This window comes from Cheilinus undulatus, linkage group 21 (assembly GCF_018320785.1).
Source record: "Cheilinus undulatus linkage group 21, ASM1832078v1, whole genome shotgun sequence".
NCBI lineage: Eukaryota > Metazoa > Chordata > Actinopteri > Labriformes > Labridae > Cheilinus > Cheilinus undulatus.
In genome coordinates this window covers 24,402,161-24,469,404 of record NC_054885.1, presented here as the reverse complement: position 1 = coordinate 24,469,404, position 67,244 = coordinate 24,402,161, and the positions used below count along the sequence as shown (strand labels likewise).

General features: G+C 38.5%; 1 protein-coding gene across 2 annotated transcripts; it reads right to left on the bottom strand.

Moving 5' to 3' along the window:
- Positions 1-11,483: 11,483 nt before the first annotated feature.
- On the bottom strand, positions 11,484-38,291 carry tlcd4b (TLC domain containing 4b). 2 transcript variants are annotated; one of them, XR_005991370.1, is made up of 8 exons: positions 37,982-38,291; positions 35,371-35,523; positions 32,020-32,109; positions 19,138-19,196; positions 18,290-18,384; positions 17,684-17,757; positions 15,014-16,454; positions 11,484-14,899 (listed from the first exon to the last, which is right to left on the bottom strand). XR_005991370.1 is itself a non-coding variant. In XM_041777809.1 (7 exons), the coding sequence occupies exons 2-7, from the start codon at positions 35,514-35,516 to the stop codon at positions 16,106-16,108; spliced, it is 813 nt and encodes a 270-aa protein (XP_041633743.1). In that variant the 5' UTR covers positions 35,517-35,523; positions 37,982-38,291; the 3' UTR covers positions 11,484-16,105. The 2 variants fall into 2 exon arrangements, 1 of the variants encoding a protein (XP_041633743.1); XM_041777809.1 differs by having other exon boundaries at positions 11,484-16,454.
- Positions 38,292-67,244: the final 28,953 nt, after the last annotated feature.

Here is a 67,244-nt window from a genome sequence, read left to right as displayed (position 1 = left end):
CCTGATGGGCTACCCCTCCTGCTTTTGACTGCAATAATCTTTTAAATTTGTTGCATTAGACCAGATTTTTCTGTACTAAAAATATGTTTAACTGTCGTATGATAGAGAAGATGCAGAATATGTTGAGTTTGAATGTTGACTGTTAAAAACAAATATTTTTATTGATAGCTGGCAGAGCTATATACTGGTTGCAGGAAGTATGATTTAGCATTTTCAGTGTTGGAAAAATAGGGTATTTCATGCAGGGTTATTATCTAGATGCTGTTTTCTATTTTCTAGCATCTCTTTTCATCTACTTTCTTTTATAACATTTTTTTCCCTTTTCTTCTTTGCCCTTGTTCCTTTGTCCTGTTACATGATACACTGTTACATTTTCCAGGGGTTTAAAACCAGAGAAAGTGTCATAAACAATAAAGGGAAAGGTGAATGTGCTTTTTATGTGCAATATTGTACTTTGAATAGCTGCTGGTGTGTTATGAGAATATGTTTTAGTAGAGCTTGGTTCAGATGGCATGATCGTTACAAACCTATTAATCCAAACAAAGAAGCAGTTTAACTGTTTGATGAGACTGAATCATCCTGTTCCTGCATGACACTTTAGAGATGTTTCACAGTGAAAGGATTCTTCATTTAGAGACAAATCTATGATGGCAGGAGAGCTGAGGTTAAGGAAAAGCCCTGAGTAATGACCTTGACAGTGTACAGACATTGTGTTTGAAGACTGAAACTGCTTAAAAAGATGCAGAAATACAGAGAGCAAAAAAGAAGGGAGATGGAAAGAGAGTTCAGTGAAGTTTTACAAACTCAGAAGGACATTTCTACATTAAGCCTCTCTCTCCCTTTACACAAATACTCCTTCCCCTCTCTCCACTCTGCCTGGCTATTTATGGTAGAAGTCCTCAAGATCCTACGCAACCCAGAGAGGAGTTCTGAAGGCTGAGTTCATGGCATTATAATTCCAACCTGTAGCTACAGTAGGACAGGAAGCTTTAAACAAATCTGGATTTATTAGAAAAAAAAGAAAAACACACTAGCAAGGACTAAGACCCGTTCAATTAAAATTGCTTGCCTTCAATGATCCAAGCTAATATTTCTCACCCTTTGTCTTTTTAATGATTTGTTTATGTTTTTAGTAAAAAGTCTTTTCCAAATTTAGAAACTCAGTAAAAAATTCAAGTGTTGTCATCAGGTACATTTGCAATGAAATTAAACCTCATATATATATATATGCTGCATTTCAGTGTTGAAACCTGATCTAAATTTAAATCATTAAAATACCTAGAAAAGCACTCGGAGAGTGCAGACCTCCACCATTAGCCCTATCTCCCAATAGTGAAGGATCCTTTCAAAAATTCCTGGAACTGTCTCTATGTGCCCCTACCACGGCATTTGCCAACTACTCCCTCCCCAGTGGGGTGGACACGTGCTGAGGAAAAGCATAGGCTTCGCTATGGGTGGACTGTCAGGGTGGAAGCATTGCCTGCTGATGCCAACAGATGCACTGACAGTCTCACCCATGGTCTCTCTTGACTACTGGAAGTCATGGCAGAGGGTGAATATTCCTCTATTCCTCCCCGCATTGTGAGTATTCTCGCTACAATTCGCTGTCTTCTTCTGTGTTACGCTCCGACTCATCTCCTCGACCACACATGACTCTATAAACTCCAACACATTGAATAGAAACATCCAAAAACTGCTGCTGGGATTGAAGTTACTCATGTCCACCATCTCCTGGTGTAAAGTGGTAACAGGGCAGACCTCTGCCATTATCCCTATCTCCCAATAGTACAGAATCCTTAAGAATTCCTGGATCCAGACGGTGATCTGGATCACTCCCAAAATCTAATCAGTTCTTCCTTGTGTCATTTCTGACATTTCCTGAAAATTTCATCAAAATCCATCCCCAACTTTCTGAGTTATGTTGCTAACAAACAAACAAACGAAAAACAAACGAACAAATGAACGAACAAACGAACAAACCCACATGATCACATAACCTCCTTGGCGGAGGTAATAAACTAACAGTTCAGTCCCTTAGTACTGTTTCAACAGAAACCTGAACTGTTGCCTTATATTTCTCTCAGAGATCATTAACAACACTCTAAAACATGAAAGTTTTCACATTTTGCCTGCAAGTTCCATTCTGTTTTTGTCATTAAGCTCTTCAACCATTACTGGTCGTTTGCAGTGATTATTTTCACAAAAGAGCAAACCATATCCTTAGCCTTTATGCACATTACAGGTAAGGCCAAATTACTTTAATTATGTTGAGGAAACTAACACATTTAAATTTACCCCAAAGGCAAAATTTTACCATAGACACTTAAAAGACAGTAAATTGGCAGCAAGTAAATCAGAGACAAAGACAGGATTGGCGCTCAAGCAATGTAGTTTATTTAGTTTGATTTTAAAATGAGCAACAAGTCAATATTACTTTCAGAAAAATTTAAGATTTATTGTTAGCTCTCTTTAAAAAATGAAAAAGTTAAAAGGACACCACTAAGTTGCTTTGATTAAAGAAAGATTAAACAAAACAATTAATTAAGTTGAATATTGCAGACTAAGAGCTTTAAATGCTCACTAGTGACTGGGATGGGGGTGCAGACTACTTACCATACAGACTGGTGCCCAAACCCTGCACTCTCTCACATTTACCCTCTGGAAAAGTGATAAGTCTCACCTATTTTCCTCCTTATGTACCGCCTGTGGAGTGTTGCGCAAGTAAATTGGAACTGTGTATGTTTGCTACACGAATTAGGACAGATTTTGGTCTGACTGAAGTGTCACAGCCCATTGTTGAACATCAGACCCAAATATGCATGCAGAGAACAACAAACACTCTTGTAGTGTAACATAATCAACAATGAGTCCGAGACACCCCACGGCCATTATTCAGCAAGACTAGCATGTCAGAATTTTCCTTCCATCTTCCATGTAGTTTCACATGGCAACAATGACGTGTATCCTGACATCTACCCATAGGATAACGTTTGCTCCCTATCTTAGTATCATCATTTACCAGAGTGGTATTACATTGTTCTAGTAGGAAGGTTTAGTGACTTTTGACTTCAAGTCATGATGTAAAGGTCCCCTTTGGCATGGAAGTACCTTAGGGCCATACAAATAAATTTTTCCTAAGACACAGATGAGATCACACTTTGTATCTAAAATACACACATTTTTAAAAAATGGCCACCGACCATACTTGAGAGGCCCATATCTTTGCCTCTGTTATAGCTATAATGACACATTTGGTGTCAAAGTGTACATTTGTAGGGTCAAGGAATCCAATAAAATATGTTTCAAGTTTAAAAAAACAACAGTATTCCCCTTACCATGAGAATTGGGGGTTAAATATGCACATTTCACATAAAAAATTGTGTCATCAGTGTGACTTTACTTATCTTTTCCTTCAAAAACTTTAACATTTTTTATTTAAGCAATGCAGCTACTTCTGTACATTACATTTGTCCAAAGTAGCATGAAATTTCGACCAGTCAGAAGTAGCCTATGCAAATCAGCTCCCAGGACAACACATCCCATCTGCACCAGGGGCTGTGACAGCTGTTGTTGTCAGAGGTGACAGGTTAAGACTTGGTGTAACTAGTTAGCTTCATAAATATTGAAGCAAGTACATAGCCAACATGTTGCTAGCTAGTTAGTTGGCTTTCATTATTTGACAGATTTACGGCTCATCTTATCTATCTCATGATATTAAGCATTTCTTATTTCAGATTAGCTTTAATGGAATTATGCTTCCTATGTCAGTCCGCCCTACAGATTGAAAAAAAACATTAGATCCTTCTTCATCATTCAAACTAAGAAACACTCCTGAAAAACTGCAGTCATATCACAAAGAAGCTGTAGATCACATCCAGGAGCTGAAGGCATTAGGGGATCTACCTGAGTGGACATTAGTGGACATAAGTGGTGCTAGTCAGGATGTAGTTCATCTGATGACTCAAAATCCTGTGGTGTGGCCCAAAAGCTGCAGAAATGCTACTGATAAACAACAAGTTGAGGGAGCAAGAAAAAGAAAAAAAGGATGAAGAGTCTGTGAGCCCAGTAAAAACATGGCGCATGAGTGACAAGTCCACTACCTTGGCTTTAGCCACACCCTCAACATCATCTTGTGAACCATTCAATAGACCCTGTTAGGGATGCACAATATTAACGGCCAGATATCAGTATCGGCAGATATTAGCAAAAAAAAAAAAAAAAAAAAAAAAAAAAGCCAAATATCAGTATCGGCAGAAATTAAATTTTTTTTACGATATTTACAACCGATATTTTGGACATGCATATCAGCTAGGGGTGTGACAAGATCATAATGTCATGAGATTTCTTGTTGAGGAAAAATCCGTCTCCCGAGATCAATATTGCAGAGACACTACGAGCAGCAGCTCTCCTTACAGAAAACAATACCAAACTGGAAATTATAAAAGATCACAAAGATGCCCTGTACACTTTTAAATCATTAGTTTGACAGCTAATGAAGAAATGGAGCTGATCTGTGACCCATTCAGTCACCACTCCAATCCCCACCCCCTCCTCCGCATGCACTACTTGGGGCCGCACACGATGTGCCTATGCATAAGAAGTTCATCATAACAGTCAGAAATGATGAAATGTTGCTGCTGTGCAGTCTCCGCAAGGAGAATATAGTGTTAAATTAGTTTATGTATGCACGCATACTTGATCATAGTGTGTGGGTGTCTGTGACTTTGTAACTTTGTTTCCGCTCTGCTTCGTCTTGTCTCCTTCTTGTCTCACCGTCTGTCAGTCACACATCCATCAGCTGTTGGCTGTGCTATCATCAATCAGAGGCTTAACATGAGTAGAGCGATGTACCGTTGTATAGGCTACTGCAGCAGTAAACTTAGCTAAACAAACTCTCTTTTAGCGCCATACAGTCCATTGTTAGTTAAAAAAAATGCAGTTATAGCCCCATTTAAATGCGCCCTGCTTCTGTCTGACAGCAGACAGAGCAGAGACACACACTCGATCACCAACACACATGCATTTACGTAAATGCTCATCTGTGCATCATGTCCAACACTGTCAAAGCTCATATGAACAAAAAGCGCACAAAAACGATCAAATAAACTATTTCTCTAAATTACAGCAAACGTGTTACTGACAGAAATATTTCTTTTGAATGTTTTAAATATGGATGTCCTAAAAGAGGACGAGAAATAGTTTGATTTTACTGATGCAGCTCTTTATATCTCAGTCTGTTGTAAACAGTGTTTAAAGTACTTTCAAAATAATCTAAATGCTTTAATTATTCTAGTTGTAATTGTAGCAATGAGTGTATTGTGTAGTAACATAAAGATGTGGTAGACTATTAAAATGAAATGTTTGATGTGAAGAGCATTAAAATGTACAGTCTGTCTCAGAGTTAGACAAGACAAATTGTGTGTAAGCATTGATGGATTATTCAGTACAAGAGGAGTTAGTTTAAACACTTCTGAATAGACCTGAATTCTTTACAATTATGACTTATAGCTGCATAAAGGACATATTATCCACCAATCTATTTTTTTCCAAAATTAAAAAAAGTGTAAAATCTCATCTTGTCTTGTGTCTCATGGGCCAAATCTTGTCTTGTCTCGTCTCGTTAGATAAGAGTCTCGTCACACCCTTAATATCAGCATATATAAACTGTCAAATTTGGCCATATACACTAATAAATTAGTGGCGTTTTAGGCTGAACCAATAGACCTATGTAAGTCGAGATCTTTTCTTTATTTATTTTCATTCTTTAAACTTTAAAATGTGTTTTAAGAAAAAAGTTTGTTTCTTTTTTTATCATCAAACCTAAAATTGCGTTCAAAGGGCTGAATTTTTATTTACGTAAAACATATTCAAATATCGGTATCGATATCGGCTAAAATGAATCGATAAATATCGGTATCAGCAAAAATCCAATATCGTGCATCCCTAAACCCTGTCTCTTCTGTGGTGTAGTGGGCAACAAAAAGGACCTGAGAAGGGCTGCCACCCTTGGCTTGGATAGAAAAGTGAAAGAATGTGCTCAGGTGGTGGGTGAGAGGCATCTATTGGCTGAACTAGCTGCTGGTGACATGTTAGCTAACATATTATATTAACTAACATAACTACTATTAACCTGAGCAACGATAGTTCTTGGACATGTGCTCTGATGACTTGAGTTGCATTACTTTCAGTACAGTCACATCCAACAGTTTCTGCTTTTCTATAGAGCCTAGTCAGGCATTCATGGTAATAAACAGCGTTAATAGCAACTATGACACCAGCAGCTAGTTCAGCCAATAGATGCCTCTCACCCACCACCTGAGCACATTGTTTTACCTTTCTATCCAAGCCGAGGGTGGTAGCCCTCCTCAGTTCCTTTCTGTTGCCCACTACACCACAGAAGAGACAGGGTCTACTGAATGGTTCACATAATGATGTTGAGGGTTTGGGTAAAGCCAAGGTAGTGGACTTGTCACTCATGTGCCATGTTTTTACTGGGCTCACAGACTCTTCATCCTTTTTTCTTTTTCTTGCTCCCTCAACTTTTTGTTTATAAGTAGCATTTCTGCAGCTTTTGGGCCACACCACAGGATTTTGAGTCATCAGATGAACTACATCCTGACTAACACCACTAATGTCCACTCAGGTAGATCCCCTAATGCCTTCAGCTCCTGGATGTGATCTACAGCTTCTTTGATACATACATATTTGCAGTTTTTCAGGAGTGTTTCTCAGTTTGAATGATGAAGAAGGATCTAATGTTTTTTTCAATCTGTAAGGCAGACTGACATAGGAAGCATAAACTCCAGTCATAGCATTCCATTATAGCTAATCTGAAATAAGAACTAAAGCTGCTTTAACATCATGAGATAGATAAGATGAGCCTTAACAAGCATTCACAAAAGTAAAAATCTGTCAAATAATGAAGCCAACTAACTAGCATGTAAGCTATGTGCTTGCTCCAATAATTATGAAGCTAACTAGTTTCTCCAAGTGTTAACCTGTCACAGCCCCTGGTGCAGATGGGATGTGTTGTCGTGGAAGTTGATTTGCATAGGCTACTTCTGACTGGTCGAAATTTCATGCTACTTTGGACAAATGTAATGTACAGAAGTAGTTGCACTGCTTAAATAAAAAAAAAGTTTTTGAATGAAAAGACAAATTTTTTTAATGTGAAATGTGCATATTTACCCCCCAATTCTCATGGTAAGGGGAATACTGTTGTGTCTTAAACTTGAAACCTATTTTACTGGATTCCTTGACCCCAAAAATGTACACTTTGACACCACATTTGTTATTATAGCTGTAACAGAGGCAAAGATATGGGCTCTAGAGTATTTTCGGCGAATTATTTTTGAAAAAACATGCCTATTTCTGATACAAAGTTTGATCTCACTCATGTCTTAGGATAAATTTATTTGTATGACCCTAAGGTACTTCCATGCCAAAGGGGACCTTTGCATCATGATTTGAAGTCAAAGGCCTATTTTTTTTGGGCTTAACTTCCCTACTTTTCCCCACACTAAATCTTTTTCCCCTCTGGGATTTTTTGTTTACATACAAGGGCTAGCATAACTAGGCTAGGCTTTTTTTCTTTACTTGGTGCCACATTCACAACTCAAGTTCTACTGGAAGGAAAGCCTTTATACATATTGTCTTCTGGATACAAAGGAACAGGTCCACAATCATTTCTTTGTAGTGCTGCCAGTCTTTGAGCCAAGATAGGAGAAGATTTTTGTTGTATTGTCTGTTATGGTTCCATTAAAAAGACAGAAAAAAATACTGTAATCTGATCCAGACTTGCAGGCAGAGGACAGGTTCATGACATCTTTGCATGAGGTAGATGTTGAAAGTGAGCCAGCTCTTGTTAATAATCTGGTTAGAAAGTCTTTTTAAATTCTGGACAGTGTAAGTAGTCTACATTGTAAAATTTTGTTCTGTTTATAGCCTCATCAAAGTCTGGAATTATTATTTTTTAATGTGTTTTGGTTTCCTCAAGGCTGGGAAAGGTCTTTAGAATAAATTCCTCCAGAAATATGTCAATCTCTTTAATTATTAATTTCAATAGAGGGACATGCATGTGCTTAAAAGGAATAAACTCACAACAAAGACACTGGATGTCATAAATGAGTAGGAGGAGCAGACATATACAGACATAAATTCATTAAGAAAAAATTTCTTCCACACATATCTGACTGCAGGTAAACATTCAGGAGCAGTGCTGCCACGCTTACAGGTTTACAGGGAAACAACACAAACACTGAAGCATATTTAGTACATTTCTTTTAAAGTCATCACTTTGAATCAAGTGACAAAAAGTGCCATGTTTTTGTGACAGGCAGGTGTGTTTCTGTGTGTGTGCAAGATATGCAGGTGATGATGTTCATCGTGTGCATGAGTGAAGTCAGAACACTGAGTCCACACTATGAATGTGTGCTGCAGTAGCAGGGGGAAATTTTCATTGAGCCTCTGCTATGTGACCATGTTTGGTAAAGCTCTTCAGGCACAGTCTCTGACCAAGCCCCTTGACCGATTGGTGAACACACACTCACACAGAATATTTTAAACAAATCTACTGTTGCTCAGACCCCCCCTTTCAGTCTTTCAACTTTTCCTTGTCATTTTAATTTCAGTTCGTCATTTTAGTTTGGCCCTAATTTCTAATGTCAATTAGCAAACATTTTTCTCCTGACAGAAATCTCCATCATATATTATTAAAACACAAACAAACAGTAGCCGTGTAAGCCTACCTAAAAAGAAAAAAAAAAAAGGCTGACGAATGACTTGATGAGTTCAGTATGCTTCTGTTTAGTGTATGACACACAGGATCATAATGTTGCAAGGCATTCCCATGCTGATATGTAGGACTCTACATAGCTTGGAACTCTGAAGTTGTTAGTATTACTGAGAATTGTAATTAGATTTGGCTTTTAAATACAAAACTTTGAATATCTGTACCTTTTTTAAGTGCAAGTTGTAATAATTGTGGACTAAGTTTTTTTAGTCCACAATTATTCTAGCCCCTATTCCTCATACGGATTGTTTCTCATAGTTTGGTCAGAAACATGCATACCATTAGCCTACTGGAGGCTCTGGAAGTGCTCCTCCTGTTCCTCTTCAAAGGAGCAGATGCTAGTCCTGCCACTGGGTTGATGCCTTTTGTTGGCCTGCCTGGCTCTCCTTGTGTTAACTGCTGATTTCCTGGTTTCTCCTCCTTACTCTCTCCTTCATCAGTATTGACCAATCAAATTTGTGCTATCGATGTGAATTTATTGCCCAGAGACAATTTGGCAGGAGCTGGGGATCAAACCCCTGGACCTTTCATTTGAGATAACTAAATTCAACACTAAGCCTCAGCCACCCTTTTGCAACCTGACTTGACTGAAGGCACTGCCTTGTTAGTGCCAAGGACATGAGAAGAACCCAAAACTAAAGGATCATTCAGTGAGTATAAGGGAGGGAAATGTCAGTTACCACCACATGCATAACCATTTTCCTTTTGGGGATTGCTTTGGTTTTACCTCTTCATTACCCCTTTCCACTGTTGTCACATTCATTTGCATCATAGCAGATGAAACACTTGTGCTTGCTTAAAGGACAGACTTGACATCCCTGAAGTTTGACTGATTGGTGTTAAAATATGACATCTAAGTATTAATTTATTTTTTCCATTTACTAGTGCATCTCAAAAAATTAGAATATCATGAAAAAGTTAAATATTTTTTCACTTTTTACTAAAAGTTAAACCCATATATTATGTAGACTTGTTACACATTTAGTGAAATATTTCAAGCCTTTATTTCTTGAAATTTTGATCATGATGGCTTACAGATAACAAAAACCCAACATTCAGTGTCTCAGAAATTTAGAATATTGTGAAAAAGTTCAATATTGGAAAGTCATGGTGTCACACCCTAATCAGCTAATGAACTCCAAACACCTGCAAAGGTTTCCTGAGCCTTTAAATGGTCTCTCAGTCTGGGTCAGTAGGCTACACAATCATGGGGAAGACTGCAGACTTGACAGATGTCTAGAAGACAGTCATTGACACCCTCCACAAGGAGGGTAAGCCACAAAAGGTCATTGCTAAAGAAGCTGGTTGTTCACAGAGTGCTGTATCCAAGCATATTCATGCAAAGTTGAATGGAAGGAAAAAGTGTGGTGTCAAGCCATGTCAAGCCACTCCTGAACCAGAGACAATGTCAGAAGCGTCTTACCTGGGCTGTGAAGAAAAAGAACTGGACTGTTGCTCAGCGGTCCAAAGTTCTCTCTTCAGATGAAAGAAAATTTTGCATGTCATTTGGAAATCAAGGTCCCAGGGTCTGTAGGAGGAGTGGAGAGGCACAGAATCCACGTTGCTTGAAGTCCAGTGTAAAGTTTCCAGAGTCAGTGATGATTTGGGCTGCCATGGCATCTGCTGGTGTTGGTCAACTGTGTTTTCTGAAGTCCACAGTCAACGCAGCCATCTACCAAGACATTTTAGAGCACCTCATGCTTCCTTCTGCTGACAAGCTTAATGGAGATGTTGATTTCATTTTCCAACAGGACTTGGCACCTGCCCACATTGCCAAAGGTACCAAAAGCTGGTTAATTGACCGTGGTGTTACTGTGCTTGATTGGCCAGCAAACTGGCCTGACCTGAACCCCAAAGAGAATCTATGGAGTATCGTCAAGAGAAAGATGAGAGACACCAGACCCAACAATGCAGGTGACCTGAAGGCCGCTATCAAAGCAACCTGGGCTTCCATTACACCTGAGCAGTGCCACAGGCTGATTGCCTCCATGCCACATCGCATTGATGCAATAATTCATGCAAAAGGAGGCCCAATCGAGTATTGAAGGCATAGAAATTAACATACTTTTCAGAAGCCTGACATTTCTCTCCAAAATATCCTTTTTTTATTGATCTTAAGTAATATTCTAATTTTCGGAGATACAGAATTTTGGGTTTTCTTATCTGTAAGCCATAATCATCAACATTTCAAGAAATAAAGGCTTTAAATATTTCACTCTGTGTAACAAGTCTACATAATATATGGGTTTCACTTTCAGAAAAGAGAGACAAAAAATATTGAACTTTTTCATGATATTCTAATTTTTTGAGATGCACTAGTAAAGCCTTTGAACCCCATCAAGGAGCATCAGAGGTTTTTTTTTTTTCATATGAAACCGCTTCATCAGTTGATTTACCAGTTTTAATATGCTGGCAGACCCTCTCAGTTTCCTGTATTAACAAACATAAAACTGAAACACCTTTTATTTAGTTATTTCCCCAAATCTCAAGGTAACACAACAAGTCCATTTGTTTCTGAGATGGAGGACTATGGGGTTTCTCTGAACAAGTGGATCGTTCAAATCTTCTAATAACAAAAATAAAAAAAGCATTGAATGTTTTGTCAAAATAACTGGGCCAAGCAATCACTTTTTCTTGTCTTCAATTTTTTATTGAAGAGTAACACTTTCAAGTAAGTCTCAGCATTCTGTACTACAGTTACATAATCATTAGAAGTGGTCATTGTTGATGACAACAATCCAAGTCACATTGTAATGCTCAGACAAGGACCCTAAAGTCTGTGTGTAGTGTAGATTGTTTCACATTAAAATCTCCAGGAAACAAAGATAGATCAAGACAATAAATTGCATTGCATTAAAAGACAAATAAAAGAAGACAAAAGGAGAGATCAACATAAGTCAAACTGGCAAAAAAAAGAAAAAAAAAATCAAAGAAGAGACAAAAACTGGCAAGGTAATTGATCATTAGCTTGTCTGTAAATATTCCAGTCATTCTCAAACATTATATATTAATGTTCAGTTTATCGTTTTTCATTGTGCAATTAGGATTACACTTCAAATCAAGTAATTCAGAAGAATGAAATTGGGGTAGAAATCAGAGTTGGCTAAGAACCCCAGGTAACCTTGAAAAATCAGGCAGAATATACAGTCGGAGTACCAGACTGCTGTGCAGCTTTGCTTTAATGTACCTTAAAAGAAGACATCCTGCAATCCAAATCAAACATCCCCTAAACAGAGGTTTAATGGTCCATCTGGCCGCCACACTTGATCACAGATATATACTCACCTGTAAATACCTTTGTGATACTTATATTAAAATATATTCCTTATAATTTACGATGAACATTGGCATCCCCAAAGACAAAGGCAATGTGGTTGCTCTTGCCTGACAATACAGGTCACGGCCTTACAAAAGCAGCCTTATCGAGTTCCCTAAGTTTAAATTCAGTTTGTTAATTTTCAGCTGCAGTGTGGGAGATACTGCATAAATACCAGGCGGTGGAATAAATTCGTTAGAAATCCCTGATAAATACAAAATCTCTCAGTACTTCCAGACCATAAACAACCAGACAACATACCATCACTCTTAGAATTTCTACTGTGCACAGGAGACCTGCATCAGAGAGAAGTGTCACTAAAAGCAAAGAATTTGCTACTGCAAGGGTACCAGCATCAATATTCAGCCACTATCAAAAAATCTTCCACCGTCCATTCTAGTTCTCATCTTCTCAGACTTAGACTTGTGGTGTGACAGTTTTTCCGACAGCTATTCACAGCTTTGTGTTTGGGAAGGCAGAGAAATGAGATGTTCGTTTCCTTTTTACTAACAGTGTCTTTAAAGAGCTTGTGCCAAAAGTACAGTTTGATTTCTATTCTGATTATCTTTGACACTAACAGCTCCTCTTAATGCCACTAAATATCCCATCACAACACTCATGAGAACATGCCCCTGTATTCATTCAGAAGAGCACAAAATTCAACACAAAATAGGCTCCCCAAGAGGGATCAGCTTTGGATAATAATACTTGGCTGGAATAATCATTGTGCAAGCAAATTACAAAAATATATACAGACAGTACGCATGTGGAATACAGAGGAGATAACTGCTGGATATTACATCATAAAGTTCATGCTAATCCAAAATCTGGCTGCATCGCATCCACTAAAGGCACAAGATATGTAGCCCCTCCTCTGTGGTGACAGACAGAAATACAGGAGATCGCTGAGTTATTGCTCCACAGGGAGTGTGCTTTAGAGTTCCACAGTGAAAACACCACCAGACATTCTCAGACTATTATAACAAGCTATAAACTAAAGATAACAAGACTTATAAGAGACCACCGATATTTACATGTCCCAATAAATGTCTTGGAGAGTGCTAACTACTAGTTTAAAAAAGTAATAGACCTTTCTCCTGCTCCAGAGACAGTTGTGCAAATTGTGACAAGTCTCTGACACTGCTGTTGAGTGTCAAAACTTTTCAGAGAAAACATTTTGAGGTGAAGAAGTGGAAAGACAAGCTAGATTAGCTGCTACTCTATCCACTGACACACTCCAACCTAAATTGAATTGTAAGAAGTTGAGATAGGTAATCTAGGCATTTAATATATGGAAAAAGAATGTATGGTATGAAAAGGCAATCCATACAAGTGTAGTATGCTATGTAGGCAATTTATTTCTGAAACACATAATCTTTTTGGTAAATTTGTTGTTGTTTTAACATTTTGCTAAATTACCTACTTGCCTATTTGAGCACACTTTGTCCATGCTCTGTAGTACAGGATTTTACTGTTCAGCAGGCTTAAACTAGTAAGCTAGTGCACCAATGCAAACCAGTGGCAGAAAAAGGTAGTTTGATATAGTTTGAGAATTGTGTTTTGCTTCACTTCAAAACATTCTTGCTGAGTAGAACTCCAGCAAACTTTAGGCAGTGCAAAATTGCATGAGCTTCGAGTGGAAGAAACAAGTTTTTAAGAAGAAAGATACAGAAAATAAAGAATTAGCCACTGCAGGTGTATATGCTGGTTCTTACTCTTCACATTTGCATTACATTTGTGGACTACATGGATGGATCCCTGGCCTAAAAATGTCTGGCTCAGCTATACTGATCTAAACCCTCAAAAAACATCATATTCCAAGTCTAACAATGTTTGATAATTTTAATGCTATATTGATGGAGTACTCCTGAAAGTAAAAAAAAAAACAACAAAAAACAAAAAAAACAAAAAAAAAAAAAAGATGTAAACATCACAGCTTGTTCATCACAAATGTTTTCTTTGGCAAGAGCCAAATTTAAAACATCCTCTTGTATCTCTGTCTGTCAAGACATCAGCTATGTAGTCATTGGTGTCTGGTGACAGCTGACTGAATAACAAGAAGAATTCATGAATTTGTGACACCAGGTTATGCCAGCTGGCACACAAACAATGTGGTTATGTTCAGTGGGTTGTCCATACAGTATGCAGCGGGTATCTGCTTAGCTCCTGTATGTGTTTATGCAGTATAGACATGCAGGAAAAGGGAAAAGGAATCAAAAATACATGCACTAAGTATGCTCTGAGTGAAAAAACAGTAACTGCTTTGGAAGGCAAATCCCTGTTTTGCATTGGATTAAATGCAGTAGATATTAAGATGTAATTCATCTTCCTTGACTATTCACAGAAGTATGTCGATCTTACCATGCTCTATGTAATAATATAGTTTATACAGGAAACTAATAACATGCAGACTGCCCCATTGCTTTTGACAGTGACCACCAATTTCTGACATAGGTACATTCAAATTATATTTTCATAAAAAATACTGTATTGCTAGCTGTCCTGTTGCTATCATTCTGCAAAAGGAAGAGCACCATGTGGGTGTTTAAAAGGGCACCAAATACAGTGTTTGGTTTTTCACATTTCTGCAACTGAAAACTATAGGAGAGGGAGCAGAAAACTTTGTTGCATGTGTGAAGATTATCATGCCCCTTTCCTTAAATAGTTTGTCAGTCAATGAGGAAAGAGGAGCTAAAAGGGTTATAAAGGCCTACGGGGTTGTTGTACACTGGACACATTTAATTGTGAAAAAAGGATGCTGTTCAATTGTTCTGCATTTGCTGGGACAATCTCTGGGGATGATAGAAGGGAAAAGGAGAAATAAAATTCCTCTGAATAAGAAGGAATAACAAAAGATAACATTTTAAAGTTTAAAATAAATCTAAACAGAAAAAAGGATGACTTACGAGGGCTCATGAAGTCTTTCTGAGATGGAAAGAGAGGTAGAACAAAAGCAAAGGTTCAGGATGGATGGTCAAGCCCTACTAAGGTGAGGCAGACGGTACCAATGGATGTAAAGTGAATTAAAGATGTTTCTGTAGATGCACAGAACTTTGAGCAGTGTAAAAAATGGATAACAAGCACAAAGTGCAGCGCAGTAATCCAAACACAATGAATACTGAAAAGGCAAAATTGTCTTTAGAGAAGCTAAGGTTGTTGGAGAGTATCTCTCTTCCTCCTGCATGCATACTCTGTTTTGATATATAATCCAGATAATAAGAAGGTTGGAGGGGCATGGCTGGTGATCTAGGCAGATGCCACTTGTCACAAGGAGGCCACAGCAGGTGAAACTGTAAAAGAGGCATTAAGGTGTTTTTTCTGTCTCTTTTAGTGAGGTCTGATGAGTTTTAGTCAAGAGCCCTATAGATTCTCAAACACTGTCTGGGTCTGTTGTAAGAGTTCTTCACTTAGTAGGCCACATCTCCTCAAGTGTGAACTGAGCATAAACAAGAGAAGAAGAAGCCTCTGGCCAATCAAAAAATATCAGTGAGAAGGAAATGGTTGTGTTCTGTAGGGGGTGAGCTCTGATGGACTTTGTGGTCCTGTTCCTCCATAATTATTGCCTCCATGTCTCTCACAGGCACTTCACAGGGTTGGGCTTTGGCTGAAGTTGAGCATGAGAGGGAATGAGTGGGGAATGGTGGTAGGGAGGAGAGGCAGGTGACAGACAGGGTTGAAGTGTGCTTGTGAGCTTTACCTAGTTGTCTGCAGCCGAAAGCCATCACCCATCAGAATGCTTTAATTTGTCAGTGAAAACACTGAGGCTGCAAAGGCTGGTGCTGAAGTGAGCCAAGAGCAGTGTCCTTATCCCGTTTCAGGCACAGAGGCCATTGGCTCTTTGCCTGATGCACTAGTTGACACAAGGATCACGGAGGATTGGATTGGGGACTTGTGGGTGGAGGTGTGAGGGATTCTGGGGCTACAGCAAAAGAAAGAGGGCTGTTGGTTCCTGGATGTCCAGCCTCCCTCCCTGTCTATGTCCTCTGCCCTGCATCTCTTTAGTCTGTGTGGTTGTTGACATGCTTCTTATCAGAGAGAGATGCTGCTGCCGCTTCCTCTTTGCTCTTTCTTCCTTTTCCTCCTGTCAGAACCTTGTAACACCCACGGGTGATCTTATACATCCAGACAGTGTTCAAGATATCCAGGGCTATGCAGGAGGTGATCCATGCCACCTGGGCACCCAAGCCTAGCCGCTCAAAGTCTGGGGTGCCAAAGGTGGCAAATACACTGGCCCAGTAAGATGGCATGACAGCAATGCGAACCAGGAAGAACACCACTGCCATGGCAACGCCGTTTATCACCACAAGCCGGTGTGAGCGGGGATACTTTAACGCCTCAAAGAACCACCTGGACAAAGAGGGAGATAAAGACAAGTAAGGTGGGATAGTGTGAAAGATGTGTTCATTACAAAAGACCATGATGCTCCAACATATACATCTTTGTAAAACATATGTAAACTTAAAACAAAAAGTAAGGAAATTTGTGTTTGGTACATTATTTCTTTGTTGTAACAATGCTTCTTGGCAATAAACCTTATACCGTTGGAAAGCCTGTTTATTACCGTTTTAAATGATGCCACATTTGTAAGGAACATGCATTTGTGGGATGAGCAGCAGATTTGAGTATGTGGGTTGCGCCCATGAAAAATGTACCAAATCTTCTCTGCCAATGCCAACAGCACGCCCAAGCTGATCCCACAAGTGTTCAATGGAGTTGAGGTCAGGACTGCTGGCAGGCAATTTCATCCTCTCCACTCCCAAATTCTATGGGCAGTCTCTGATAAACCTGGCTCTGTGGGGGCGAGTGTTGTCATCTTGGAGGATAGAGTTCTTGCTGACAGGGTGAGAAAACAGTATTCTTGGGGTGCTGTCTTCTTGGGACGCCCAATTCGCGGCCTGTCTCTGACATTCCCTGTTATATGGAACTTGGCCTTCAGTTTGGAGATTGTACTAGGGTTCACTCCAAACAATGCCACAACTTGCTTTTGCGGAACACCAGCTTTAAGTTGCCTTATCACACGGGCCCTGTCCAGATCAGTCAAACGTGGCATGCCGATTCTTGAAGCAGACATCTACTGACCACTGTAGTAGGGCCTATGCTCACAGGTGCTGCCAATCAGGCACCTAATTGGCAGCACCTGGGGGTACCAGAAGCTCAAAACAAGAGTCAATAGCATCAGCAAAATAGGCTGTTGGCATTGGCAGAGAAGATTTGGCACATTTTTCATGGGCGCAACCCACATACTCAAATCTGCTGCTCATCCCACAAATGCATGTTCCTTACAAATGTGGCATCATTTAAAACGGTAATAAACAGGCTTTCCAACGGTATAAGATTTACTGCCAAGAAGCATTGTTACAACAAAGAAATAATGTACCAAACACAAATTTCCTTACTTTTTGTTTTAAGTTTTAGAAGTCACTGAAATTTTTGGGATCTAAAAACATATGCTTTGCATGTAAACAATGTACGTTTCCCCAATATAAATGTTACTTTTTTCTGTACAACAACAGAATATGACTATATGATAGGTAGACAGTGGGGTAAGATGGACTTTTAAACATTTCCTGACTCACCTTTGATTTACAAATGGCGTGGACAGCTCTGAAATTAGACGAAAATTGGCAAAGTAAGGAAGCACACCACGTGTCTGCAAAGACATATTGAAAAATCACAGTGAAATGAGTGACTCATGATAAATGATAAATAAATAGCTATCATTGTCCAGTTCAAGCATGTACAAAGAGACAGTTCATACTTGTCATAACTTAGATCAAGGACCGCTTGATTATGGGAAAAACCATCATCATGGATTATTTTGGTTGCTATTGCATGCATTAATGGTATTTACTGAACTCAAACACTCACCACTTATACCTTCTAAATACTTAAATATGTTTAAAATGATAAGATATAATAAAAATAACACCATACAAAATAAGTTATAAATGAGCACAATACGGCATGCAGCACAGCAACCATTTCAATCTCAATTATCTTGTTTTCATGATCTTGGATAGCAAACATTGTCAGACAAATTGAAATTTGATTAATCAATGAGCCCTCTACCTGTAAAACATGTACCAGAATAAGACCTAAATTGCATCTATCCACAGATAAGGTATTAAAATTGTGATGTAAAATTATTTACAGCTCTTCTGAATGAACAGTTACAGACTCACCAGCACATATCCATATGCATAGAGTGCCGCCAAGTGGTGACAGACAAAAAAGCTGTCTCCCATGGTGCTCCAGTTACATGCAAGCAGCACAAGGTCTAAAGGACAGAGAAATATGTTGATCTGAGGTCTGGCGATCTGATACATCTGTTTGACGTTGAGGACGGTTATTTACATAAGTGCTTTAAGACAAAGAGCAAAGAATGGACTTGCAGTTTAAAAAAAATATAACCTTTACAGAAAACAGTGTGAATGATATTAAAGACAGGTTTGTTTGTTCTAGAAATTGAAGGTTATGACCAAAACTGACTTTTAACAGTCTCGTGGACAGAAAAATTACTGTGCATGAATACACCTGAATATTCACATATTTAAGTGCATACTTCCAGACCTCTTTTAGCTGACAATAACTTCAATCTCAAAAGACCATTACAGCAGAGATTAATACTATAATCAAGCTTCTTTTAAGAGCCATTTTTTCACCATAGAGCAATGTTTACCTGACATTTTTAGAAATACTGTGTTTGACATTTATGGCTTAAAATCTGGAAAATAAATCACATTTTGGATTCAACCTTTTATAAGTTAACCAGTCTCAATCATGCCCAAAAATTAGTAAAAAAACAAACAAACAAACAAACAAACAAACAAAAAAACAAACAAACAAAAAATCTATTCCCATTTTTAAGTGCAGATTTTCCTTCAGTCCTACCACATGCTAATGACTAGCCTGGCTTGACCCTTTTTCAGATTAAAGGCTTCTGTGTGTTTATACTGAGTACACTGACAGATGACCCTCATGAACAGCATACTGGTAAAAATGATCAACAGGAAACAAATTTACAGCTTACCGTAAAGGAGGTAACCACAGGTTATGGCTACATTTAGCTTGACAAGGTTGGGGTCACCCCTGTGGAAAAGCAAAAAACACAAAATGTAAACAAATGTGACAAACTCTAATTTAAAGGCACAACTCTAACATTGCCCAAGTAGTCTGAAGGGGAAACTACTTTCCATTGTAAATGACTAAAAACCTAACAATGAGGAGTACCTATGAAAGAATCAAAACAAATCAACATAAGAAGTGTTAGGTCATTCAAAGTTGAATGCCTTATGTTGATGAGTTTGTACATGGTTGGTTCTTCATTAAAAAGAACACAGGTTTTACCAGAGGTTAAGTTGTTTTATAAAAAAGGCAAAATAGGCAGTTCTGAGCATCATATCAAAATATCCCTGAGAATAGGGCCTTTTTTATTTTTGAATGAACAAATCAGCTGTTCAGTTCATAAAACCACAATATGCTCAGGTCACTGTTAGGTGTCCTTGTAAAATAATATCTGCTCAAAATGACAAAGAAGGTGTCTCTCTTCATTACACATTCAACCTTGTATCATTTACTTGTATTGTATAGCCAACCACTGGCTGTGTACTTAGGTAATAGAACCCCACAACACACACTGTATAGCATATGCACACATTCACACATCTCCTAATGGCTCAGCTTACCAACCAGATGACTCTTGGTGAACCACTTTCAAATTTTTCAAACTACCTTTGGTAAAACCACAGCATATACAACTAGCTCTAGGAAAACACACTGAAATATTCAAAATAAATAAAGGATAAAGAAAAAAAAATGCATTGGAAATTTCCCAGACACACCCCAAAATGTGCTATCAGGTATCAGTGAGTATGCAAATCAACACACCAAACCAATATTAGACTTTATCAATCCCCTCAAAAACTGTACTTAGTGTTTACAGAAGCATATTGTTAGTGTGATGCCCCCAGTAGCCCATGTTTGCCTGTAACAGGGCCTAAGTGTCAGGGTTAATGTGCAGCATAGTTGGTAACGAGAATGTAATGATTCAAAAGGTAATCAGCAATTTCTGGTTACAACTTCAGTGCACTTTTACCATATGGTTGCTAGCCCCCTGACAAAAGCCCACTGCTAAGGGGGCAAACAACATTTTTTTAGGCCAGCCTGTGCTTCTTGTTTTTCCAAAGAAAGATGCCTGATCAGTACTATTACACACTATGACTGCAACTAACCACACAATAAAGAGGAGCTGATACCAGTTCAATTATTAAATGACCATGGCAAACCACAACTATTCCCAAAAAGCGTATCTTTAATAGCAGCGAGCAAAAATAGTGTTTTAAGTAAGTAAATAAATAAACAAAAACATGAATGCATACATGCATATTGAAATAATTTTTGCTACGGGGACACAGTATCAGTGAATACTTTGGTTTATAAATTTGAATGGGTGTATTGGGAAAGAAAATGTACTACAGGATATATTATGAAAACTGATGTGTATACATGTGACAGAAATGAATCTTTTTTTATGTCTCTAATGGCGCTATATGTGGTACAGTCAACCTTGTACTTTCTCTTTGATAATATATCTAATCTAATGTCTGTTTCACAAAGTGCCCTCCTGTCCTCCTCCTGTCTACTGATCCCTTTACCACTGCAAAGACAAAAATGCAGAAAGCAAATATGAGCCTCGACAACATCCAAGCCAGCTGATAGTGTGGGTCAGAGCTAGAGAGAGTCCAAAGGCTTCTTGATAATCATATCAGGGTGATCCAACTTGAAGTTAATTAGTGCACAGTGAACCCAGCCTCATAACTCCATGTGCGGTTGAGCGACAGGAATCAAGCCCAGAAAGACATATAGAGCCCTTTTCCCAGTAACTACAATAGCTCTGACCCAATGAGTCTAAAGCAAGACAAAAACGTTTTCTCTCAAGTACGGTAAATGACTTCAGAGAATGTGTCACATTCATTTATTTTCTTTAATGGGGACTTTTGCTGATATCTGATATGTCAATGTTTACAAATTTAATTTATCTATTACAGATACTGATATTTATACATGTAGTTCAGATCTAGAACTTTAGTACTTAGAACACACTTTAAAATTTAAGGATGACCAAAGAAACAGACCTCTAGCCTAAAGGCACTCCTTGACATTTAAGGAATGAGGACTAACACAGAAAAATATTTGAGTTTATGTAGATCTATTGGTCCTGCCTAAAACACCATAGACTAAACCAAACACACCGCCAATTTTTATGGCCAGTATTTACAGCTGATAAACTGTTTGTAGATACTGGCAGAATTATTTATATCTGCTAATACTGAATATGAACTTTTCAATCTAACATCTTATGCCAACACTGTGGTGCATCCCTATTATCAATGCTTACAATTTTCTTTAAAATAGTAAAAAGAAATAATCGTCAGCAGTCCAGGGCTAGCACACAATTCATGTTTAGAGGGTCTACTTTTCACTTCACGTTCATTTCATTTTCAATAAATTATAGCCACTAAGATTTTAAACACCTAGCTCTGAACAATAATGATGTTTAAATAGGTGAACAATTTGAAAATTGGCAAAACAGAGCTTAAATACTCACTGGCTCATAATAGCTAATTCAGCTCTAGGGTGGCTCCAGAGGGTTTGCTAAAGGGAAGTGCTTATTATCTGCTGCACTACTGCCATTGAAATATGTTATGCTCTTCTCTTTGCTAAATAAAAAACAATTGATCGCACAGGAAAAACAAACAAAAAAACAAACAAACAAACAAAAAAAAACAAAAAAAAAAAGTGTGTTCCTTATAATATAAAATTATTTATTGCTTTGTTTGTAGAGAAATACACAAGATAAGGACCTTAAAAAAAGAATTGCGTATCAAATCACAATCATAATAATGGAGGAAAAAATTCACAATTACGATTATTTTCCCAAATTTTTCCACCCTATTTACTGATCTCATGAACTACTAATAATCCACTAACAATCAGTATCCATACCAGCCCTGAAAAACCAAAATCGGTCAACCCCTGATTTGGAGCATAAGGTGTAAATTTAGAAAACCAAACTAGTATCAAAGACAAAACAAACAACAAAGTGACATTATCAAAATATATTACACAATGATTAATGAAAAATACTGAGAAAAGAGAGTCATGTGGGCTTTGGGAGGAAAGCCCTGGGACTAAATTAAAGAACACTCCCGCATACTAAGGCATGTGATTGCAGAGAAACAGTAGTGTACCCCCCTACTGTTGCTGATTCACTGCTCGCAGTCCCCCATCACATCTGTTAGCAGCGACGGCAGCAATAGCTGCAGGTTTTCCATATTGATAGCCTTAACTTGTTTTTGTTAGTTCTGTTCAATTTTGTAGTGAGAATGTGAGAATTTTGTTGGGCATGATGCAGTTCATACAAGTCAAGAAATCAGCTGTAACCAAATTGGATAAGGTGTACGAACTTTTCAGGGGTTGGAATAAAATACAAATGTTGTTGGAACTATATTTTTGAATCAGGTTTTTGCTCAATCAAAACCCAAATTACTGTGAAAAGGAAGAACATACAGTGCACAATCAACATACCATTCACATTGTACAGTCTAAAACAGACTAAGAACTTATGTGCTTTGGATCAAACATAACATTTCTGATTTATTCTTAGTGTTCGGTAAATCCCACTTGGAATGCTATAAAAAAGCTTTAGAAAAAAGAACAAGTTTAGGATAAGAATACAAGAATTCTTTTTATAGGGCATTGCTTCAACAATGTTGAATTCAATTCTAATAAAAATGGTTAGGCTAAGTATTTTATCTAAACCAAGCTGACCCTAACTAAACAGGACCCTAAAATTTGGCGCCTCTCTGTCCTTGGATGGCCCTGCACATGTTAATGTTCAAGTCCAGATAAGCCAATCAAGAAACGCAGCAACTGAGGCAGGGGGGTTGGTCATGGTACTTGTTAAGTGAATGGATTATGATAACATGATAACACCCTGGGCTGCGCTACCGGCCAGAGTGAAATGCTGAAAACAATGCTGGCTTCTCACAGTGCAGCTCTGGCTACTCAAACACAATACTGAGAGCAGCAGAGGAAACAATGCTGCTGTGTGACAGCTCTTAATCTTACTGTAATATAAGCAGATTGACTGAAGAATTTCTGCTTAACACCAGACTTATGCTTACACCAGTTGCCATGATGGATGCAAGGGATATGATAATAAATTAAACAAGACAAAAGGGAGGAAAAAACCTTGTGTTTTGTTTGCGTTTTACCTTGAGCTCTACACTTTGGTGACTAGGCTTTAACATCTTCATTTTACTTCAATAGCAATCTAGGCCTATAATTTTCTTTATAAATAAATAAACAAGCATAGATATCTTTCTCTCTCTCTCTGTCTCCTTCTGTATTTGTTTCCTCTCATCATGGCCTATTTGGACATCCCAAAAGAAATAATAATAATAAAAAAAAAACACTTAAAAGACAACACAGCCTATTTTCCAATAGCCTGTGGCTGCACTTTTAGAGTAGGCATGGTTACTGCAACAGTCTGAGATGACAGAAAAAAACACAAAAGAAGCACAGAAATGTTAGTCCTTCTGCCCAACCCCACAGGCTAACTATATTATTATAACTACATTAGTGTCCACAAAATATTATGTTTTTAACCCTAATTAAACTAAACTACAATGGAAAATGCAATAGGAAAGAATCTTTTCTAAGAATCCTAATAACATACAGCAGTACATTCCATCATAAAATGGAACTGCTGGCTTATTGATTTGTTAATAAGAGCAGACATTAAGGTGAAAAGGCACGAGCCCATGTATTGACAGCCTTGTGGGAGATGCGTATTTTCAACCAGTGTAAACCTTTCCAATGAATGCTTCTATATCATATTATGCATCTTGATCTGTAAATGTTTAATTTTTTTCAAGGCTTTAGGATGGACATACAACTAAACTTGCTATTCACCTGATTTTATTTTCTGACTCTTACATATTTGTTCAGCTGACTGTTGTTCTAAACTATTTTATTGATTCTTAAAAATGCTGTGTCCTGTAAACGAGCCCTCTGGCTAATTCTGATAGACTTACATAATGTGATTTGCACCACAAAGATTTCCCTGACAAAAATGTGAATTACAGGTATTTGAATAAAATTGGGAATATTTTCACATCCAAAGAAAAACTTATGTTTCATCATACTATGCACTGACACATAGGTACTTGGTGTTTTGATTTAAGACCGAATCAAATATGAAAGATGCAGAATTGTGACATGCAATGCTAATACACAAGCTACACTGCAACAGAGGGAACGTTTTTCTCAATGGTGTTGAAGGAAATAATGACATCAGAACATCAAATGCATTAGAAATACATGAATATTATGAGGCTAAGACATGTTGAACCTAAAGATTCAGTGGAAGAAGACTGGTTGTGGAAGGAGAGCGGGAGACCCATCTTTTGTTCCCCTCCCTTCTCCCTCTTGACCTCCCCCCACCTATTCCTACTTTCTATTTTCTTGCCTTTCTCAATACATCAGAGCTACTTGCTGGGGCCAACAAAGACAATAAGAACGAGGGAGGTGTGCTGCATTGATTCGACAGCCTGGGATGCAGGGAACAACACAAGGCTAGAGACGGGAGGAGGCTCATGGAGGGCTGGTGGTGGGGGGCACAAGAAGAGGTGGTGGTGGGGGACTAAGCTGCTGTTGTTCACTATGAAAAAGAACCTTGTTTGTGGGATTCGTATCTGTCTGCAAGAGAGCAAGAGAGGAAGTGAAACATAAGGAAGAAATGAGAGAAAAAGGAGAGACTAGGGCAGCAGGAGGGAAAAAATCTTACAAGAATAAAATGAAGAAGTGAAAGAAAAGCTAAAGAAAAATGTTTTAAGGAGACTGATTGTGATGTTCAAAAAGGAAGATAAATGGGGAGGGAAATAACCATTTCTCTTATTCAAGATTCACTGATGCAAAAAAAAAAAAACAGTCAGCAAGAGCAGAAAGAGAGGGAGAGCAAACGAGGAAGGCTGAGGTTGAGTGAAGATAGTAAAGACAAAAATCAAAGGCTAAATCCACTGAATGTACAACTCTCTGGAGACTCAGCTGACATGTTAGATCCATTTCCCTTCTTCCTTTTGTCTTTCTGATGTAGGGTGGGCCATTATCATCCCTTCAAAGGTATTAACCATTGCAGATGGTAGCTTTTTGCATTGAGACCAAACAAATGATCCATGATTGCTCCTCTCTTATTTTCAACCCTTCACCTGTTTCCTCCCTTCCTCCTATGAGCTAGACTAAAAAGGCAGATGTGACGAGATGGCTTCCTCCTGAAAGAGCCCAATGCATTCACACCTGTGCCAAGCAAAATGATGAGGCAGAATGTGAAAGAACTTTTTTTGTGAAACTTCATAATCACTTTCGTTTATATGGTGGTTTCATTGTTTCACGCGGGAAATTTGCCATTTAAGGTCAAATCAAGGCAAGGGAGTAGGAGGGCTCAAATAAATGTACACAAATCAGACAAGTCTTTTTTTATAAAGCTCTATTTTGTTCTTTGTTGTTATGTTACATAATGAGTGTTTCTTGAATTATAATTTAAAACTGCTATAACATTTACTGGTTACATACACACAGGAGATCAGAAGAAGAGACAACAGACCTGTTATACATATTTAAACCAATTTTACTCAGTCATCTTACGTTTGTAATTGTTTAAGCACTTATGGCAGCATAACATGTTTGCCGTCAGTCTATGACTTAATCCCTCCCTGAATTTATTTTAGATGCAGAATTGACGAGTGATGAGAAAACATCTTAAACCCCTTGTTGGAGCCAACAGGTGAATGCTGGGGTGGAGGTGGGTTGAAAGTGAGAGTGACGTGCTGATTCAGGGCAGAGCAGGTAATTGCTGAGGAGATGAGGGTACAGAAATCTTGCAGTTTAAGTAGACTACTGAATTAGCAGGATGTGAGTCATGTGATTTGATTACGATGCAGGTCAGTGTAAATCATCAGGCTCCAGATGACAGCCCAAACTAACAGGTTTTGCTCCATATATATCTGTCCTTTAGGCCAGGCTATGCACATGCTTTAAAAAGGGTTCTTGCTCTGTTCACGGCTGAGGTGCTAAGGTGAACACTGCATTATGTCAAGGCTTTGTAACAATACAGTGCTGCAGGACATACTGGTCTACAGAAAGGTAATGTCACACATTAGTGATGTACTTGGTTACACTCTTGTTAGGGGGAAAATGAAAACAATGTTTTTGATAGGGAATAGTAATAAAATCCAACTGTTTCAATATGTATGCTTAGACAACCTAGAAGAAGCAAAAGAACAAAATCATGTTTTTGCAGTGTTTTTTTTCTATTTTTATTTGCTATATTATAAAGTTGCTGATTAAATAAGAACATGTCTTCTAAAAAAAGAGAAAAATAATGGAACCTAGAGGCATACAGTAATGTTAAGGTTAACTCACTCAAAAAACAATAAAGTAATGAAGTTGTTGACTACAAGTAGACTACTAGTTGTTGAATAACAGTACAACTCCTTTACTAGACATGCTATGTCTGCTGAGTTTGTGTTCAAGAGATACTGACTTACAATGTTACATCATTCAGCAGACACTTCACAGTTCAGTCACAGCCATGAAAAGAAATATATCTTGTGTTTTCTAAAAGTAACATCAGCAATGAAACAAAAAATCCTACATGATAGACCTCTCATCATCGCCATCATCCTTTACATAGTCTTCCCCAACATGTATTGCACCAAAGCACCAAGTGCTGGTTGGTTCACAAAGAGCTGGGGGTAAAACTTACAGAGGTAAAGGGGGACAGTATAAGCCAAATGTATTTGGGAACTCATTCTAACACTGGGGACAACAAAGAGGAAGAGTACAACTAAGTGTATGGGGTTCCTGAAAGAGCTGTCTTTAGCTTTCTCTTGAAAGTAAAATGTTTATATGGAAAAAACAATGAACAGTTATTTTTACCTCTGCCAAAGAGGTCATGTGATTGTTAGCTTGTTTGTTAGTTTGTTTGTTAGCAACATAACTCAAAAAGTTAAGGAAGGATTTTGATGAAATTTTTAGGAAATGTCAAAATTGGCATAAGGAAGAACTGATTAGATTTCGGGAGTGATCTGGATCACTGTCTGGATCCAGGAATTTTTTAAAGTATTCTTTACTATTGGGAGATAGCGCTAATGTCAGAGGTCTGCATTCTCCGATTGCTTTTCTAGTTTTCTACTGTAACTTTTACATTTGTGTGCCAAACAAAGTACATCATATACTAAAAACTGGCATAATTTGGTCTTTTAAAGAGATTCCTTTTCTTCACTTTTGCCATGAATTATCTATAAAAATGGAATCAACTATAGAAGAATCAGCTGGAAAATGTCAAATTAGTCATGTTTCCCTAACTAAACAGGAAATTTTCAAAAAGGCTAAACACCCTTGTTGCAAATGAGTCTGTGGATAAAACACACCCATGAGAACACGTCTTGTAAGTCTGTAACCTGACACGCCAGATGGATTTATTTCACACATCCATCTGGGAAAGCTTCAATAGGAAACATTTTGGAAAAGACAGAGGCTTTGAAGAAAACTCAGAGTGGGACTGGATGAACGTTCTGTCACATCTCTATGTGCCAATCAGAGCAACAAAACACGTGACGTAGCCACTATCGAGCTGCGTGTGCGCAGCTACCGAAGAATAATGCGAAACATGGCAACTATAGACACGTAGGTACTCGACTTTTGTCGTTTTTGAAAAGTAAACAACTCAATGCTGTTCTTTGTTCTTCTTTAAATGTTGTCAAGTTCTGATAAAACTGTCGCTTTAGCAGCATCCACGCTAGCTCTTCCGCCATAATAGCACCGGCCTCTTGCTGCTGCTTGTTTACATCACGACTCTGCCACCCCTGAAAGTACTGCCCCTCGTCGCTGATTGGTCCTGTTACTTTCTAACTGGGCCCAAACAGTTCAGATGGGAGCTTTGCAAGATGGATTCGCCAGTGAAAAACAAGAAAATGGGCGTATCCATCTGCTTTGCAAGGTTAAGAAGTCTGGGGGTCAGCCATGTCATTTTAACTGCACAAGTCAAAAATAAAAGAGAGCTTATAAGAAGAATTTTAAATCTGCATTTACATAAGTCACATCAAAAAAAGTAAAAACTTAAAGTCCACCCTAAATTCAAACTGATAATGTCTGTGGTTTAACTCATGTTACTGATGTTGATGATCAGACTGTCTTATAAGATTCACTGTGTTCAAATCTAAGGAGTTTATTTCCTCTCTTTGCAGAGCATGGTCTACAAACATATTCACGTTATCCTCCTATGAAACACTGAAAAAACAACCTACACCAGTGTCACCATGTTCAGTCTGTGCAGTTTCCTCTTCTCTGTCCCTACGCCACCTACTGTTTCAGAATGTGTAGTCTTGTGGGGAGGCAAACAAATGCCTTTATCAATTGGTGGATTTTTTAAGGTTAATATTTCACTATTGGAATAATAAAACATTATATAAAATTAGGGCCGTCAATAGATTAAAATTTTTAATCACGATCAATCTCACAAATTCCATAGTTAACTTGCGATTAATCGCACATTAATTGCACTTTTTGTCTGTTCTAAATGTACCTTACAGTACTATTTCTCAAGATTTAAATACCCTTATCAACACAAGTGGACAAAAATGCTTTCTTCATGCAAATGTTTGTTCATGTCAACAACTCAAAACAACAACAGATAAAGTCCAGAAAATTCTCTAGTCTGAGCTCAAAGATACTGAATGCTGCAAAAATCTGCTGAGAGCATAACATGGTAAACTCAAGCCCAACAAGCCACAATAGATGAAGATACTGACCTTAATGTAACATTACTGAATAAAACCACAATGTAGAGTCAAACTATAGATTTCTAGAAGTTAACTCCTCTGTTCTCAGCAGCTGAACACCAAACAACAGATCTCATCATCACACATGGACATAAAGAAGTCAAGTCTCTGCTGAGAGCTCAGCAGTAAGGCACAGACACATCTAATGGTGTTTCACTGTTCTGATGTGAGTAAAGTGGACACATCTGCCCTGCTCAAGAAAAAAAGCAAGTAATTACTTAAAAAATGTCTGCTATTATTTATCATATTTTTACTTTCAAACTAAAAAATGTACTCCAAATGTAAAATAAAAGCTGACAGTAAGAAATGACTGTCATCAGTCCAGTAGATTTACTGGAATGATGTCAAACACACATGTGAAGCCTCTTTTCAAAACTCATGAACACACAAAGTAAAAGAAGTCTCAGTGGAGAACTTTTAAGGTGTACTAAGATGACTTAACCATCTTTTCATTCTTCAGATCATAGAAGAGCTACAGATTTAATCTAAAACCATTTTCTTCTTCCTAAATAAAGGAGACCCACAGTCTAATAATGCTTTCAGCTTATATTATGATACTCTACAGAGCTCATTCACTAACTGCTGCTCTCCTGTCACACACCAGCCTCTGCTGCTCTGTCTCCTCCTCTTCCTAATGATGCAGCTGTACATTCATCATGTATCAGACAATCTCCTATAGGGACTGCAGAGTCTTTGACAGTTTTGCAGCATCTTGAGTGACTGTTATTTCAATTTGGTGTTTATTTACAGTTCCAGACGATCATTTTAGTAAGTTTCATTTTTTTCCGAATACTTTCACTTTCAAGCAGGAGCTGCGTGGGGATGAGAGCAGGGAGGGGTGAACGGACCAGTAATCTGACCACTCAGCAGTCAATATAAATAGTCTGCACAGCTGTGGTGCCAGTTCATGGCAGATATAATAGCCTACATAAATGAATAAATCATACTGGCCCAAAAGTGCGTCGGCACACCGGGAAATGCCCAGTATGCCAGATAGCGAGTCCATCCCTGCACAGCTGTCTGAGTGTCTCTTTCTCCATTGTAAACAAATCCAGCATGGCGAGGTGGGCGGCTCTCTGAATTAGCGTGTGCATGGCCAGCGAGTGGTGTGGGCTATGTAAGACTCTACGAACTTCCTGTAACTCCGTTCATGTCGACAGTTGGAGAAAATAACTTCAGTCTTATCTGACATGATCTGAAAGCTGAACCTGTCATTCAAAAATCTCTGTCCTTTATCCATTTCTGCTCGCTTGTACCGCATCACAACGGCGCCACTTCCTGGTCTGGCAAACTACAGGATGGGTCGAGGGTCATTCAGAACATGCATGCGTTAATCGTGTGACAAAAAAATTAGCAATGTTAAAAGTAATTTGAGTTAACGCGATATAAGCGCGTTAACTTTGACAGCCCTATATAAAATATTTGCTATATCGGCCAATAATTTATTTGTACCGATAACTATCGTGGATTCCTAGCGCTATGTTCCAAATAAATAAATAAATAAAACATAGCACAGACAGGTGTGGAAAAAGCCCTCTTTGAAAGGAGTGGAGCAAATGTTAGCAGCAACTCAACTCACAGTTCTACCTCATGCCCTGTATCTGTTCAAAAGCACAACTGCAAAATGATTTTGTTCTTTGCTTTTTCCATATTTTTTTAGGTAATAAATCATCTAGTTTGTTGGTACAATAAAGAGGGAGAGAGAGTTCTGATGATGTTTTTTCCATGTTAAAACCTTTTGGCCACAGAAAAATGATTTACTCCTTGCATTCCCTTCAAATATACATTAAAAACTTTTTTTTTTTTAATAAATCTGAGCAAATTTTAATTTAACGTAATTTAATCTGTCATATCAACAAGATTAGAGTTCTCCCATGATGTCCTTGGGCAGAGTGTTTATGTGTTCTATACGTTTTTAAATGTGTTTAGGTGTGTTTCGATTTAGCCTGTTGTACATAGCTCACGGCTGGGATTCCTTTGCTCATGTTTCTGATAGATTGTTGTTGTTTTTGATGTTGAACACTTTTGCACAATGATTGAATTTGTGAGGATGTCCTGACATTGACTTTGACTGGCTGTCTCATTCTTACATATGAACATTTAACCTTCTTAATACCCTCAATTGTGTTGTGAAATCAAGGAAATGTAAAAATACTTCTAATGGATTCCTTGGGTGTGAAGGATACAAGAATGTAGTTTAAAGTATTTGAAATAAAAACTAGTTTTGTTTAATCTACAAAATAAAATAAAGTTGATTTTACATGCAAACATCATTGATTATATTTTTCCATTTAAAAAGAGAATATTCTAAACAAAAATTTGATTTTTGTGGGGGCGTGGATTGCCTGGTGATTGGATCCCACCCCATGGAGGAGGGTGGGCCAGATTCAGTCCGGTCTGTTGGTCTTTTACCACATGTCATTCTTCACTGTCTCATCCCTGTTTCTGGCTCTGTCCATTGTCTGATCACTAAATTACAGGCAAAAGCCCAAAACACAAATGTTTACAAAGAAGTAGTTTTGTTTTATCCACATAATGAATACAAGTTGTGTTTTCTTGTATTTTATTTATTACAAAGAAAAAATAAGTACTTCCAACAAAGACTAGTTTTGTTCAATCTAATCAAAAATGTATATTGCTTGGATTTTTTTGTTCATGTAAACAAAAACAAATGAGTAGTTTATACAAAGATCAATCTGCCTTAATCTTTAGAAAAAATATGCAAAAAGTTGTCTGTTTTTTTAAACAGATCTGGCAGGATATTCTTATCAGTGTACATGTGTTATACAATTTAAACTGCAGTCATTAACGTTTTTAAGAGGCCCTACAAATAGACCTGCTGGTTTCATCAGCTCTAGGATTATATTTAAACTTGTGAAATATCAAACCAATCTTACAAATAACTGGTGTTAATCAGAAACAAAAAAATATTTTGTGAATGTTTTGCAATACCACCAAGCCTTAGTTGAACATATGTTTCAATTAATCTTTATTTTATTCTCTCTCACCAGACAGGGTTTGCATTGACTGCATCATCGAACCTCAGGATGTACAGACAGAACAATCCCACAATCAAGGCGTGCACCGTTGACACCAACCTAAGGAAACAAAGGACAGACACAAGTTTGAAACACTGAATATGATGGCAGACTTAGTTGAATTAACAGTCAGTTAATGTCTGATGCTGCTTGCCAAATGTAAGTCTTCAAAGCTATCCCATTTGTCTACACTTTGAGTGTGTTATTTTTTAAATAGGCCTAGATGAGCACAACCCTTGACCTCTGGAGTGGTAATCTGGGCCACTGAAGAGACACTCCAGTGGCCCTTATCTCTCCTCCACCAGAATTACAGAGCAGTCTTTGTCACACTGCAAGCCTCTTAGGTTCAGCAGTGCTAGTCCATAGCCTGCAGCTGTTGACCAAAGCTTTGGCTAGAAATGTTTTTTTTTTTTTTTTTTTTTTAATTAACTACTGTATGTATTGAGGAGTCCATTAATGCTGCTGAATCACAGTCAATTTCTAAAAATGGACCAGACATTTTTGGATATGCTAAGCTAAATTAAATTGGAAGACTTAATACTATGCCATGAATTCCACAACCAATATTTGGCTAATGTTTTTGTTCTAACTTTCTATTTGTATTTCTTAAGATTAGAACTACAGTTTTAAAGAAGACAATAGACACTAGAGCAAGCAATGTGAACAGACAAAGAAATTGAAAATACAAAAACAACAGGCAGCCCGATAAAAGAAATGCAACCCCACTCCTTCTTTGGAAATGCTTTCTCTCTCCTACCACTTAAGTCATAGTTATATAAACAACACGCTGACACAGAGAGCTGGCTGTTATGCAATGTAGGCCACTCTGAAGTATATCACCAGTGTCTGGCCTTCATTAAAATTGGACTTTTCCTTGGTCACTCAGTACAACCCTTCCTTTATGAAACCACAAATTATTACCCTGTGAACTTCACCCCCTTTTAGATACAGCAGAGGTCAACTTTTTAGGATGTCACAACTAAGTAACTGTAAGATATAACTTATTGCATGTTTTTCTCCAGAAATGTGTTTAAAGCAAAGAAACAAAGCAAGTAAGTGAAGAAATGTTGACTGGTACCTTTAGGCTGTTAAATCCAGTACCTTGGAAGATAACTGTATGTCTCAAACTCTGTGAGCTTTGTGATCCCTTACTTAATCTTAGGTCATTTTAACACTCGGTAGTCCGGGGGACTCAGTCCGGTTCGGGGCTGAAATTGCTACATTGTTGCACTTTCATGTGGTTAGGTTTGCATTCACACTGCACTTTATCAAATGAACCTTGAAAACATCATGCAGTTATATGTTTATGGAACTGTCATCCCAAACAAACAGCGATGAAAAAAAGAAGACTAAGAAGAAGATGATTACGGCAATGAAACAAGATCGAATTCATGGTGTCTTGGGATTTCTGCTTTTGCTTTAATGTCATTGTGAGCAGCAAGCGAGGCAGCAAGCTGTTCCAGCATGTTGTTCTTTACATGAGACAAGTTAATTAATACTTGAGAAGAAGGTGAGCAAAAAAGAGAGCGGGAAACGACTATATGTTGCCGTGGTTACACAGACGCAGACCAAGGTACCTGAGCACGCAGCTGACTGACTGAGAATTACACAGCAGAAGACAGTTGGTTCGGAAGAAAAATTGTACTGAATCTGTCATCTGCCAATAGTTTGGATTTGAAAGGGAAGACATCGAACAAAACACAACAATCTGTAAAATATGCAGCAAGATTATGCTAAAATTATGGCTGCAGTCACACAACATATTGCCAAAGACATGGCCCTAGTAAGTGTTGTTGAAAGGGCAAGGCCAGGATTTAAAAATGTCATAAAGACACTCGACCCACAGAATGATTTGCCTGGCACAATTATTTTTTGCTGAAAACTCCCTGCTCATGTTGTACATGACAGTAAAAGAAAAGGTGGCCCAGCAGCTAATGGATGTGACGACTTCTCCACAGCTATGGATCCAACAGAACCTATGCCTTATCGCACCCAACCAGTACATTACATTGAATACAAGGAGTTAAAAAGTTTGGGCCTCCAAACAAGCTTTGTTCCCGATGATCATACAGCAGAGCTACTCGCACAAGGTCTGAAAGATGCTCTCATGCCATAGAACTTGTCAGAAACTTGTCAAGAATGCATCAGCACAACTGGACTGATGCAATCAAAGCTGTGAGCCTGAATGGGTGGAAAAGACTGCAGTGTTTTAGCCATTAACTGTACCTTGCAATTGATAAATATTTGTGTAAGATGCTTCAACCTACATGAGAAAAATAGTATATTTATTTTCATAATAAACATTAACATAATAGAGAAAACATTTTATAACTTTCCATACACATCAAAAGACTGGTAGAGTATTTCATGATGTTTTTTTAACTGAAGGCCTGTCATTTTAAAGAATCCGATAGAAGGGTCTACTTTAAATCATCAAACTGGAGTCATTTTATGCATCAATGGGCTGAAATAAACATGTAGTAGGCTATACAGTAAACAAGGAGATTTCAAAATATCACAACATACACTCCCCTCCTAAAGGAACAGCGAGGGCAATTCCTTTATTTTTGTAACCATCTTACTGTGAGGTGACAGCACTAGTCACAGCACAAACTGATTATCAGTTAGCATACTGTTGTGGTTTTTACTGCAGCATTAGGCCTGTTTCTTGTTTTAATCAACATAAACTGTATTGGTACTAACGTTCTTGTCTTATCCTATGTCTTATTCATAATGCATGCAACCAGTAAATGGCTCACAGTTTTTAATATCATTTCAGGCTGCTTTTTGCTCATTGATTTCTACAGGTTTATATTGTAAAAAAAAAAAAAAAAAAAAACCCATAAGAATAACTGTCAAGTGCAGCCCTTGTTTGTTATACAATTATGAGAAAAAAGGATTGGGGCAATAGTATGGATCTTTTAACCCTCTTTTTTTCCTTCTTACTAATCCAGACCTTCAAATCAACAAAATAAAGTAGCACACATGAACATGAAATTAAAACTTAGGCTACGTATTTCTCATATTCCAAAAACTTTTTTGTTAAGTGACATTACTAAGCTTCTTTTAATGATGAGATTCCCTTTCTTTATTCTGATTCATCAATCATGCAAGTAAACATGAAACACTTGGACAGAGCACTCTAGAGCAAGATAAGTGCTGTGAAAAGTGAAAGACTAGCAGTAAAATTTAGAAACCGAAAGAAAGAAAGAAAGAAAGAAAGAAAGAAAGAAAATTTGATTTTCACACATTGACAAAAAAGATTCTATCCACAGGTCAGATGCCCACCACAGGGGAAAGCATAAGGTTCCTGTTACACACCTGGAGTTCCACTCTGTGAGCTTGGTGGGAGGCAGTCGTCCATAACCTGGTGTGATGGCAGAGGAGAGCAGCGGGCTGGCCACTGAAAAGAGAGCCTGGAAACCCACAAAGCTGCCAGCTACCACGGTCAACTCTCTTGTTTCCATCACTCACCTAAACACAACAGGTGAGAAGGGAGGGGGATGGGTAGACAGGTGGAACAGAGGGCAGGGTAAAAACAGGGGGATGCACATCAAAAGGTTCAATCGATGACTGCCAGTCATCCTCAGCAGCACTAGGAGAGAAACTGAGGTGGTGGTGGAAGTAAAACAGAACACTGTGTCGTCTATCCACACCACAGAGAAAAGAAGAGAGGGAATAGTCAGAGGAGAAAAAAACGGCAAACACATGGTATGTCTAATGCAAGGGACATGGGGAATTTAGACAGGTAGGACACTTTACATGAGGTGGAGAGAAGACAAAGAAGTACAAGAGGAACCAAAGTTAAGGTGCATGAATAGAGCTGTAAGGTGAGAAAAAAGGTTAACGGGAGTTGTGAATACAGCACAGTATTTAGACTAGGAATAAAGGGTCTCCTGATTTTGCATATTTTGCAAGGGGATTACAGTGACGTGGTTAGGACACAAATCCTTGAGAAAAAAAAAAAACAAAAGCTAAGTGAGAAAAGAACAGATCTTCAGTTCATAAGAAGAAGCTCTGACTGAGACAAAGTCACAGGCAAATAATCTAACTGTTGACAATTAATTGATGAATTGTTGTTTTTCTTTCTTCTTCTTGATGATAAATTCATCAACAGGTTTGTTTTTCAGATACTACTAATTTGAATAATACAAAGAGCAATCACATAAATTGTCTTCTAAAGCTACAACAGCCACTAATTCAAGAAAACAAAAACATGACACAGCATTGACAGGGAATAGCAGAAGCTAAAGTGAGCCTAAATAATGGCCTCTTATATTCTCTTTAGTAATACTACCTATTACAACACACTTTATCCACACTGGTCTGGACTCTGGCCTGAATTCTGATTAAATGACTGGTATGATGCAAGCCATTTAAAACCACTGATTATTGTAGACTTGATGATTAGGACTGTCGAAAGTAAAGATTACACACTTGCAATAATGTAGCAACATATATTCTAAAGGCATTTTCTTTGCAAAGTAACTTAAGCAAGTTAGCCCCTGGGAAGCATATGACACTTCAGGCATGTAGCCTACATTAAGTTCTATTTTTACTCTAAAATGTCCAGTGTCATGCATGCACACTGTTCCGTAAAATACAAGGAAACAAAAGCCCAAGAAAAGCTTTTAGAGGAAATGTAATATCTTACATCAAAGTGCCACAAGCAAGCCCCATCAATTCAAATACTACTATGACGATTACAGCTTTCCTCTGAGCTCCTAGAGGCAATTTTTACAATGATTTCCCCTTTGAAATACCTGCAGATAAACTGCAAAAAGAATTTTTTAAAAATTAGGAATACAAATATCAAATTCTCCCCATATCAACACAACTGTAAGTGCCCTCTAATGCTTTTTGCAGTAAAACTGCCATGTTCAACAGGGACACTGAGGCTGACAATTCTTCGCCACTGCGAGGCTCTTATTGTCCCCAGAAACAGCTTTGCACATTCCCAGGCCACGCTGATCATATGCAGCATGTGCCTGAATAATTCATTGGCATTCTTCACCTGGCAGGCTGGTTCACACTGCCCCATGGGAGGAAGAAGCACACAGCCTCCTTGCTGCAGTTGACAGACAGACAAGCCAACCCGGACAGAAGAGGTGCTCTGACGTCCACGTTTGACCTTGTTCCGCTGGAGTATCCTGCTACTGTCAGCAAACCATGACCCCGTGACATATCGACCAAACATAAATAATAGCGGTTCAATTTCCTCCTGTTCCTTTTGAAAACTAAACCAGCTCCTGTCTACCGCATTGCTACACAAGACCAATGGTTTTTTCGCTCTGTGAGGCACAAACCTTGGCCAGCCACATCTCTGCAGGCAGGTTGGGTCATGACAGGAATACTGATAAATAAATGGTCACTATTGCAGTCATAAAGCGTTAAGAGATTTTTGCATTTGGCACAAAGACACTGCAATAGCTCAACACTCCCATTTGGAGTACAGTGCACAATGCACTATAGCAGATGGTGTTTGCGATTCAAAGTTAAAGGTATAATACTACGTCAACAACACATCGCTCCCTCTCTTTGATAAGCCCATTGACAATTTGCATTATGTGCAAGAGAATTGTAAAGCACTGCGGACACTTTGGAATGGCAAGCAACGTGTCAGATATAGAAAATATCGGCTCCATTATCCTCAGAGAAAAAAAACACACCACTACAATACAAACCGGACTGGTTAAACGAGTGTAACAGGCAATCGAGTGCGATGATTTTTCTAGGAGGCAAAGTTGATAGCCAAAAGTCTAAAGACTGCTACGTATGCTGTTGTTGTCTCTGCCACCGAACACCCAAGAGGCTGTTGCAAACTGAAGATTCATTCGGAACATATAACGTAAAAAACGTGTCTGTAATGCACAAAGTGTATTGTTACGAGTTATATCTGACGCAGAGAAAGCAGTACGTAGAGCTAATTTACCTTCTGTCCGTCGCATAGGTCTATGTAGGCGGATAAGCTCCCGTTTAGCAGCCGTCTTCTCCACTTTCTTACAACTTGACGTTAGCTAGCAAGTCGGCTAAAGTGATACAGCCCGCTGCTCTGGTTGTGTTCGACCCCAGGAAAGAAAGAGAGAGAAAGGCTGCTCTGCTTCACAAACAATGTCGTTTACCAAAAACCTGTACAGTCAGGAAGAAAATCGTTCTACATAGTTTTCTTTCCCGATACACAATTACTTCTACTTAGTGGTCTAGTTGAAAAGTTCTTTTACTCGTTTTATTTTGGCGTTGACAGTAAGGACCAACCGGTGACGTTGAAACGTACCCACCTCCTTGTGCACACGCCCCCCGACAGAGGCTACACCCACGAGGAACAAAGGCCCCTGAGCAATATTGGTGATAACACTATCACCATGGTAGAAAGTGCCGAAATGACTTAACCATCAGTTTTCACTTTGGGAGTCATTAACAAGTTGTACATTGAGTGAGTTCAGAAAAGCTTGAATTACATCTTGTATATGCTGTTATGAAAAAGACAACTATATTGCAGCAGTGATGAATAATATCCCTATGGTATTTCAAAATTAAAAGTAGAGGTTAATACTCTACATTATAAAACAGAATTTCATGGCCATTCATTAAAAAGTCGTGAATGTTTAGGAAGAAAAGGCATTAAACAAAATAGCATGAATAAAAACTGATCGAAGTGAAAGTAATATCTATGAGTTTGAGACTTGAAGATGAAAATTCGAAACATCCACTGATAGATAGATAGATAGATAGATAGATGGATAGATAGATAGATAGATAGATAGATGGATAGATAGCTAGATAGATGGTAGGGGTGTGATGAGATCTAGTGCCATGAGATTCGCGAGATCAAAATGCCACGAGATTTCTCATTGTGGAAAAATTAATCTGTGAGATCAATATCACGCAGACACTAGGAGCATCAGCTCTCTTTACAGAAAAAAAATACAAACTGAAAGTTATAACAGATCACAAAGATGCTCTGGATACCTTAAAACTGTTGGTGAAAGAGCTAATGAAGAAACGGAGCTGATCCATGATCCATTAAGATGACCGCTCCAACCCCCACCCCCTCTTCCGTGTGCGATACTTGGGGCCGCACACACGATCGCCCATCCATAATAAGTTCATCACAATGGTCCAAAATGATGAAATGCTGCTGCTGGAAACCTGTGCAGTCTCCGCGAGTTCCTGTATGCACGCAGACTCGCTCATAGTGCCGGTATCTGTGACTTTGTAACTTTGATTCAGTTGCGGCTTTGTCATGTCTCCTTCTCATCTCACCGTCTGTCAGTCACACATCCATCAGCGTTTGGCTGTGCATATCATCAATCAGAAAATAAACATGTGTAGCCAGTGGGCCGTTGTATACTGCAGTGGTAAACTTAGCAAAACAAACTCTGCTTGAGCGCCATATAGTCCATTTTTAGCTCCAAAAACTGAAGTTTTAGCCCCAGTTAGCCAATCCCTGTTTGTTGTCTGACAGCAGACAGAGCAGAGACACACATTCGATCACCAACGCACACACATAACGCTCATCTGTGCATTGTGTCCAACACTTTCAAAGCTTATATGAAGAAAAAAGACCACAAAACGATAAAATAATCTATTTCTCTGAATTACAGCAAACGTGGTTTTACAGAAAGATTCCTTTTGAGTGTTTTAAATATGGATGTCCTTAAAGAGGGTGAGAAATAGTTTGTTTTTACTGATGAAGCTCTTTATATTTCAATCTGTTGTAAACAGTTTTTAAGTAAAAAAAATCTAATTTTTTTATATATGATTAAATATGATATTAAATATAATCATTGTAATTATAGCAATGAGTGCATAGTGTAGTAAATTAAAGATTTTGTAGACTATTAAAATGAAAGGTTCGATCTGAAGAGCATTAAAAGTACAGTTTGAGTCAGAGTTAGACAAGACAAACTGTTAGGAAGCATTGATAGCCTATTCAGTACAACTGGAGTTAGTTTAAACATTTCTGAATAGACCTGAATGCTTTGCAATTATGACTTTAAATTGTATAAAGGACATATCACCAACCTATATATCTTTTTCAAAAATGAAAAAAAGAGTGTAAAATCTCGTCTCATCTTGTCTTGTGAGATAAGTGCCTCGTCACACCCCTAATAGATAGATAGATAAATGCAAAAAAAATGTGTAACACATTTATACAATTTTCATATTCTGTATAATCATTTTTGATCCTCCCACTGCAGAACATTGTGAAGCAAAACAGTCAGAATGGTTAAAAATTTTCTTGAACTATCTTAATTGTTTACACATGCATCTTAAGGTCCATATCTAGATTTGTTCTCAATAGAGCCATGGAACATAGGCACATAATTGACACTTATGTTTGCATATAGATGATGGTCACATGTCTTATAATCATCATAGCCGGAGAAAATGTAACTTTGTTTTGAATCCTTAACACTCTCTTACAGATTACTTTGGAAGCCTAACAAATTTTTTATATAAGTTCCTGTGTTCCTCTCATTTGTCCGTCATGTTTAAGAGCAGCCATCGCGGTGCATCATGGTAAATATTGCTGGGCTAGTAACCATCGTTTGTGCTCTACTTTTAACAACGCATTTTGGGATAGAATGACTGCACTGTTATTTTCTACACTGCCTGGCCAAAAAAAAACTGTCGCCACCAAAAAAAGGTCACAAGCACGAATATTTCATTGGACCGCCTTTAGCTTTGATTACAGCATGCATTCGCTGTGGCATTATTTTGATAAGCTTCTGCAATGTCACAAGATATATTTCCATCCAGTGTTGCATTAATTTTTCACCAAGATCTTGTATTGATGATGGGAGAGTCTGACCACTGCGCAAAGCCTTCTCCAGCACATCCCAAAGATTCTCAATGGGGTTAAGGTCTGGACTCTGTGATGGCCAATTCAAGTGTGAAAATGATGTCTCATGCTCCCTGAACCACTCTTTCACAATTTGAGCCTGATGAATCCTAGCATTGTCATCTCGGAATATGCCCGTGCCATTAGGGAAGAAAAAATCCATTGATGGAATAGCCTGGTCATTCAGTATCAGGTAGTCAGCTGACCCCATTCTTTGGGCACATAATGTTGCTGAAACTAGACCTGACCAACTGCAGCAACCCCAGATCATAGCACTGCCCCCACAGGCTTGTACATTAGGCACTAGGCATGATGGGTGCATCACTTCACCTGCCTCTCTTCTTACCCTGATGCGGCCATCACTCTGGAACAGGGTAAATCTGGACTCATTAGACCTCATGACCCTCTTCCATTCCTCCAGAGTCCAATCTTTATGCTCCTTAGCAAACTGAAGCCTTTTTTGCATGCCAATGATTTGACCCTTCTTAAACAGACTAACATCTTTTCCACAACCACAGGATGTGTCTTTCGACATGGTTGTTTAAGAAATGAGAAGTTACTCATTGCATCAGCTAGGGTTAAATAACTTGTTGCCAGCTGAAAGATAGTCGCCCATGCAGTAATTATCCAATAGGAGGCTTGTACCTATTTGCTTAGTTAAATCCAGGTGGCGACTTTTTTTTGTGGCCAGGCAATGTATTTTTTCCCTTACTTACAACTTTAATCTCTAAAGGCCTCCCATGGACAGGTGTTGAAAATTAGCACTTTGCTATAAACACAGCAGTGCATCTGGGACCTGTGCATGATTAAATGTCACAGTATAAATGTTACTGTGTGTCCATGCCAAATGCTAAATAACTAAGCAAATCAAATTATATAGGGGATAACAATCACACTCAGAATTCGGACACCACTACAAAATGGCGTATTCACTATATAGTGCACTATATAGTGAAAAGGGAGTGATTTCTGACACAGCCAGTGACTGGACCTTCTAGGCACAGGTGTCTTTACACTACAATCACTTAAAGGGATACTTCAACAATTTGGTAAATTCGTCCATTGCCATAATTCCTATAGTCTTAGTAATGGGTTCGTTAGATTTAGTTGTCAGTGCAAGTTGTTTTTAGATTGGCCGCTGCAGAGTCCGGACCTGCTGTGCCAACTCAATGTAAGCAGACGGCATTCCGACTTTCCCTCATCAAACTCATCAAATTCATAATCCAACAACCCCAAAACGCTCTTGTGGACAAGTTGTGACCTGTACATTCACCACGCTATGAAATAATTATGTAACATTACAAGACAGAGATGTTTTAGAGCTAAATGCAAAGCCGGAACTACACTCCAGGCATGGCTGCTGCACTGTGTCACTCCGCCCAGTGGTTTACTCAAGAAATAGTTCCGAGTATCTGCTTCATGCATCGTAATGTTACACAATTATACGTTAATATTTCATACCGTGGTGAATGTGCAGGTCACAACTTGTCCACCAGAGCGTTTTGGAGTTGTTGGATTGTGTATTTGATGAGTTTGATGAGGGAAAACTGAAATACCGTCTGCTTACATTGAGTTGGCACAGCAGGTCCGAACTTGGCAGTGGCCAATCTCAAAACAGCTTGCACCAACAACTAAAGGTAACGAACCTATTGTTAAGACTACAGGAATTATGGCAATGGACGAATTTGCCAAAATGTTGAAGTATCCCTTTAAAACGAATTCACTGCTCTCAGTGTGTGTGTGTGTGTGTGTGTGTCATGCAGTCACTGATTTTACATAACATAATCTTATTTAATTTAATTATTTTGTAGAAATCTGTTTTCACTTTGGCATTAAATAGTTTTTTTTTGTTTGTTTGTTTTTTTATATTTCTTTTGGTAAAAAAAAAAAGCAAAATTATAATGACCATAATTGATTTATAAAATAAAAAAGGTAAAATATCAAAGCAGATAAAAACTTTTTACAGGCACTTCAACTCATTCTCTAATTTGAAAAACTAAATAAGTTAGTTACTACAAGTCACTAACAGAATATGAAATGCAGTGTATAGGAGGAAATGGGCACACCTACATTGATGAGAAAAGAAACTTTCACACAGTCACAACAGCTCAGTCATGTGCAGATCCTTAAATGCTGTATATTTATCACAATAGTCAAAGTCAATTGGGTCATTACAACCATCTAATAAGTTGTTTTTATTCCGGTGTGGGTTGTTCTTACTCATGTCTGACCTCTTTGTTCCCTCACTTCTGAGTCATGCAGAACAGTGATACTTTGAGTCAAGGTTGTCTGTCTGGTTCCACCACATGAACCCCCCCCCCCCCACACACACACACACCTGTGAACATGTATGCACACACAGAGGCACTGTTTGTTATTTAAATCCCTAGTTTTTTATTCTTATCCTGTGAATTGTGGGAATTCTTGTGTGTGCCATCAAGAGCTCACTAGGTTAAGATGTAGGCAATGACATTTTAATATATGACTGGAATCAGTTTTATGTTTGATTCTGGAATCAGAAACACATATAAAACAGAGAGAATTCAAGACAGGGGTATATTTTGACTCCGTATTTGAGCCCTGTACATGAAGCTCAATAAACAACCAGAAATGAACATTCTGTTGAAGACATTCCAGGCATTGTGACTCTCTCAAAGTCAAAAGGCATAGTTTCATTACAGTGCAGTCCCATTTAAATTTAAAGCGCTACAAGATCTATTGTGAAAATGAATTGATTTTTTTTTTACTTTCCTGAGTGTAAATAACCATACAGGATCTCTGGAGCTCAGTCAGAATGACCATCAGTTTCTTGGTCACCTTAGTGTCATGACCCTGATTTTGTTTAGTTTAGTTCTATGATGTTATCTGTAGCCCTTGTGTTTCTGTGTATTTTGTGCTTTATGTTATTTCATGTTTCTAGTGTTTAGTTGTTCCCTGTGCTTCTTGTTTAGTTATTCCCTGTGTTTCATGTTTAGATGATTACTGTCATGATGTTTCATTGTTTCTGTATAGTTCTAATGTGTTTGTATATCCTTGTGCCTCCCTGTGCTTTAGTTTCCCTCCTTGTGTTTGGTTCCTTGTATCCTCCTGTGTTTTTAATGTTTCATTTGCTTAGCTTCTAGAGTAGAGTTTTGAGTCTGTGTGCTTCTTGTGTTGAGTTCCATGTTTCCTGTTTTATTTTGTAGTTGCCTTCCTTTGTGTGTGATTCTACTTTTTCTTCCTGCTTCAGTTCCTGTCCCTCCTTTGTGATTATCCTCACTAGCTTCACCTGGGTCTTGTTATCCACACTGCCTGTTTCTCCTTGTACGATCACGCCCTATGTATTTAAGTTCTGTGTTTCTCCCTGTCCTTTGTCAGTTTGTCAGGTGTCTTCCCAGTGTTTTTCTCCTAGTGATTTTCCTTGTGCCTCCAGTGTTTTTCCTTTGCTCAATGGATTTTGAGTTTTGATTCCAGTTCGTTTTCAGGAAGTTCTTTTGTTTGTTAATTAAATCAGTCTTTTGAGTTCTGCATTTGGGTCCTCCCTTTTGAGTTTTTGCTTCAAACCTGACACTTGATTGTGCCAGACTTCTTCCATTTGAGAATTATGTGGACCACTGAGCTCTTGGAGATCTTCAGTGCAGCATAATTTTATTTTGTAACCTTTGCTGGATTTGTGCCTTTGAACAATCTTGTCTCTGAGCTCTGCAGGCAGTTCCTTTGACCTCATGGCTTGATTTTTGCTCTGACTGTCAACTGATTCATACTGTAGAGGTGTGACTCATAATTTTCCTAATATATTGTATTGGAATACTGTAAAGACCTTTGGTCAGCTGTTACTGTTGTTAAATGTGCTTTTGAAAATGTTAGATGAATCATACATTTTTCAGATTTTTCCCTACTCTAGTTGTATAGGGAAACTATATTTTGGTAGTGGTATAATATTTATAGCTCTGGTGTTAAATTAGTTCAAGTCACATGTTGCAGGGTTCAAAATGGATTAGAATTAGTTGCATTATTTTCTATCCAACTGGTAAAATGAAAAACAAAAGAACTAGCATGGCCACAAAGTCTCTTTATTGAACTAAAACATCTCTGAAGCATCTCAAAAGCACGTGTTGCCAAATCTCCAATCTCCAATTAACCTGTAATGATGGTGATAATGAGAAAATATTATTTATTATATTAGAAGGGTAATTTAATACAGCAGAATACTTAATCTCACTGCAGGCCAGAGCGCCGTTTTCATCAAGGTGCAAGACAAGACACAAAGTTGGCTTCAGCAGGACGGAACAACATCTCTGCTGGTCTTTAGGCCTCTAGGTCAGTGTCATCTCTGTTTGTTCTATTTCTAATAAGTATGAAGTGTTTATGGAGTGGATGTTTTCCAGCCTTGATGACATATGTCAGAAGGAGACATATGACTGACTTGTTGATAGGTAAAGAGATGGCCTGAAACTACTACAAGGGGTTGGTGTTTAAGAAGAAGACTCATATGTGGCAGAAAGGAACCTTTTTCCATCATCTCTGGAGCGGTAAATGTCAGTGGTTTTCACTGAATTAATAAAAAATGAGTGGATTTTTTTTAAAAAGCTGACTTAATACATGAACAAAATAAAATCAGCAAAGAGATAAGTGGCACTACTTTTCCCACAAGGGAGTGCGAAACCAACACAAAATAAAATTTCTTCACACAAACTCCAGGACAGTAAAGTCACTACTAAAGGGATCTGTTGAATTCATTCATAAGTAGGTTAGTGTGCCAAACAAGAATACATCTAAATTAATGTTTATCAAAACAGAGTCAATGTAGAAAAAAGTTCTTTGCAACAAATCCTTTTCCATTAGGGGGACTCAAGATACGTCTTTTTCATGTAAAAACAAACAAACAAATACATAGCCTATGCATTAAAAACCTTTAATGGATGCTGTTTTATTTATATTTGTTTGTATTAAAATGAGACTCAGGCATGTAAAAAAAGATATCAGTAAAAAAAGTAAAGAAAATAAAAGAAAGTATGCACAGAGAATGAGTGAATTCACATTGCTTTTTAAGTCAGCAACTGATGTTTACCAGGGTTAAACAACCAATCCATTGCCTCAGGATGCTAGGGAAGGGCTGAGCATATGCTCTCCAGCAGAGGAGTCAGTTTCTGTTTTCATTGCGAATAGAAGTTGTCCTAAGGCAGAGCTCCAGACACAGAGGAAATGTGAGCAGCTCTGCCCCAGGGTCGGAGGTTTCTGGAGCCTTGATTGGATCTGTGGTCAGATAACCTATAAAACATAATCAGGCACCAACAGAAATCCACAAAGGCCAATCATATCCTGTTGATAACACACATTTGATATCGCTTAATTTAAACATGAGAGAGAGCGAGAAAGATAAAGGTCTACTAAGTAACAAAGTATGGCTGAATTGCTAAATATATACTGCATCCTTTTTGAAATGGTGTGATTAGTGTTTCTTTAGATGTGATAAGGTACAAATACACTCTCACTGCTATGTACATGAATTCATGTACTGTAGAGTACAAGAGTCTGCTTGTATGCAGCCACCCGCGTGCTTCCTCTTTAGCCTAAGATTATAATGTTAATAGAATTCATTGTATTAATGTATTAATGCTGTGTTCTCCCTCCACTCTCCTTAAGGAGTCTGCATAGTGCCCCTTTAAACAATATTAAACAACAGATGTAAACCAAAGAAAACACTTGGCAGGATAAATCATAATGTGGCTATCTTTAGTCAATTACAATAATTGTTACCCTCCCCGGGCCCGTGACTAATGTTTGAACTAACCAAGGCTCATAATATTTAATTATCTCAGGAGGAGACTTATAATTACTTTATTGCAGGTAGTGAGTCTGAAACAGCTATTATACCAACAAATAAACAGGCCATTTAAATGTGTCTTCAGTCTAACTGTTGTGAGCTGAAGAAAAAGTGGTTGTCTTCAGTGTTTTTAACCATGTATATCATTGTGAAATTGACATAGGGAAGTTGGCCACTGTCTCTACTAAAGGTATAATAGAAGAGAGAGAGACACACACACACAGCAGAGAGAGAGAGAGAGAGAGAGAGAGAGAGAGAGAGAGAGAGCAATGCTGCAGTCCTCCTATGCAGGGGCGGAGCCGGTGTGTTTAATATCCAGACTTACCAAAACTTAGAAGGGTCCAGCAGCATGCTTACCCATGATGCCATTCCACCTGGGGGAAAATAAATAAATAAATAAATTTGATAACATCTTCAGCATCATCTTCTAAAATATTATGGTTCTCAATTGTCCTCAGCAGTCTGAAGTCATTACAAAACATGTTAAATAAAGATCAATTATCTGCCTCCTAAAAGGGCAGAAACTAAATGACTTGTATTTTGTAAGTTACATAACATAAGCAGGGTAGTTACATGACAAAGGTTACAATTGAAACTAGCTGGTTTTCTTTAAAAGTAACCTAAAAGAACAATTTGGTGTTCTAAATGTGGATTGTTTATTATTTATTCATTATGATGTATATTTCAAATGAAAAGTTGAAAAAAAATCTGTTTTAACACACTCTCTCTCACACACACACACACACACCCAGCCATACAAAAACATATCCAGTAAAACGTTTGGACACACCTTGTTAGACATGAAAAGACATCAAAACTATGAAAGAACACACGTGTAAATATGTAGTAAACAAGATAAGTGTTAAACAAACCAGAATATGTTTCATATTTTAGATTCTTCTTCACCTTTTGCTCTGATGACAGCTTGTCACCCTCTTCCATTCTCTCAACCAGACTCATGAGGCAGTCACCTGGAATGATTTGCGTTTAATAGGTGTGCCTTGTTAAAGGGATTCTTCAACATTTTGGTAAATTCGTCAATTGCCATAATTCCTGTAGTCTTAGCAATAGGTTCATTACCTTAAGTGTCGGTGCAAGCTGTTTTTAGATTGGCTGCTGAATTCAGACCTGCTGTGCCCATTTCCTCCTATACACTGCATTTCATATTCTGTTAGTGACTTGTAGTAACTAACTTATTTAGTTTTTCAAATAGAGAATGAGTTGAAGTGCCTGTAAAAAGTTTTTATCTGCTTTGATATTTTACCTTTTTTATTTTATAAATCAATTACGGTCAATATAATTTTGCTGTTTTTTTTTTTTTTTTTTACCAAAAGAAATATATATATATATATATAACTATTTAATGCCAAAGTGAAAACAGATTTCTACAAAATAATTAAATTAAATAAGATTATGGTATGTAAAATCAGTGACTGCATGACCCCCCCCCCCCACAAACACACACACACACACACACCCACACCCACACACTGAGAGCAGTGAATTCGTTTTAAAGGGATACTTCAACATTTTGGCAAATTCGTCCATTGCCATAATTCCTATAGTCTTAGTAATAGGTTCGTTACCTTTAGTTGTTGGTGCAAGCTGTTTTAAGATTGGCCACTGCCAAGTTCGGACCTGCTGTGCCAACTCAATGTAAGCAGACGGTATTTCAGTTTTCGCTCATCAAACTCATCAAATACACAATCCAACAACTCCAAAACGCTCTGGTGGACAAGTTGTGACCTGCACATTCACCACGCTATGAAATATTAACGTATAATTGTGTAACATTACGATGCATGACGCAAATACTCGGAACCATTTCTTGAGTAAACCACTGGGCAGAGTGACACAGTGCAGCAGCCATGCCTGGAGTGTAGTTCCGGCTTTGCATTTAGCTCTAAAACATCTCTGTCTCGTAATGTTCCATGATGAATGTACCGGTCACAACTTGTCCACCAGAGCGTTTTGGAGTTGTTGGATTGTGTATTTGATGCGTTTGATGAGGGAAAGCTCGGAATGCCGTCTGCTTACATTGAGTTGGCACAGCAGGTCCGAACTCGGCAGAGGCCAATCTAAAAACAGCTTGCACCGACAACTAAAGGTAACGAACCTTATACTAAGACTACAGGAATTATGGCAATGGACAAATTTGCCAAAATGTTGAAGTATCCCTTTAAGAGTTAATTTGTAGAATTTCTTGCCTTCTTAATGTGTTTGAGACCTTCAGTTGTGTTGTGCAGGGGTAGGGTTGGTACACAGTTCCATACAGTGAATAGCTCTATTCGACTATTGTTCTAATCCATATCATGACAAGAACCACTCAGCAAAGAGGAATGACAGTCTGTCATTACTTTAAGGAAGACCAAGAGTTGAGCAGAGGATAAGTTCATCAGAGTTACCAGACAGTAAATCAAATGCTTCTCAGATTTGCCCACATAAATGCTTCACAGTGTACAAGAATGGGACACATCACAACATCAGCTGTTCAGAGGAGACTGTGTGAATCAGGTGTTCATGGTCCAATTGCTGCAAAGAAGCCACTACTGAGGAAGATCAAGAAGAAGATGAGAATTTCTTGGACCAAAACAAAAAACAGAAAACAAGGAATGGACATTAAACCAGTGGAAATCTGTATTTTGGTTTTGGTTTGGTTTGAGTCTGAATCTGAGATTTTTTGTGCCACTTGCCATGTCTTTGTGAGATGCAGAAAAGGTTAGCGGATGGTTTCTACATGTGTTGTTCCCACTGTATAGCATGAAGTAAGAGCTGTGATGGTGTGGGGGTGCTTTGCTAATGACACTGTTGTTGATTTGTTCAAAATTCAAAGCTCACTTAACCAGCACGGCTACCACAGCATTCTGCAGCGACATGCCATCCAATCTGGTTTCTGCTTAGTAGGACCATCATTTGTTTTTCAACAGGACAATGACCCCAAGCACACCTCTAAACTATGTAAGGGCTATTTGATCAAGAAAGAGGGTGATGAGGAGCTGCATCAGATGAATCCTAAACCCAATTTAGATGGTTTGGGATCAATTGGGATGCAAAGGGGAGGCAAAGCCACCAACAAGTGTCAGCATCTCTGGTAGCTCCTTCAGGAGTGTGGAAAATCATTCCAGGTGACTACCTCATGAGTCTGATTGAGAGAATGGCAGAAGTGTGCCAAGCTTTCATCAGGGCAAAAGGTGGCTAGTGTGAAGAATCTAAAATATGAAACATATTCTGGTTTGTTTATCACTTTTTTGTTTGCTACATAATTCCATATGCATTCTTTCATAGTTTTGATGTCTTTGATATTAATCTACATCATAGGTTCTCAATGTGCGGCCGTGAGCCAATGGTGGCCCACAGAAACATTTCTGGTGGCCTGCAATTGTTAAGACAGGAAGAAAGGCACACTGAGACTGACTGTTCTAAATAAGTTTTTACATATATTCTGAAATGGATTGCACACAGGACTGTTATATCCCAAATTTCACTGTAGAGGGCAGAAAACCCCAGGGATTTTGTGTGCATTACAATGTTTCTCAAGGTTTTCTCAAGTTTTGCCAGGTTAAGCCTCATTTATTAGTTAAAATGTGTTTATTGCACATCACTGGATGCAGACCATTAAATGTAAACTGTAGAGATGCAACCGGGTCATTAAAATGATTACAAATGGGACCCCCCCTCCCCCCTTTTTTTCCTTCGGCGGCCCTCAGTCCAATGTTGGGTTCCTAAATTGGCCCTCAGCTAACAAAACTTCGACAACCCCTGATCTACATTGTAGAAAATAATAAAAATAGAGAAAACCTTTGAATAACAAGTTGTGTCAAAACTTTTGACTGGTATATACACACAGACACAAACACACCCCCACACACACCCACACTGGAGTTTGATTTGAAGTGCTCAGTAGTTTTTCAGTTTGGCTAAAATAATTAAATTTGCTTGTTGTAATTAGCAGGGCCCATTTGTTTATTATAATCTATTTCTTCTGAATTTGGCAATTATAACTCAGTATCTACATACATTTTACCAACCTTAAAGAATCTTGGCTATTGAAAAAAAACATTTTGGAAAGCCTTTCACTCGTGTGATCTATGGTCCTTTCATTAAAATCAAAAATCAAACAAACAACAACATTGGTTATAATAATAATAACAATAATAATAATAATAATAACAATAATAATACATGTTTGTCCCTTTTCAAAACAATAACTTTCTCCCTTAAGAAATACTTACATCATCACAGTGGGCAAGTGGTTAGAACAAAGTCTTACTACAGAGTGTCTGCAATTTTCCATTTTGACTTGATTTGAATGTGTTGTAATTCTTATAATGAACACAAGATGGCATGATTGTAGATACTGTCTTCCAGCAGATGTACCTTTGAGAGCTAGGAGAGGCACTTGGCTTTCTTTTCATTTAATGTGTTACATCAGAATACAAAATACTAAACTGCATTCATCAGAAAGTGCAGTGGAACAAGTGGGCAAATATCAAAAATTTTAATTCCCGCATAAGTGGAAACATCTCCCTGCTGAATTTGAACATTTGCCTTTATACCACATTACATAATATTGTTGCTACTAATGTAAAGCAGTTAGACTTCAACTGGTAGCAGCACGATCTATGCCAGGTCCCAGTATGTGTGTGTGGGTGTGTGTGGAGGCATCAGAAAGGGAGGGGTGCCATAAGTTTGTGTGGTGCCATGCGCAATCTAATCCATTCTTCACCCACACACAACTAAACTAACTACTGACCCAAGCAACAAAAATGCAGAAAAGAATCTTTTCACAAGTAAACAAAACATATCAGACAGACACAGGTTCATGTGCACCTGTCATGATTTACCTATATCAGCACCTACTGTCAAAAAGATTTGACCCCACTTGTCCTCCATCCCACTTTGACAAGTGCCATCAGACGTGGAGAGCAGGACCTCCTTTTTCTTGATGTGTGAACAGCTGGTGTCTCCTGTGTTATGAATCCTGCTGCCACATCTGGTGAGTGTTTGTCTTTGTGTTTATGGGTGTGTTTGACGGATGTTGCCACATCTGGGAGGCAGTCCTGCTGTCCCGCTCCTCACATGTCTGAGTGGCGTCCTGCAGACACTTGGCTGTCACTCTGGGTTACCTGGAGCCCACCTCGCTGTAGATGCAAGACACCTGCCACATCTGCCTGGCGTGTGTGCTTGTGTGTGTGTATTTGTGAGATTAGGAGTGCTTATCAGAGTGTACATGCATATGTGTGCAAGTGAAAAACAGTGTATGCTTGTGAGCCTCTGACACTGGGGACATGCATCTCCTCAGGGCTGAGGCTCCAGTCTTCACACCTCTTGGATAAAACACACCCACAAAGTCACACCAGGCACCATAAACAGTGTCTGTGGCTCAAAATCTCAGCTTTAGATGACAGAATTCCAAACTAACCTTTCTAATAAGAGACCAACTAAGTTTAAAAAGGAAAAAGGGGGGTAACAATTCAAAATGTGATTGCACTTGACTTGAAGCAGACTTTTTGACTTTAAGCAGCAATAATTTAAAACAAAGTGTTCTACTGAAACCCACTAAAATTCTATTCTCCCAATAAACAGTCCATTTAATATTAACAATAACTTCAATTTATTTTTTTAAGCCCACAATCTTGTAGATATAGTTTGCTCTGGATCTCCTTGTTCCAGTTCAATGCCAAATGTATCCCACTCTGAGTGAAATATTTAAAGTCTCAAACCCAGGGCATCACTGTTTCATGGCTGCACTGTAACTTCAAACAGAAAGATATAGACCCCTTGTGCTTTATCTCAAAGGTTTGCTATGGCATAAGGCATTTAGATCAAACCACAGCATCTGATCTGCAACTATGATATTTCTGACAAATTTTTAAAAAGTATGCTATTTTAAGATTAAAACTGCTCATGTCAAGCTTTTTTTGTGTTTGCCTGGACATGAGAACAAGTTAATGACACTTATTACATGACAGATACTATCAATAAATTCATTCATCTTATCAAAGGAATGTACTGGTATTATACAAAATGCTGAAGGACACTTAAAGCAGGGGAGAAAAGTTGCTAAATTTCATTAAAATATATTTTTTTCATCTGTCCTTGCTTCTGAAGTAAGGCTGTTGAAAGATTACAAATTTTGATTGCAATCAATCTCAGAATTTATGTAGTTGATCACAATTAAATGCACTCTTTTAAATCACATGTTAAAATTCCACTGTTTGGTATTCTAAACTGTTTTTGTGTCATATTTTTTTATTTTTCTACTGTCTAGACTAATTGACTTGAATGTTTAGATACAGAAATGCTTTTAAAGCTAGACTGAAGATTTTAGTATAAACTTGATTGTGGAAAAAGGAACTTGCTATGGATTGAAAATGAAATAAGAGAACAACGTAATAGGTTCAAATGACTTTGACTTCCACTGAGCCTGTTTAAAGTAAAATGAGAAATAAAGGAGCAGTGGTGGACTTATTTAACATCCCTGTGGCTGCAGGGAGAAGCTGACATGCCTTAACCAAAGTTAATTGAAAGAGGCAAAAAAGCATGCAATTAATCATGATTGAAAATAGTGCACTAATGGTGGGCCTTGATTAATTAAGATTAACTTGATTAATCTGGACTGCCCTGATCTGCAGTCATACACATGTGCAAGAAATAAATCTCACAAAGTCCAAGTCAGCCAAAATGGTGAGAAAACCGTACTGAAGTTTGCTGAATGTAAATCTTAGTAAAGAACCATCAGGAGCATGCCTTTCTCAGTTTCAAAATTTTAAGACAATTAGAAGGTAGGTGTTGTTAGAGTCAAAGAAAAAGAAAAATGGTTGGGAGGTCCTTGTTTTCTTTATAAATTCCCTCAAAACTCATTTGCTTTTTTTAAAGGAAGCAACAACAACAGAGACAAATGGAGAAAAGAAAGGAAAAAGAAAAGATAGCAAACCTGCAATAAAGGTATAAGTTATCAAAACTTTTGCTTCATTTGCGTCATTAAGTTTTGTTTGACTGATCATGATAGTTAACATTACCAAAAGCTTAGGCTGTATTGATTTTCCGCTTAGAGAGTGTATTTTCTCAGGTTTTTTTTTAATGTAAATATGTGTTACATGCAAGATCATACATTTCAAGGTAATGTGAGGCAAACCATTTTTTATTTTTCCCAAACAAACAAACAAACAAACAAACAACACAGAGTAAAACAACTATAAAAAAATCTAATAGGAACTGCGCAGAAAACAGTGTAACTGGCTGTCACTGGCTTGTCAACAGTTTATCCCTACAACACTGAAAATCACACATCCTGTACCTCATGTCAATAAAATGATCCATTTAGCAGACTTTAGCTGACAATGCATCAATACAATTTCACATTTCATAGAATGATAAACTTTTCTGCACCTACTGACAAAAGTAAAAAAAGAACTATAAAATATTTTCAAAATAAAATATATCATCCAAGAAGATGCATTATCAACTATCCTCATATACACTGTATGAAGACACAGGGAACAAGTTCAAAATTCAATTCAGTTTTATTTGTATAGCACATTTCATACAAATGTTATCTCAATGTGCTTTACAGAAGACACAAACAATAAAAGCAGACATTTTTTTTAAAAATCCCCCCAACACACACACACACACACCCACACACACCCCCACACACCCCCACACCCACACACCCACCCTCCCACCCACACAAACATTTTCTTATTTAAATAACACAACTTTCTCCGTCACTAAATTGAAACTAACAGAAGTAAGATAGGACTGAATTCAAACCTTACAAGACATGGTCTGTATGGATGTGCAGTACTGAAAGCATGGCTATAAGGCAGACATCTAATTTAACAGTCAAACCCTGCTGGTATCAGTAGCTATTGCAGTTTGGAAAATACTTGCCTTAAAAATGAAGACAGTATTCTCACAAACATTAACTGAATAAACTAATGACAAGACAGAAATAACTTTATTAGTGGTGATGTTTTCATGCCATTCCTGCTGACATAAGAGCACATGCATATTCTGTACCTATCAACAGGTATACATGGGCCTGCCTGCTGTATAATGAGCTGTGCTAAGTGCACTGATTTGGGGAATAGGTTGAAATATGGGTTGATGACTGTAGGTTTTGATAAGAAAAGCAAAAACGTCTTTAACTGTAACACAACAAGCCACATCTGAGTTGCAATGAACTGTACAATTTATCCTCTTGCTATCTGACAGGAAAGAAATCAACATATATGTATGGCTGAAATATTATCCTTATAAGGTATACAAGGTGTACTTAATTCTTAGCTTCAGAGATTCAATGAGCTGCAGGAAACATTCCCCAGAGATTTTGGTCCAATATAACAGCCACATGCAAATGCAATAGATTTGTAGGCTGCACATCCATGATGTGAATGTCCTGTTCCACTGCTTTATGGAATTAAGATCTGCTGACTGTGGAGGCCATTTGAGTACAGCAATCTCATTGTCATGTTCACAAAACCAGTTTGAGATGGCTTGAGGTTAGTGACATGGCATGTTATTCTCTAGAATTAACCATCAGAAGATGGGCACACAGTGGTCAAGCTGGGAGTGTTCAAACAATGCTCCATTGTTAAAAAGAGGCCATAAGTGTGCCAAGAAAATATTCCTAAACAAAACCAGCAGCCAAACTGTTAATATAAGGTAGGATGGATCCATACTTTCATGTTAACTCTAAATTCTGACCCTAACATTCAAATGTTGCAGTATAAATCAAGACCCATTACGCCAGGCAATGTTTTCAAATATTCTATTGTCTATCTCTGTTGAGCCTGCGAAGTGTAGCCACAGTTTCCTGTTCTTTGCTGACAGGTGTGGCAGCTGGAGTGGTCTGCTGCTGCTGTAGCCCATCTGCTTTAACTACTTCTTAGTACCGTATGCAAATATAGAAGTTTCATTTTACAGAAAAGAAAAAAATTTTCATCTTGACTTGTTTGACTGTCATGCATGATACAAGTTTCAGAAAAAATATCTTAACATTTAGTAACATTTGTTTAACCTTTTTCTATATGGTTGGCTGTTTCAAAAGCCACCATTGTGTATGTAAAGTGATGTAATGCAGGGTATACGGAGATATAGAGAACATACCCTCTTCCTTTTCAGTCTCCATGAAGTTTATCCACTTCTCAATTACATCTGGTGCACATCATTTGTAGTGTTTTCTAATTCTCTTTTCCCTAGGATGGGGAAGGTATGGATATTTCTTATTGGCTATGACTCACTGTTGCCTTTAATGTTTGGTTAGGTAAGCAAATCAGAGGCAGAGTAGGACCGATCATATTTTGCTGTTCTTTTGATACAGTATAACAACACCAACAGAGCTGGTGGTGCAACTTCCTATAAGCTTGCTACCCTCATCATAATTTCATAATGAATTCAAGTGGCAGAAGTTGGTGGTCTGTGTGCAAATACAAAAATCATAGGTGAACCAAATATTTGAGAGCAGTGTCTAACAAAGACTGTTATCCTCTGCTTGATGGGTCACTAATAAATGTGGGGCATAAATTAAGAGTCTACCCACTTCTGCAGGCACCACTACACCACTTTGTGTGTTTCTGAATGTGTAAGACAGAGATTGTACAATGGTACTAAAGTATCAGTGAAACAATGAGTTTTTCTTTTACTTTTGATGTGGAGTGTAGCTCTGAACCTTAGGATCAGTGCAATGCACATCTTCTTCTAAGCACTCCACCACTGAAGAATCTCCACTCTAATTAACTGAGATTACAGCAATTAACAGACCATTAATCACACCCTTATTAGTTTAGCCAGGCAAAGAGAGGAGAAGAGTGAGGAGAGGGATGGAAAACATAAAGTGCAATCAAATGCAGAGAAGGAGGAGGAGAAAATGCAAGGGGAAGAGAGAGGTTCTCCTCTTAGCACTGGAGCTGGCTCTGATTTCGTACTAAAAGTATAGACTTAGAAATGTCTCGCCGATCAGTGTGTGCTTGTGCTGTGTAGTTTATATACTGTAACTTAATTTACATTACTCTGCCTGCACACACATCTGCATCACAGTGCAGACTTCACATCTGTTGGAAAGAAGTATAGTTTTAAGTCTTTAAGACTACCGCTTGTAAGTGTATGTAAGTGTGTGTGGAAATGGGTGGGAGGCAGAGTGTGAGTTTGGGCTGGCATGAGTACTGCTATGTCAAGCATGGACTGTGTGTGTGTCTGCATGCGTGTGTGTGTGTGTGCATGCGTGTGTGTGTGAGAGAGAGCCAGGGGGTAGAGGTTGTGTTGTTAAGGAAAGGAGTGAGTGAAGCAGCTTCAGATGATGAATTTATAACTATCCTCCATCTGATACCATCTTCTGCTTACTATTCTGTCCATCTCTATTTTAACCCCCTCCCCCCCTCCCCCCCAACAACCCCCAGCTCCTCCCGCCAAACTTGCCTCCACTCGTCAGCAAGCAGGGTCAAATGTTATTCTCTCCTCGTTGTCACGGTTGCCAATCACCTCACTTTCTGTAGCAACCGTTTCCGAGGCAACGGAGGGATCCGGTTGCCAGGCACCAAGAGCAATGCATGTGATTGTTACTTATTTATTTAATTCTATCTTTATCTATTTGTTCATTCTAAATGTGTCTACACTCACGTTCACATGTGCGCCCTTGCACCATGCACCAGATTTACACACAAAGACACACAGTGTTATCACCCTTCCTGTCACACTCTTTCTCTCATTCTCACATGCACACATACATGAACTGATGTCTATTTTTTTTTCTTTTTGCAAACACAAACAATCACACACAGAGCCTCAAGCACACATACACCCACACACATTCCCCGACAGACACGACCCTGGCACTAACTAACTAACCCATCTGCATTTACCACAGGTGTGAAATGTGCACATTGGATAACAAACAGTGATTATCATAGCAATAAGGATCCTAATCTGAGCCTTGCTCTCCTCCTGGCCTTCTGTTCCCTCCTCTCATCTGCCACGTATCACAAGGGCTGTACAATGATAAAGATAGGCCCTAATGAGAAGGCTCATATTGCGCTGTGACCCCCCCCCCCACACACACACACACACACATTTCGATCCTTCTAAACCTGCAGCATCCTTTCTCTCCATCCACTCATCCACCTATCATTAAGGTTTCTGCAGCCCCTCCTGCATGCATCGGGCCCTTTGTTTGTATGGATAAATATAACACGATAATTGTAATGGAGTGACCCATCGAGAGGAAAATTACTGCTATCACGGCTTGGTCAAATTTAAGGCCCTTTTATTCTTTCAGTCTATTGTCTCTGTTTGCCTCAGTGCTTATCATAAACAGGAGTAGAGGGGGCAGCTTGAGTATGAGTGTGTGTGTGGGGGCAGGGTAAAGAAAGAAAATAAGGATCAGAAAAGAGGAAGAGAGGCTTCGGCTGACCAGGGTGATTCTGATGGACTGATTGTCAGCCATTTTTCACTTTATTCCTGTGGAGAAGCAGCTTGCTACAATAAACACAACAGATTCAATATGTTCCTTTAGAAATTAAAGAATCTGGAAACCAAACAATAAACTTCTGTGGAACAGATAAAAATACTTGTCACACTGATAAGATGTAGTCGTGCAAGCAGAGTTAAACTCAAAATTACATAACTGGTTTGTTTATACCCAAACAACTGCAGGGCCAATAAGACAATAGGTCCAGCACTGGTGTAATAATATTTTATACACTGTATGTATTTATGATCCCTAGAAGAAAAAAATCTAGTAGTCCCCCTTTACCTGACCGTGAGACCTACAGGTATATTACATCTTAAAATATTAGAATTATGGCAAATTCCCACTACTCAGAGGTTCTGACTAGTCTGATAATCATGTCAATACATGCAGGACCTTTTCTCTATTGCAACCATGAGCTTCACATCTATGGTTATCACCAATGAAATTTCCTGAATGCACAAGAAGAGGATGTATTGTAGAAATCCTGTTCTACAAAAAACACCATACTGATACAAATACGATTCTATACAAAGTAACATGTTTTTATTTTTTTTAAATAGGAGGTAGCAACAACTTTACCAACCTTATACTACGCTGAACATTTTTATATTAAATGAGAGCTAATAAACAAGAAACTCTTCACCGTCAAAAAGCTGGAGTATGTATCGCCCTCTCTTTCAACAAAAATGGTAATAATTACTTATTCAAATTAGTATAACATATCTGTTATATTATTCATTTTTTCAACTATCAGCTCCCTGTCTCAGTGAAGCAGGTAATCAGTGTAGGCAGGGAAATCAATCAGATCTTTAATTGCTAGGTGGAAGAAGAGAGAAAAATTACTTACACAACCATGAACACCCCCCCCCCACACACACACACACACCCACCCCCACACACACACACAAATTCATGTACACACATATCCACAGTGACAGAGAGACAGTGGGACTGATGTGAGGGGAGTCTCTAGGGAGTGGCGTGGAGAATCCTCTTGGCTGGGAATTTCCAGGGTTTAGCACACAGACACAGTTTCTGTCAAAGGGCCTTTTACATGGATGAGCTGTGGCATCACATTCGCTCACTGTGAAATAGAGGGATTTGAATAATCTTATTACACCCTATTACAATAACACTAAAATGATCCAGTGCCCTGCAAACTATAGTTTAACAGGGAAATCGACAGGTTTGACAACCCCACAGGTTCTTAGAGACAATGTGAGGTAATTATAATAATAATGTGTCTTGTTATTGCTTTTTTATAAAAAAAATGAGCTTATTTAAGGTTTGATCTTCACAGCAATAGAGCCCAGTATGATATCACTGATTTCACTAAAAGAAATAAAAGTCTAAAGCAATATCCTTTGATTAGTCTGTATGCTAAAATGAGAGTTACTGATCTAAACATGATTATTCTTTAAAAGGTACTGTGAATAGTAACACATTGTGATTTGAGCAATTTGCAGTTTAAAAAACCGTCCACACTAAGTTTCAGTATACTACACAACATGTAGATGTATAAATGAATCTTTATGTGTAAATTATCCTATTATTTGCAAAGACATCTGAAGTAGTTAAAAAATATTTTTAGTTTTATCAGTAAAAATATTTCCAAAAATTGCAACTGCTGATAATTTCAGTCAGGGTAGACACGTTTTTAATTGAACACTATCTTATCTGATCTGCATTTTTCTTAAAGATAAAAAAAAAGAGCAAAATTATTTGCATAGAAGTGTGTTTGCCTTCTCCTGATATACTAGACCCAAGTTCATGAACTTCTCCACTACACAGCCTTAGGAGATACAAGATTGTGGTGTAGTTAAGTATTCTATAAACTCATTTTGAAATCTTAAAATTCTTGCTAATCTTGAATATGTACATTTATTTTTCATATTCACTCAATCTTAATCAACTAAGACTTGAGACACTGTACCTATTCAGTTTAATGTCATACTTGTGGTATGGAAGTTTGGGATGGTAATCTTTTCTGTATTTTACATATGAATGTACAAAGTTATCCTGGCTAACACATATGTGGAAGCAGTACTGTTTCTTCCTCTAAATTGTAGAGGATCAGAAGTATATAAAAGCAGAACATGTAAACAATGTATGCATAAATGTAGAGTTACTTCCATCACCGAATGAGAAAAAAATCTTCTCACTGAGCTCATTCTGCTAATTTGTCTGTGGTTTTGTTCCCGCCTCTGATTCTCTGTCTCCTTCTCTTCTTGCCCTTCTGGGCAGCCCCAACAACAGCTGAGAGTGGCCTGAGATTTATGTCTGACTTTCTAAATGTGTTTCCTGCCCAGCCCCTACCTGCCTGACAGCCTGTTTGCCTGCCAGCCTGCCTGGATATTGGATTTGCTCTTTGACTGTGACCTTATACACAGCTAGCCACAGGAGCCCGTCCAGTGCTGGATCTACTGTCCAGTCGTGCACAGTCCCCCCCCCAACACACACACACACACACCCTTAAAAGAACTCCAGATAACCCCCCTCCTCCATGTGCACTTAGTGGATTCCCCTCTTCACCACGCACTCTGATAAGGGCATCTGTCAAGCGGATGAACAATCAGAGCTAAAATGGTGTGTGATGCACGCTTGGAAGGAGCTTACTTCCTGCAGAGGCCAAGTGGATGCTGAGTAGAGGTACGAGGAAAGTCTGAGGGCCAAACCAGAACTTCAGTGTTACCCAGCATGGACGCTCCTCACATTAAGCTCCTGTCTGAAGTAGGGCGTGTATCAACATTCCTCTGCTGTTGATGGTGATGGCTTCCGCTCAGCTACGCGTATTCTCAAGCAATAACATCGACATCTGTATTATCAACCCAAGAATACCCGTGGTCGAGACGGGAGCAAACAGCCACGCCACCTCACTCCCCTCCACCTGCTCTCCTCTCTCTCTCCCTCTCTTACTTGTCTCCCATCCCCCTCTTTTTTCTATTCTCGCCTTTACAGCAGGAGGTAGATGGAGGGAAGGGTGGAGATTTGAAAATCAGCTGGAACTGTCCAAGTCCTGAAAGAAAAATAGAGATGTGGCTCAACTGGTTTCAGATTATGTAAATAAATGTCTTAATGCCTGAAATGTATCTATCAATATACTCATTAATTTGGTAACATCTATGAATTATTTTCAAAAAAGTGAAAGAAAGCCTGCACCATTAAGGGTTGTTTCATCACAGTTAACCAATATCTGATACACCTCTAAAATTACTTTAAATAAGCAATTGCAAATTAGTTGAAAACAGAAAAAACAATTCACTGTCCTATAGAATAATCTAATAGCCCAGCCAAATATGAGCTTGCTTCTTTATTTCAAAACAGGACCCCAAATAGCCATCGCGTTTTATTGCCACCAGCATCTGAACACTGGTTTGGGAATATAAGGAAAAATATGTCTTTTTGTAAGTTTAAAAACAACTAAGGTTAGAACGAGCCAGCAGAATATCAAAAGCTTTCATTTTGCTGCTATATACAGTAAGTAAGCCCATATATATTTTCCTGTATCATAAGACCAGTTCTCAAGTCTGAGGTTTGGAATCTCATCAAGACGGAAAAAAAACATTTTGAAAAATCTCAAGCTGCAACTCCCTAAAGCACACAACAAAAACTGACCAAGAGCCCGACCAAACAGAGATAACAATGCAATGTGAAAAAGAAAATAACCAAATCCTAGTATCTGAGCGTCAGTAACCTCTTTCAAGCTCTTTATCATTTCTCTTTTACTGAAAAGGCAGTTGAAATGAATTATAACTGTTTCAGCCATTTAATAGTCAACACAGAATTATGTAAACCAACAAACTGTTTCAGCTCAAGGGGAACATTTTCACTGGGTTAAGACTGCTGTCTGTGGTTGCATATAGACATACGTTACCATTATGTTTGCTGGGGGGGGGGGGGGGGGGTCTAATGAACACTCAGCAATCAGTGCAGAATAGGGTAGCAAATAATGACTGACTTACAGTTTTATCAGTCTAAATATTTTCTGAAGAAGCCTGTTTTGTAATGTACAGTCCCCATAGCAGTTGAGATCTATGGCAAACTACATTACTACAATAAAACCACTGTTCTTTCTAGTGTTGTCAATAGTCTTTCCTCACTATTTCTCCCAAAACACAAATTGTATCTGCAGTCAGCAGCAGGCAAGCAACCACAGCAAAAGTAGAAAAAATGTGATGGACTGCTGAGCTTACATGAATAGTCATTTTGTCATCGTGCACTGGAGTGCAATAAAGTTTTGAGCTTTCATTTCTTCAATGCTTGGAACCCCTGACTGAGTGCGAGTAAGAAAGTGGGAGATGTGAGCTTTGCCACCCCTGTCCCTGTGTTTATCAGTGAGCACCACAGTCGCACGCATACATCTGAGGGAGTGAGGGCTGCCCCCGCAGCACTGCCAGCTCGAGCCCGCATGCTGCACACATGAGAGAAACCAGGAGAAAGGGAAGGAGAAAACGGAATGAAAGGATAGAGAGGAGGAGGCTGTGAAACGAGGAAGAGGCAGACTAGGTGGCGGTGTGTGCATGTGTGTTTTTACATGTATGAGAGATACAGAAAAGAAAAAAAGGCACAGCTGCATTGGAATAAAAGAAAGAGAAGAAGGCAAAGAGAGAAATTTCAGTTCACAGAAGGGGGGAAACAGAAGAAGGGTGTGCTATTAAGAAAAGAAATTATAGAGAGCAGGAAGGACAATAAAAGAAGGGGGGGGGGGGGGCATCAGCTGGGTTCGGACTGTCATTCTACAACATGATTGGCTGTGTCAGGAAGAGATAAACACTCTTCACATCCCTCTGCCCTTGCATCTTCAGGGGCCTGGAATCAAACGGTGGAGAACACCGCAACACACTCCTCTGCTCTGAAAAGAGATTACATGAAAGGAGTGATTCCTGCTATTATTCTAAACACCTCTGCATGTGAAATACCACACTTTTTTCAAAGAGATGGATGTGGAGGGGAAATAAAGATGAAATGACAGAAAATGTCTGGATTGGAAATGTTCAGATTCTTCATAGGTGGTTGTAGTCTGATTGTACCCTTGTGGTTCTGAGGCCCTGAGATCTTAAATCCTTTTGTCTTAACAACTCTTTCTTCCTTTTCTCTCACCATAAGCTCTCACATTAGACAGCATTAGAGAGGGAGATGGAGCAAGGGAGAGCAACTCCCCTACGAGTCAGGACCTGCAGGACTTAACATCTATGCTCTTAGCTGTCCCGATGGCCTGTCCAGTCAGCCGGCTTTGACTCTGTCAACAACTTCCCTTGTGTCACAGGAGAAAAATCCCCAAACTAATCCTTCACCCATTATAAGCTCTGATGCTGCTGTATAGATCTGCAGGATTATGGAATAGGTAGCTATTATAAGACATTACTAGGTATTAGTTTTTAAGTAGCAGCATAAACCTTCATTTGAGATGACACAGAGGTCCAGTTAAACTTTAAGCAGTATTTCTACTGATACAAAGTGCTTTCTTGTAACAAACGGACTTAACGGATGATGTTAAATTCATAGCACAATCCCTTTTACAAACCAGACTTTGGTCCCACACATCGAGGAATGATTGTGCAGATCTGAGAGTATCAGGATAAGAGTAAATGTTCCAATGTTTAAGAGTCTGTGAGGATTAAACACACACACCAGGCTTGTCTGAAACAGACACACTGTCGGCTACACAGGCATCACCAGCAATCTCTAGTGTACTCCCAAACAGCTCCCCACTATTCGCCACATCAATTATTCAACATATTTATCTATGCAATTTGACGGCCTCTCCCCTCTAAAGCTCTGAACAAATTGAGGAAGCAGGCGGCAAATATCACTTCTGGGTCTGTGGCTCAAACCAGCACACAAGCAAAATCCAAGAGGCAGAGCTCATGAGGCTGTAAACAATCACTTGACACTTATCAGTGGTACATTTTTTAAATTTGTCAGGCTAACTGCAGGCTGTGAACTCATGCACACCCCTGCTCAGAGCCACTCATACTGCAGGTAAGGCCTTCTTTTAATGAAGAAGACAGTAGAAGAAAATGTGCATAAGAGACCTGTGGAGCTTTCACAATACTAACAAATCCACGCCTCCCTTCCCCCAGTGGTACAGAGACACACTAACACATACCCCTCCTCATCCCCTGCTTTCTCTTCCTCTCCACCAAGCCAGTATTTAGCATGACACACTCCGAGGAGCCTGGGTAGCCAATTATCAAACAGATGTCAATGTATGCCTTACAATACTAAGGGGAGCCCAATTACCACACAGATGTTTTGGGTTTTTTTTTTCCTCTTCTCTTTCCTCTCTTTTTCCTTTTTTTACCCATCATCCTCTCTGCTCAATACCCTCTAAGGATGGCCCAGTCCCTCCCCTGCACAACCAGTCACACAAAACTGAAGTGCACACTTAAGGCTGGGCACTTAATTGAAATCTTGATTACACTGCAATATGGCCTACTGCAATTTACAAATCACAGAAGGTAAAATATTTATTTTACCTAAAATGTTTGTCAGAATACCAGTTCAATACAATGTTTTTTTACAGAAGAGATGTTATGCTCTACACATCATGCGAACATTCAAGTGTCAATTTTTTTCTTGACCAGTTTGCAAAGAACCTTCTTTCCTTGTTTCTGTACATGTTTTTCTTTTAAAAAATGATCATTTCCTTTAATATTCACATCACACTTGAAAGATGAGTCAAAATAATCATCATTATTTTTTTTTTAAAAGTCCCTCAGCTCTATTGCGGACATTTCCACACACAGGCAGACATACACATGCAGACTTTAGTGAGCCAAATGGAGTGCTTAGATTTCAATCAACAGGAGGAGAGGGATGACTGGGGAGGGAGTAGGACAGTGGAAGTGTATGCATGTGTATTTGTTTATGTGTGTGTTGTGGTGGTAGGTTGCAAATGGAGCAGAGTGGGGCCATGGATCAGAACCAAGGACAGCTCCCAGTGAATGTGTGCTGCTTTACTGTGTTACTAAATGGAAGTCTTCCGCCTTTTACACAAACACAAATAGAAATATGCTGGGAAAAACACGAATATACAAATAAATGTGGAGTCTTGGCCAATAGCTGATCCAATACTTCCAAACTAATTTTAGCCGATGCTGACATATAAACACATTGTTTCCTGAGCAAAACAGATGAATCAACTGAAGCAGAGAGAGGAGCGGGGAAGCTGAAAATCAGGTATATTATATATATATTATTTTTTTACGTTGGGGCTTTGTTTAAAATGTTGAGGATTAAGTGTGTGAGGTCCACTTATACCTTATGTTACAATTGTTCATTTTATCAGTATTTGAGGCTGACATCATTTATATTGCCAATCTGTATGGCTGAAAATATCGACAGAAATTTTCATATCTGCTGATATCTACTGATACCATGCTGATAATATATATCAGCATGGTATCAGCTATAATATATCGTGCACCTCCGCATTTTACCACACAGTCATCCACCAATTCATCTTTAAGTTTTTCTTCTGTGGGGACACAAAATATTGGATTTTTGCCCATATCTGATAATCCCAAACTCCTTTCAGCAGATACAGATACATATAGACACCTGTTTTAAATGTAAAGAACACAAAGCATTTACAATGAAGAGAGGCTGAGTCAAGTGGAGCTGAGAGAGGAGCAACAGAGTAGATAGTCTGGTGGTTGATTTTCATTTGGAGCTTGATCCAAAATGCTCAGGGTACATGCCAGGCCTCATTGAGAGTATAACGCCCTAAGCAATAACCTGTACCGGATATAACTATCGTACATTTTACTGATATTAAGAGGGATATGTGATTTATACTGGTGATATGTATGGCTGATGTATGACTGTAAATATAGGCAGAAAATTTCATATCTGCTTATACCAGTATAAGTTTTCTTGCTCTTAAAAGCTGATACCGATATGCTGATAATATTGTGCATTCCTAACAAATGTACATATACACTTGTTTCCCTTCTCCATCAATCTCTACAAATTGATTCAAAAAGCTTCAACCAATCCTTTTTCTCCTCATCCTCTTTCTCTCCTCCTTTTTGCATCCCCTCTTCCCTTCCGTCTCCTCTTTATGTTTTTTTTTTGGGGGGGGGGGGGGGGCCAGAGAGCCTACTCTGAGCTGAGCCCACATGAAACTGAGGAGATGGAACTTTATGTCTCTCTCTGCTGCTTGATCAATAGGAATTTAATGGACAAGGATTGAGTTCAGGGAGTTCATGCTTGCCAGCGTGCCTGAGGGGCTAAGCACACGCACGCTGTGTAGCAGGCAGGGAAGCAAGCATACACACACACACACACACACACACACACATTCAAATTGATGTACCTTCAATATTGCACACACACTTGCTGCTATACTCTCACAAACACATACATAAGCTGCCAGAGGCCAGGGATTGAATTGCAAATGCAATAAATTCAATCAATTACAAGAAGAGTCATCTTTGATATGCCTTAGAAAAATAATTTACTGATTTTTGAACTGAGGAGTTGAGTGGTGTAAGGGGAGTCTATAGGAGAAATCTTGCATATTTCATTGAAGTGACCTGAAACCAATCAACTAAAGAGCACATCACATTGTAAGGGCCCTTGTGTAAGTGCAGCTTGTGGAGTTAAAGTGCAGAGGTGTCAAGTAACTAAGTACAAATACTTTGTTACCTTACTTAAGTAGAAATTTTGGGTATCTATACTTTACTGGAGTAATTATTTTTCAGCCTACTTTTTACTTCTACTCCTTACATTTTCAAGCAATTATCTGTACTTTCTACTCCTTACATTTTAAAAATAGTTACTCCTATTTCATTTCACCTATCCAGATAAATCGCGCCATCTGGATAGAGTGACTTTGATTGTGGTTGGATGAGAAGTATTAACATAATACCATTCCGACACCCTATTGGTTTGTACACAATCCATTGCACCTGCGCACAACACAAATCCTGTGACACTCCAGCAAGGAAATAGCAGACGTATGTAACCTAGTGCAAAGATGACCGTGGCAGGGACTCAAGAGAACTGGAGCGAAACATCCCAACCAAGCACCAGCGAGGAGGCTGGTAGCCAGGAAGACCAAAACT

Coding starts and splice junctions, on each gene's coding strand:
- tlcd4b (XM_041777809.1), bottom strand. CDS start 35,516: ATGGAAACAAGAGAGTTGACCGTGGTAGCTGGCAGCTTTGTGGGTTTC. Junction 18,385..19,137: donor CTGTGGTTACCTCCTTTACG/GTAAGCTGTAAA, acceptor TCTGTCCTTTAG/ACCTTGTGCTGCTTGCATGT. Junction 16,455..17,683: donor ACGCCATTTGTAAATCAAAG/GTGAGTCAGGAA, acceptor CTCTTTGTCCAG/GTGGTTCTTTGAGGCGTTAA.